Below are 71301 nucleotides of genomic sequence, written 5' to 3' on the forward strand. Positions count from 1 at the left end.
GACTTTTCGATAATATTTTGGGTGGATATTGGTCAGAAAAGAATGCTCTTTCCGAATATGTAGGTTTCATAGCGATTGGTCAGCGTTTTCAATACGTTTTGATGTTGTAAAGGACATCGCGCTCCGCGCGAATCAAATTTTCAAACTAATTTTATATTATTAAGGAAATGGTACGTATCATCAGCTTTTGTTTGCTATTCTCTGATTACACATACATTTGTCTGCAAAATGGTACAACACCGATTTCATTCCGTCAAACCGTTTTCCAGCGGCATCGATTTTCCCGTCACAATGCACGAAATCGGTCATTTTTTCGCAACTGGGGGTGCTGTCTTGCACGTGGCGCAAGCTATGCTATGAAACCATATCGATACGCCAGTTCCATCTCTCCTCTATCCAGTGGTGACAACCCCGTGTCGCTGCGACTCTCCGTTGCCGACTTATACAGCCGGGAAGTGGGCGCCGCAGGCCGGTTTTCGCCCGATCTTCGATTTGACCGTTTCCTGTGTTAACCCTATGGCGCACGCGAGCGCGTGCTGACGGCGCACCCCTGGGCCAATCCGTCCCAAATTTTAATACAGAGGTGACATCAACCCACCAATTCGGCATGCCAAAATTCACGTCGCTACGCGGCGCCTTTCAGGCGCAATAAGACACATAAGGCATGACACACGTACAGACATCTTATAATTCATAATATAGACTAGATGGCATATTTTGCGCTATAACTGTGCGTTTTGATGGATGCGTTTGATGGGGCATTAGTTTGGGTGTGTGAACTTATGATTTTTATTTGTCTTATTTTGTCGGAGTTGGATATTTGTTTGAACGGCATGGTATGCTGGTGCTGGTTGCAGGTTGTTTGAGCCTTTCTCATGGTTTGCCTTTATCGAACTCAAACCCACCCTACCCTACCTACCCTACCGTACCTTACTCATAATCTACAAATCGTTACCCTTCTCATACTCGATCAAAGTAATGTACCAAATTTGAGCGCAATCGGCCCAGCCGTTCTTGAGATATAAAAGCGGCCAACTGTGCGTGCGCACGCGCGAACTGAGACTCCAGATGACTTAAGTCAGCAACCTTTCTAAATTATCCCCAACAGTGTACAAAATTTGAGCGAAACCGGCCAAGCCGTTCTTGAGATGTATAAGTGGTCCCCTCACGTGCGCACGTGCAATCGATCCACCCTACCTGTCACAAATGACCATGCATCGCCAGGTGAGTGCCCCCTCCACCCACAGTCCAAGTTTCATCGCAATCGGCCCAGTAATAGCTGAGTTATTCCTAGTACAATAATGTGCTGTTTACTGGTAGACGTTTATTTTCAGTGTTTGGAATTCCCCTTTGCGGGTGGTGCATTGCAGCCCATGCTTTGAAAGCTATTAACAAAATTTGAATGGCCTGCCGGCTGCCGGCCATAAGCCATCGATCGGATTTTGTCGAAAAATACCTGTATCGTTAACGAAACACGGTCGTCTGTTTGAGTCATTTTCACAAAAGTTTATTGACTTTTCGATAATATCTTAGGTGGAAATTGGTGAGAAAAGAATGCTCTTTCCGAATATGTAGGTTTCATAGCGATTGATCAGCGTTTTCAATACGTTTTGATGTTGTAAAGGACATCGCGCTCCGCGCGAATCAAATTTTCAAATAAATCTTTCATTATTAAGGAAATGGTACCCATCATCGCTTTTTGTTTGCTATTCTCTGATTACACGTACATTTGTCTGCAAAATGGTACCACACCGATTTCATTCCGTCAAGCCGTTTTCCAGCGGCATCGGTTTTCTTCCCACAATGCACGAAATCGGTCATTTTTTCACAACCGGCGGTCCTGTCTTGCACGTGGCGCGTGCTATACTATGAAACCATGTCAATACCCTAGGCCCATCTCTCCTCTATCGAGTGGTGTAAACCGCTTCTCGCTGCGACCCTCCGTTGCCGATTTATATAGCCGGTAAGTGGGCGCCGCAGGCCGGTTTTCGCCCGATCTTCGATTTGACCGTTTCCCGTGTTAACCCTATGGCGCACGCGAGCGCGTGCTGACGGCGCACCCCTGGGCCGATCACGCCCAAATTTTAATACCAAGGCCGCCCACGCCCACAGATTCGGCATGCCAAATTTCACGTCGATACGCGGCGCCGTTCCGGCGCATTAAGACACATAAGTCATGACACATGGATGGACGTACAGACATGTTATAATTCATAATATAGACTAGATGGCATATTTTGCGCTATAACTGTGCGTTTTGATGGATGCGTTTGAGGGGGCATTAGTTTGGGTGTGGGAACTTATGATTTTTATTTGTCTTATTTTGTCGGAGTTGGATAGTTGTTTGAACGGCATGTTATGCTGGTGCTGGTCGCGGGTTGTTAGAGCCTTTCTCATGGTTTGCCTTTATCGAACTCAAACCCACTCTACCCTACCCTAACCTACCCATACCCTACCTTACTAATAACACATAGTTACCCTTCTCATACTCGATTAAAGTAACGTACCAAGTTTGAGCGCAATCGGCCCAGCCGTTCTTGAGATATCAAACTGGCCCACTGCACGTGCGCACGCGCTAGCTGAGACTCCAGATGACTTGTGCCAGCCACCTTTCTAAATTGTCCCCAACAGTGAACGAAATTTGAGCAGAAATCGGCCCAGCCGTTCTTGAGATGTATAAGTGCACCCCTCACGTGCGCACGTGCAATCGATCCACCCTACCTGTCAGAAATGACCATGCATCGCCAGGTTATTGTCCCCTCCACCCACAGTCCAAGTTTCAGCGCAATCGGCCCAGTAGTAGCTGAGTTATTGTCCCCAACAGTGAACGAAATTTGAGCGAAATCGGCCCAGCCGTTCTTGAGATGTATAAGTGGACCCCTCACGTGCGCACGTGCAATCGATCCACCCTACCTGTCAGAAATGACCATGCATCGCCAGGTTATTGTCCCCTCCACCCACAGTCCAAGTTTCAGCGCAATCGGCCCAGTAGTAGCTGAGTTATTCCTAGTACAAAAATGTGCTGTTTACTGGAAGGCGCTTATTTTCAGTGTTTGGAATTCCCCTTGGCGGGTGGTGCATTGCAGCCCATGCTTTGATAGCTATTGTGAAAAGTTGTATGACCTGGCGGCCATAAGCCATCGATCGGATTTTGTCGAAAAATACCTGTAACGTTAACGAAACACGGTCGTATGTTTGAGTCATTTTCACCAAAGTTTATTGACTTTTCGATAATATTTTGGGTGGATATTGGTCAGAAAAGAATGCTCTTTCCGAATATGTAGGTTTCATAGCGATTGATCAACGTTTTCAATACGTTTTGATGTTGTAGAGGACATCGCGCTCCGCTCAAATCAAATTTTCAAATTAATTTTTCATTATTAAGGAAATGCTACGGATCATCACTTTTTGTTTGCTATTCTCTGGTTACACATACATTTGTCTGCAAAATGATGCAACAACGATTTCATTCCGTCAAGCCGTTTTCCAGCGGCATCGGCTTTCTTCCCACAATGCACGAAATCGGTCATTTTTTCACAACCGGGGGTTTTGCCTTGCACGTGGCGCGTGCTATGCTATGAAACCATATCAATACGCTAGTTCCATCTCTCCTCTATCGAGTGGTGTAACCCGCTTCTCGCTGCGACCCTCCGTTGCCGATTTATACAGCCGGGAAGCGGGCGCCGCAGGCCGGTTTTCGCCCGATCTTCGATTTGACCGTTTCCCGTGTTAACCCTATGGCGCACGCGAGCGCGTGCTGACGGCGCACCCCTGGCCCGATCACGCCCAAATTTTAATACAAAGGCCGCCCACGCCCACAAATTCGGCATGCCAAATTTCACGCCGATACGCGGCGCCTTTCAGGCGCAATAAGACACATAAGGCATGACACACGCACAGACATGTTATAATTCATAATATAGATAGATACCGGGTGGCCCAGAAAAAACGTTCCGAACTTTGGAGGCTTATATCTCAAATTCGAGTGCAAATAACGAGCCAAAATTTTCATCAAGTTTGCGTCATTTCTTTGCGCATTGGTATGCCAAATTATAACACTGTACAATCATTTTCAAGCTGACAATCTTGAGTTCAATTAAGCAAGACGTTTTTGCTTTTTTTGCCGATGTCGAACGATAGTGATGATTGGGTTAGACGTTCCATGTTATAAAAAAGAATAGAAAATTAGAGCACGTGAATGAACCAGCACGTATGTTCTTATTTTAAATATTTGTGCATCAATTATGTGCCAAATATTCAAATACTGCGCCAAAATGGTGCTCATGGATGCCATTCGTTTCAACACCAAATCATGTTTCGAGCAGGAGTGGCGTGGTACATGGACTGCTGCTGATTACCCTCCTTTCAGTAGATCAAACAGTAAATCGACCGGATAAGGATAACAAACTAAAGCAGACTGGTTCCTGTACCAGAAGACCACAGAATAGCTCATGAAAAACAACAAAGCCAGCAGATGACAAAAAAAAAAACTGGTTGAAAAGCTACCTTTTCCCAGGGATGTCAGCCAGGAAAGCATTTGAGCCACAAGGTGGTTAGAAAACTGGAAACTTCTTCCGATAATGTTGCCGCTAGCACAGAGCCATCGTGGTTGCCTGAGGGAATGTGTCATCCTAAGGCCCGCACTATCAATGAGACTAGCTGCCAGTGGCAGTCCTGGCTGTAGGCCGCGGTGCCGGGGTGAAAGTGCGAAGGTGAAAGTTTCCTGCTCGAAGCAACCCGTTCACTCACATTTTTTAGCAAACATCGGAGCAAAAAAGTAATTTTTACATGGCATGCTTGAAACACGAACCGTTCAAAAAGTAATTTACCGAATAGCATGAAAATCACACCATTTACTGAACATATGTGCCGCATTGACTCTTCGAAGTTTCAAAGTTGTATCTTTATCAGTTTCTGAGGAATATTGACTTAAAGTTGGGAACGTTTTTTCTGGGCCACCCGGTAGATCATGTCGTGTGTTTCTTTAAAAACATGCACAATCAAAAGGGAGAATAACTCGTATTTGGAAGAATTTCGGGTACGCATCTGCATCACAGTGCTCCATTGATGATATACCTACAAAACAAACGTCATTGAGCGATAGATTAATAATTGTATATTTCTGTATATTCGATTAAATGTATAATTCTGCGTACTCTTACCCTCCTGAACAGTGCGTCCTCTTACCGTACATGCAATTCACGCACAAAACAGCCCCGAAACGTTGTGCAAAACTTCGCAAACAGAATATTGCACTGCACAGTATTTTCCCAGATAACCTCACAAGTTTCCCACAACAGTCGCGGAAATGTACCTTATCTGAACTGCCAAGTATCAACATTATTGTACCATACCATAATAATATCATAACGCTCGAAAATAATATTCATCGCCTTAAACTCAACAGCGTCGCCGCTCAACGCCCACGTTCCGTTGGTGACAAGCACGCACTGGCGGCTTCATGTCACTTCATGAACTCGACAAACCCGCGTTGCTAAGCAACCGAAAAAGCTGATGCGTACTCTTATCGCCCGCGTACTCTTACCCGCCCTTACCCTATAGTATTCAATTTGTCGATCGTGCCGCCGTGCACTCACCTGCACTGCGCTTTATCACTTGTATCTGCTTGAATGACGTTTGTATAATATTTCAGGGGCTGTGAATTCTGTAATGCATGGTATGCAGTTGCACATCCCGAAGGCCTGGAGGGGATTATGAGCACATCTTTTGGATGTCCTGACTGGTCCATTCCAAACGATGCGCTCTGCCCCTCCATGCAGGATGATGCGACTGCAATACCTATTTCACATCCCCTGTTATTTTTGCACCAAGAGTGTAAAAAATAATTTGGATATAAATACACCCTAGTGTAAATTTACTCTCACATGCTAAATTTATTATATTGCTTATACCTATGCTATTTTCACACCTTTTGGGCTGGCGTAGTTTTTGGGTACGGTGCAATTTTACTCCAAACGGGGTTATTTTGACGCTAATTAGGTTACTTTTTATATCATGGGTAGTAAAATTACTCTTCCACTGGTGCAAGTTATGGTTGCTATTTTTACCACAGGTGGTAAAATTATTCTTCGAAAAGAGAAAGAAATTACACCAGAACTTGGAGTAAATCTACGGTGCCAAAAAATCCAACACTTTCTGGTGAGTTTTTACTCCGGCGTAAGTTTACTCGAGTTTTTACGCCGGAGTAAAAACTCACCAGAAAATATTGGATTTTTTTGCACCGTAGATTTACTCCAAAGTTCTGGTGTAATTTTTTTCAGTGCGGGGAGTCTAATGGTGCTCTTTGTTTTGCGCTACGAGGTCTAGAATTGCTAAAAATTGAGTTTGAAAATTTAACGTCATCAATTTTGAACAGTTTTTTCGCTATAACTTGGCCAAAAAAAGAGGTATCGATCTCAAATTTGGTATGTAGATAGAAAGTAATAGGGAATATCACATATATTCCGTTTTTTTAAATCATTTTTTTTTTATTTTTAGGCTATTATATTCAAAAATCTATTTTTTGATTTTTGGGGGTCTAAATCCAAACATTTCAAAAATCCGAGATAGCAGTTTTGTAGCCCTCCTAATTTTACACCTCTTATGTTGAAACATTTTTTTCTGTATCTCTAAAGCTGTAGGCCTGACAGCTCTTCCCGCGAAATCTTTTTTTGGGTCGGAAATGGCAAAAATGACGTCACTCTGAGTTCTGACGTCATTAGCGGCCAACCTGTCATAGCCTTTGGAAAAAATTTTGGTCACAATGTGCAATAGCTATTCACGGGAGGGTACTGAAAGTTTAGTGACGATCGGCGCAGCGGTTCTCGAGCTATATCGAAAAAAAAAACTAAAGGGGGGGGGGCAAAAATGCCCCCCGCCTGGAAGGTTAAAAGAATGCTCTGCTTGGATATTGGTACATACCAGCATAAAACATAGACACCGGAAATGAATTGAAAACAAAAAAAAATGTTAGCGTTATTAGCCAACTATGTAGTGCGGCTGAGCCTCAACGCAGCACAGATCATGTGTGTCTACTTTATCTTTAGTTTCCACATTCGTATTCATTTCGAAACGTGCCTTTGGAGGGCAATATACAATACATGCGGATTAGCCCTGCATCACGATAGTAACAAAGAAGATTTTATTTCAGACCGGTACGGTTCCCTTACCTAAGACGCTAGGAACGAGGTCTTGAGAAGTTAAGGAGACATGCAACCGGACGTTATCAGCTTACCGGTCACGAATGTAGAATGGTTAAGTGAAAATCACATTAAGGTTGGACATATTTTTGGACATGAGCCCTTGTGCAACAGCGCACTAATATCAGATAAAATGCTTAGTCTGAGTGATGAGTATGACTCATAACATCTCAAAACCGTTTCCGTCCCATGCTTTTTCTTATATTCCGTGCCGATGCAGGACGGCATAGCCTTGGGCTGGCTGACATGTAGCTTAGTGAACAAGAAGGCTAGATGGATGAAATTATAGTATAAGGTAGAAGTTATATGTTGAGGCGCACACTGCAGAGATATGTTACTAAATTTATAAGCATAGGTACATTTCAAGGTCAAATAGTTGTGCATTTGACGCATCTCCACTAGAGGAACACGATGCCGATGAATTTAAGCTCGTGCAAGTTTTGTTGTTGCAGAAGTTGTTCCAGCAAAAAAAAAAAAACGTCTTTCTTGCAGTTTTTGCCCTCTGCAGGCTAAAACTGCTAACATTGAGACTTTAACTCAAATGTGAGAGAATGACTCAGTAAACGATAAAAGGTGCTTTTAGGCGACGCTGCAAGCTCAATTCATTTCCGAGTTTCAGTTATACGCCGGTTTGTTGAAACTTGTCGAACTAGCCGAAATTCGACCTTCGATAAACTCTGGTGACCTAATCATAATCTTTCATCTTACCTGAAAATGAGCTTCGTAATTTTGTCATTAGTTTTGATGCTCCTTCGAAGCCGCTTACCGCATGTCGCCACGTGGCCCAGGAGCCGTGTTAGAAGGGGGTGTTCAAACACACCCTCCCGGCAGGGCGTGGAAATCCAGGAGTCCCAGCGGGGCGCAGGTTATCCAGCATGGGTAGCTCTTCCCCAGGAGCAGGCCCATGGCCGGGTGCGGTGACTGTTAGCGTGGATGGGTGGCCTGTCCAATGTGTCTGTCCATGTGATGGGCTCAGCCCCAAAGGAGCACCAGGATGCCCGCCCAGACCACTGTCTACCCCTAATTTATATCATCATTCCGGCTCTGAAATGATCTCGTCAGAGCAAAAGAGCCTATCCCAGCAAAGCAAAACAAAAATATTCAAAACGATCTTGCGGTCGGTGTATCTGCGGTGAGCGATAGGTACATCATTTTTTTTAGGTAAGGTCACTTGTGACCTGCTTATCTGACCTTGGGCGACCTGGTCAGAAAATTACACAACTTGTGCAAAAAAAACCGGCATGCATGAATATGGTGTTCCGAAAATGGCGGCGCTTTTTGAGATATGAAAAAACGCAAGAGAGAGGTGAAACGGGTTCTGGACAACACATCGAAACGGAAAATATTGAATTGCTAAATATCGAACGCATTATATCGAAGTGGTAAAATATCGAAACACAAAATATCAAGAGACAGCACATCGAAAGACGTAGAATATCGAGCGTGGAATATCGAAAGTGTAAAATCTCGGAAGACAAAATATTTAGAAGACTAATTCGAACGCAGAATAACGGAAAGCCAAAATATCATTAGAATAGATGACCTCCTCGGAAAATGACGAAATGAATTGAAAATTGAAATTATTGATGAATCAATAATATTTCGGTCACAGACTTTCAGCTAAATCGAATTCGTTCAGTCGTACAAGGTACATAAAAGTACGACTTACCTAATTCGATTTAGACGAAGATCTGCGACCCAAATATCATCAATTTATCAATTATTAATCATTTTCATTCATTTTGTCATTTTGCGAGGAGTTCATATATTCTAATGATATTTCCTACATTTATCATGCTCTTCGCAGCAGCTCTGAACGATTTACGGAAAGCCAAAATCTTGAACGCAGAATATCGGAAAGATAGAGTAGGTACCTTTTGAAAACGGTGGCGAGTAGCGCTGCCTTTTTTTATACCTACACCTTATGACTTATCTTTTCTACACATGTTTGACAAATTTTAGGTCCACGTCTTTTAACGTCATTGTCAAGAGATCACCTGACGTGAAGGAAGTTCTCGCTGATATATGCGTTTGAAATGGGCCGACGTGTTGAAAATTGTCGAAACAGGCAAAATTTAATACCCTTTGGTCACATGACCTTCCCTTGAAATGACAAAAGAATTGCTGGAGTGATTATTTCAGGATTTTCGACAATTTAGTATCTGTGATATTTTGACTTTTTATGTTCTGCACTCGATATTTTGTCTTTTCGATGTTTTGTCTTTCCATATTTCGCCTTTTCGATATTTCGCCTTTTCGATATTTTGTCTTCTCGATATCTGGTCGTTCGGTATCATGTCTTTCGATATTTTGTCACTCGATATTTGGTGTCTCCATAAGTTGCCACTTCGATATTATGCGATTTGATAGTTTGAATTTTTAAAAATACTTTTTGAATGACCTCTCCTTGAAATTGAATGTAGGATATATTTTACAAAAACGTGAGGTCATTTCAAGGAGAGGTCATTCAAGAAGTATTTTAAAGTACAAATGCTCCTTGCTCAAGCACTAAGAAGACTGAAAGTTTGAAATTTTGATATTTTGCAACTTCGATCCTTTGATTTCGACAATTACCATTCGATATTTTGCGATTATATATTTTGGGTAACGATATTTTGTTATGGAGTCGTTCAAACACCCTCTCTCACGGCCCGTCGCAGGTTAACCCGCGCATGACTGGGGTATTTTCCATCTGCAGCTCTACAAAGCCCCTTTCCTATCTCCGAAACTATACTGGGCCGATCGTCAAAATTCAAACGGTGTCTGATAGCCCTGAAAAAAATTGGTGAAGGAAACTTAATTTAATTGACCTCGAGGTCGCTGATGACGTCAAAGGTGAGGTCAAAGTAAAAATTATCAACATTTTGGCTTGTTTACAACTTAGGTTTTGGCCGCCGGCTAACAAGCCCGATCAGGCTCATTTTTTGTTTACGCACTCCATAGCCGTAGATACCCTGAGGATACCGAACTTGAACTTAGCATCCTTAACCCACGCCCCAGTGGCAGTCTCAGCCAACTTCGCCCTAGTGGGGGGGGGGGGGGGGCATATGTTACCACCTACCTCTAACTCAAAAACTAGGAGGGCTAGAAAGACGCAGTAGAAAGCAGTCGATAGCTCTGAATGCGTACGTTTGAAAGTATTAAGTCATTTTTCATCTTAGAGCAATATTGGGGTCACCAGACTCCAGAGGTCATCAAAGGTCAAAATTTGCCAATGGTCATAATATTTTTCAGAAAACATGCCGTTATCTCAGGAAGGAACTAAGGTAGCTAGAAAAACGCATGGAAAAGCAATCGATAGCTCTTGAACTCTTCTTTTGAGATGGTCATTATCAAAATTGGCCTCAGGTCAACGGTTTAGCCTCCAGAGGGCAAAAACTCCAAACATAGCTGTTCTTACGAAAAGTGATTTTCGACAATAACTTTGGACAACAAAGAGCCATGACATTACTTTTGCCAGCATCATGTTCCTCTCGTCGAGACGCGTCGAATGAACTATAATTTGACCTTGAAAGGTCAACTTAAAAATTTGACCTCAGGTCAAGGTCATGACCTGACCGGAAAAGGTCATGTTGCATATCAGTCGATGCGTGTCGGCAAGACAAACACAATGAGACCATCCCCAGCGTTCTATCTCTTTCCAATCGCGAGTTATTGGCAAAAATCTGTTTGTAGCCTCAAATGACCTCGGATGACCTTTCTAGAGGCTATCAGCAAAAATGACACCTTGGTCATCACGGGTGGTCCAAATCATTGTGATTCTAAAATATTTGGACTGTTCGTATGCGTATACACGGATCTAGAGGCATTTTCATTTTTCTCTATTGACTTGTAATGGAAAGGTCACCTGACCTTAGGTCACGGATATAAAAAATCCGAGTAATACAAATTGTAGGCGCCCATAACATCATGCAATCCACCAAGTTTAAAACCTTTCTGACAAACACTGCAGGCTGGACATGATTGCAAACTTTTTTAGGCTTGGTCAGTTAACTTGACCTGGTGACCTGACCTGACATGACCTGGGGTCAAAAATTTCACACATTGTCCAAAATTGATGTACCAAAAGCTGCCCCCAGCGGCGCGGCGCTACGCGCCGCGGTTTTTTATTCACACGCAAAAAAACGTGACAGGGTGGTAACATATGCCTCCCCCCCACTGGGGCGAAGGTTAACCCTCGCCGGCACAGGCCATTTTGAGTCCTTCGACGGCACAAGGGGGGGGGGGGGTGGTACGACCCCCCCTCGCGTTTGGCCCCTGATCGAGCTAGAGCTTCGCGGAAAAACGAGCGTGTTGCCCGTCACGAGAGGAAGCCCATGATACCCAATTTTAAGGTCCTAGGTCATCGAGTGACCTTCCAGGTCAGGTCAATGACCCGAAAACCGGGAAAATCGGGACCTGTTAGAAAGTCGTAAAGTGTGGCTGCTACGTGGTTTTCCGGGGTGCTGATCACGAATATCGTGTTAGTTTTAATCAGAGATGATGTCTTCAAGCATTTAGACCAGGTCGGGTCAGGTCAGGTCAGGTCAACCGGTAGGGGTTATGACGGGTATTCGTAATACGTGTCAACCGCCTCTGACAGCTTCGTAACATGTTACGAAGGCACCAAAACTACTTCGTAAATGTTCAAACGGTTGCTAAATTCGAATTCAGTTCCAAAAACTAGCATAGAAACATGTAAAACTCGAAAAGTGAACCGAGGTCACCCGAGGTCACCAAAGGTCAATGACCTGACCTGACCTTCAGGTGACCTTGACACCCACCCTAATGCATGGGAGCAACTTCAAATCACATGTTTGAACGTTTGAAACCACGAAAAGCTTGCAAACGCGCGGCTAATGCGAGCCGACATGCGCCGAACCGCGATTTCGGCCAAACATGGTCACAGAAAAGAGGTCACAGGTCAAAGGTCATTGGGGTCAGGGTCATGAAATTTTCAGGGTAGGTGTATAATTGATCAATGCGAGGGTACTGAAAGTTTCGTTGCGATCGGCCGCTTTTTACGCGAGTTATTCTCGAAAAACCTTAGGGGGGGTTGCATCAACCCCCCCTGTGCCGGCGAGGGTTAAGGTCAAGGCCAGGCCATCCTAGGTCACGAAAATTTTATATCATGTATTGGTCACGTGACGCATGTTTTATGGTCCATTTTGCTCAATGATTCGAAAACAATGTCGTCTGTATCATCTGAATTCATTTTAAGCTGAATTTACCTGAGGTCAGGTCACTGTCAGATAAAAAAGGTCAAATTTAGAAAATGAGTTTATAAAAAGGTGCCTATCAGACGCAATTTGAGCTTAGGAACACGATGGTGCTATTTAAATTGCTGTAAGATGTCAAAAATGTAATGAAAACTGGATTTAAAAATGTATATTTGTGAATTTTTTACTATAATGCTTACAACTTGGCCATTTTTGAAGACATTGTGCTAAAACTTTCTACAGTAGGGTATCGATGGGTGATGTATTATAAATATTCCGGTTTTTCCATTTTTTTTTCAAAACCCGAGATTATAAGTCCCCCCATTAAAAAAGATCTAGCGTAAAAACTGGAGCTTTTGGGACTTGGGAGTGAATTCATCGGTCAGAAACGGTCCCGGTCGAACGGTTCAGCTTTGACACTCACCAAAACTCATGAGACAAATACTGTTTTGCGTTTTGTCACGTTTCTTGTCACAAAAAGTCTGGAAACGCACAGATAATGCACGCTGACATGCGTCAAATCACCATTGTTGCCTTGCGTTGTCTAACGAAGGAGGTTATAGATCAAACGTCTTTCCAGTAAAAGTCATGAAGTGTTTGGAGTTTGTGTCATAGACACTGGAAGTTGCGTCAGGATCCGCCGCTTTTCGCGCTATTTTTCGTGAAAAAGTGAAGTCTATCCGACCCTAGCAATGCAAAAAGCTTACGCAATATTTGAATAACCATCTTTATGAATGAAAAACATCCGAGATTCCTGTGTCCAGTGTTGCATTTCTAAACCGTCCTGCACATCGATGCCGCTTTCATTTCACATCTTCTATCGAAGGTATGCATGGGTAGGTATGTATTGTACAACAACATACAAAACTACACAGTGCGTGAAAACGTAGCCCCATTGGCCATAGCTGGGCTCTGGAATAAATCAGTTCAATTGCGTAACTTAAAAAAAGTTGTTTTCTTCACCCACGTTCCTAAAAAAAATCAATGAAAATGTATAAATTAGGAAAATTAGCCTAAATGCCCTACATTGAATTCAAAATGCGCTTTGATATTGAAAACCAGAGGCCTCTTGCACCAAACTATAGTCTGTTCCACAGCAAGCTTGCACTTGGAGTTTCTTCGGCAGATCGCTCCTCCGAAGATCGTTGAAATTTTTATTGTGAGGCTTGCGCCTCCATATTGGTGTTGAGCTCTATTGCTGGCGCGTAGTTCCCTTGTAAAACTATTGCTGTCATTTACGAACAATTGATTGTAACTCCAAAATCTCCTGAAAACAAAGAGGACCCGAAAATAGTGTTATGATCGTGGTTAGCCAATAGACGAATTGTTTGATATTAGCCAATAGGTGAATTGTGGTTCCTGGATACACGGCACGATCCCGTGTAGACATAGATTGCATCATGACATTATTTTTTTCTTCGATGGAGCCTCGCTTCTCAAATCGTAAATGCTCAACTACAACTTTCTAACCTTGTCTGAATCAGGTTAGGCATCGTTGCATTGAGACGCAGTACCTATGTAGCTAGTTCAGGTGAACTTCATCTCGAAATAGTCTGTTACTATTTTTAGACTGTCTGGCAGATTACCCACACGTATAATGCAATTAGTACCGGCCTGCGATTTCAACTTCAGTCGCCATGTGAGCGTGATCTCGCCGTAATCTGGACGGGCAGCGTGACCACTGGTGGATAAGACGGACGCGATCCGTTAGGAGACTGGCGGCCGGACCGAATATAAGGCCGGGCCGCCGAGTTCCCTGCACTCGAACCCCGAGCCGTCGACCCTTACACTCCCAAACCGTACAGCTCTCCACAGTCAGCTATGGCCGGTGTCCGCGCAGCGATGGTGGTGGTGGTGGCCATGGCGGCACTCGCCGGTAAGTACGCTACTCGACTCCGCTCCTCTTCGCCACTAAAAAAACTTAAAGTTTAAAATTCTTTAAATTCTTCAACCTATAAAGATAAAGGCCCATCCACTTATGGGGGGGTGTCAAACAGACCACCCTCGTTTTTTTGCAAATAACTCGCAAAAAGGTGACCGATCACGACGAACCTTTCAAACCCCCCGATTTAATTCATGTTATACCTACCCTTAAAATTCCATGACCCTGGCCAAAATGGCTTTTGACCTATGACCCGTTTTTGATACCATGTCAGGCCGAAGTCAAGATTCGGCGTAAATATGTACTTACGTATGTACATCAGCGCACATTATCCTTGCACTACTCAGTCTTTTTGTGATGTAAATGTTTCAACATGTGAAATGATGCCTGTTCGCCTGTTCAATGCATTGTGGTGGGTGTCAAGGTCACGTGAAGGTCAGGTCAAGATCATAGACCTTAGATGGCATATCCTTGATTCACTTCTTCCAGTTTTAGGCATGTGCCTTTAGTAGTTTTTGGTGCTGATTTTGAATTTAACACCTCTTTTAACTTTCGAGAAATAAGTTTGGTGTCTATGCAACATGTTACGAAGCTGTCAGTGATAGTTGACACAGGCTACCGGTTGACCTAACCTGACCTGACCTGACCAGACCTATCCCAAATGCATCAATCCGTCATCCTTGATCAAAACTAACATGAATTGGTAAGCAGGACCCCCAAAACCCTTATAACAACCTCACTTTACAAAATTCTAGCAGACCTCCGTTTTTCCGACTTTTTGGTCATTGACCTAACCTGGGAGGTCAACCAATGATCTAGGAGGCCATAAAACTGAATATCATCGGCTTCCTCTCGTCACAGGCAGCACCCCCGCTTTTCCACGAATTTCCATGTAGCTCAATCAGGGGCGAAGGGTGAGAATTAACCCTATTAGTGGCAGGGGGGTTGTTTTTATCCACCCCTCAGGTTTTTCGGGAATATCTCCGAAACCGCTGAAGCTACGATGCTGAAATTATCTGACTTTTCCTAAAACTAAATTGGGCACATTCCCTGAAAATTTCAAGTTCATAACTTTACCAGGGGCGGCTCCAGAGCACTGGGAATTGGGGGTCCTATTCGTGAAGCGAGTCATTTGGGCGAAGATCACGATGCTGCACCAGTTTTACGAACAGTGAATGAAAGGTATCATGTGATAACATATACAAAGTTATTGTGCATCCTCTTTTGACACGTTTTTGCTATAATAGGCGGATCCAGGCGTCCAAAAAGGGGGGTTATGTTTTACCTCCCAACATAGGTGCCCTGACACCGCCTATGCATGACCAATACAATTGTAGTCGTTCTCTCATAAGAAAATTGTAACATAACAAGACCATTGCCACCCTTTTTAGAAACAGTACCAACAAAAACCTCATTTACTATACTTTTTGTGTACCCCCAATCTCAATGATCTGTATCCGCCTATGATTTTTGAAAATGCATATTTTTAGGATCCATGTGAATTCCTGGTTCATTCTCTATCGATCGGCAAAAGTTGCGTTAAGACTGGTTCAGAAACCTGGCCGTGATAAACAGTCTAAAATGTATCTGCAATTTGCCCGTTTTTACGCCCCTCTACCCCCCTATTGACATTTTTTATTTTTTTTTTTAGAAATGTAGATCTCGTTGAGCCAAATCGAATGCCGTTTGAATTTTGAAAATCGGCCGGTTAGATCTCGAGATATCAAGGGGGGGTCGTAAACAGCCCCCCCCCCCTGCCACTAATATGGGGTAGCCAGGAGCCTGCCACTAATAGGGTTAAGCTAAGAATAATATTTTTAAAAATTGCACACTGAGCTGTGGATGAAACGAGGAGGTAGCACTAAGCATATCATACATTTAGTGCACAGCGGTATTCGAGTAAAGTTCGACCGTCACTGGTGGTATACCAGTGCCTACACACTACATTGCACGATAGGCGTTATCACAAGTGTATTCGCGGCCATTGGGGCGACGTAAGAAAAGAAGAAAACAACTGGCCCCAGAACTTTAAATTATCAGTTAGCATGCACCTTTTCCTTGATATGTAGAGAATTTACCATTAATTGTTAGAGAAAATTGCATTTAAAATCTTCCATTTATGCTTTTTTTCATCGTTTGCACAGTATGTTCTTTTACTAAGCTAGAAACACTAATTAGAAATAGTTCCCGCATCATCAAGAACAATAGGGAAGGCTTGAAGTGAATACAATAATCTAAACGGTTTTGTAATCCATGTGAAGACACTTCTAAAATTGCCTGTAGAAATATTAAAGGCAAAAGTTCAACTTTTTCACAAGACGGATGGCTATGAACCTATTCAACGTGTGACAACTCAGCCGGTATTTCGTCGCCTACAGCCCAGCTTTCCCTAGTGACCGATAGAGGCGCTGCTATCGATGTCCGCCCGTGCCGCCTAACGACATGGTGCACACCAATATTGTAGCGTGCATATCGCGAATAACGGCCTTACGCGGATTACCCCCGTAATTTGCCTTATGCCGCTGAAGTTAGCTGTAATTATTACACATCCTCGTCAGTGATCGTACCGTTTAAATCATCGAACAGGTCACATCCCACACCCCAGTTTGTCCCGGTATCAAATCAAAGATTCCGTATAGCAGCCTTCTACAACAATAATTAACAACATTGTGACCAACGAATATCAGGAAGTTATCAAATTTAGCAACAAAATAGAAAAAAACTGGGAATTTGGAGAAGTTCTACTTCAAACTTTCTTCATTTTGAAACCTCACTGAGACAGTAGCACTTTTTGAGATCGTCTTGTTCGTCCGCGTTCTATCATTATGAATCTACGTCTAACAACTGGCGTGCACCTTTCAGCCGGCTCTGGCATCCCGCCGCCGCCTCCGCCGCAGTACAACGGCGTCTGTCCGGTGCCCGACGGCCCCACCACCTGCGACGTCCTGTGCTACAGCGACAAGGACTGCTCGTACGGCCAGCAGTGCTGCCAGTTCGGCTGCAGCCGCCGCTGCCTGCCCGTCTGCCAGTACCCGTGCGGGCCCAACCAGCAGTGTCGCCTGGTCGGCAACCAGGCGCAGTGCGTCACCATCGACCCGTGCGCCAACCACCCGTGCCCCTACGGCAAGAAGTGTATCATCGGCTACGGCGGCCGTCCGCGCTGCGTCTGAGCACCGCGTCCGCACCGGCCCGGGCCGCGCGCGCGCCAACTCTGATATACCCGTCTGTGCCGTCTGTGCGCTCTGAGCTGTTCGGGATAACGGCCCTTGTTTGTAATTGTTTTATGTTTTTTTCGGAAACGAGGGGTTTGAGCTAAAAAAACAATTTCTCGAAAATACATGTTTATTGGCTCTACTAAGCACTGTATTTGCTTCATCTTAAGCAAGCCCGAAGGAAATATCGCGCACGGTTCCGGGGGACATTCCACCTCCCCCCCTCTGGCGAATATTTGTAGCTGCCGAACGCTTTGAGATATGAGCAAAAACGTCAGTACTTTTTCACGATAAATTTGACATCTGAAGTAAAACGGCATTAACCCTATTAGTGGCAGGCTCCTGGCTACCCCCTATTAGTGGCAGGGGGGGGCTGTTTACGACCCCCCCTTGATATCTCGAGATCTAACGGGCCGATTTTCAAAATTCAAACGGCGTTCGATTTCGCTCAACGTGATCTACATTTCTAAAAAATAAAAATTAAAAATGTCAATAGGGGGGTAGAGGGGGGTAAAAACGGGCAAATTGCAGATACATTTTAGACTGTTTATCACGGCCAGGTTTCTGAACCAATCTTAACGCAACTTTTGCCGATCGATAGAGAATGAACCAGGAATTCACATGGATCCCAAAAATATGCATTTTCAAAAATCATAGGCGGATACAGATCATTGAGATTGGGGGTACACAAAAAGTATAGTAAATAAGGTTTTTGTTGGTACTGTTTCTAAAAATGGTGGTAATGGTCTTGTTATGTTACAATTTTCTTATGAGAGAACGACTACAATTGTATTGGTCATGCATAGGCGGTGTCAGGGCACCTATGTTGGGAGGTAAAACATAACCCCCCTTTTTGGACGCCTGGATCCGCCTATTATACCAAAAACGTGTCAAAAGAGGATGCACAATAACTGTATATGTTATCACATGATACCTTTCATTCACTGTTCGTAAAACTGGTGCAGCATCGTGATCTTCGCCCAAATGACTCGCTTCACGAATAGGACCCCCCAATTCCCAGTGCTCTGGAGCCGCCCCTGGTAAAGTTATGAACTTGAAATTTTCAGGGAATGTGCCCAATTTAGTTTTAGGAAAAGTCAGAAAATTTCAGCATCGTAGCTTCAGCGGTTTCGGAGATATTCCCGAAAAACCTGAGGGGTGGATAAAAACAACCCCCCCCCCCCTGCCACTAATAGGGTTAAACATACCTAATTGGACCAGGGTAGCCCCTGGAAGTCATATCACAGCCCACAGACTCGGTTTTAAAATATGATACTTAAAATGATTGAGCTGTGATGACTGACTTGAATCCTTGAAACATTCTTAGGAAAGTACACCCTTGCATGAGTTTGACCTCGGAGAAGCCTTGCATTGTTATATGGACAATATATCGAGCAGCGGCGTATTTAGAAAATCGCGAAGGGGGACCAGGGTTAGGAGGGCGCCACACCTCACCTGATGGGGGTGCCATACGGTCACGAGATGATTTTTTTTTTAATGTTTCTCCGTTCTCGTCAAATACAAGTAAGGTAAGGCAAAAATATATTGCAGAGAAGGTAATTTTTCAACGGGTTCGCGTTTTGACTGGGGCGGAAGGAATGCTGGCCACGGGGGGGGGGCAGTCCGCTCGACTGGGGAGGCAATTGCCCCCCCCCCACTTAACATGTTAGACGAAGTCCTGTTAACCTCAGATCAAGAACTCGTTAACCAGCGCCCTGGTGGGGTCTGTTTATAACGCGACCTAGGGGGGGGGGGCTATTCCCTCTCGTATCTCGGAAACTACAGGACGGATCCGCAAAATTCAAACAGTGTGTGAAAGCCCTGTCAAATTTGTCGAGGAAAATATGATTTCATTCACCTCGAGGTCACCGATGACGTCACAGGCCAAAGATAAAATGTTTTTTCCGTTCTATGGTCTACTAGGGAATGCGCTATAACATCATGGTAAAACGCATTTTATCGAAAATCAGCGTTAGGGCGTCAGCTGCCTAATACATATGTTGCTATTAGAGGTCACTGATGATACTAGGTCAGGGCACAGGTCAGGTCACCAAGGGTCAACACATGAACCCAATTTTACTAGGGCTGTGCGTTGCATGTTTTATGGCCAATTTTTCATTTCCAACTCAATGGTGTTGGTTATTAGACCATTAGGAACGGTTTAGGTCACGTCGTGGCTGAGGTCAGGTCAATGTCAGGTCAAAAAAGGTCAAATTTCAAAGTTGATATTTTTGCATAAAATGGGTACCTACCGATTAGATGCAGCTCGTCGCGGTGAGTCTAATGGTGGTCTTTGTTTTGCGCTCTAGTTTTTTTCGCAGTCTTATAGAATTGCAAAAAATTGTGTTTAAAAATTTGTCATCAATTTTGAACAGTTTTTCGCTTTACCTTGGCCAAAAGATAGGTATCAATCTAAAATTTGGTATGTAAATAGAAGTCGGTAGGGGCTATCACATACATTAGGGTGCATCAAACGCCCCACTTTTTCGAAAAATTTATGTGAACCTCCTGTCACCGAAATTAATTTGTTAGGTATCCTAAATGTATCCACCATGCCAAATTTCAAGAATTTCTGAAGCCATCTAGGGGGTCCGCATCGACCCTAAAGTTAACGAATCTTCATGAATCTGATTATTAATGGCGCTTAATTACAAGTTACTTGAAATTATTCATAGGTCGAAATATCTTTTAGCATCGCTAATCATTGCAAGTGCTATCCTAAAACTGTCCACCAAATCAATTTGAAATGTATCTGATTTCACCTATAGGAGTCTTGACACTCGCACTTATTGGTGTTATGTGTGCGTCTAACGTACAGGGGAGGAGGTCCGTTGAACCCTCTTGCTGTTGTATGTATGTATTGTAGGTATGTATGCACGGTCTTTGATTAAGCTAGAGCTTCACGAAAAAATCTAGCGTGTTTCCCGTAACGAGAAGAAGCCGGTGGTATCTATCCATTTTTAAGGTCCAAGGTCATTGGTTGACCTTCCCGGTCAGGTCAAAGACCCAAAAGTCGGGAAAATTGGGACCTGGTAGAACTTCGTAAATTGAGTTTGTTGTAGTTTTTCGGGGTACTGATTACGATTTTCAGATCAGTTTTGATCAAAGATGATGTCTCCAGGCATTTAGGCCAGGTCGGGTCAGGTCAGGTCAGGTCAACCAGTGGGCGTCCTGGCCAGCTATCCATAGTAGGTGTAAATCACCACCGACAGCCTCGAAACATGTTACAAAGGCATCAAAACTACTTCGTAAGTGTTCAATGCTCAAACGATTCAATGTAGTCACGGTTTGGGCGGGAGCTCGGGTGGCGGAGCCGGAGCCGAGTCCTGCCCGCCGCGTCTGCCTGCCCGTGTGTACGGTTCCCAGCTCGGGGCAGGAGCTCGGGTGACGGAGCCGGAGCCGAGTCCCGCCCGCCGCGTCTGCCTGCGCGCGTGTACGGTTCCCAGCTCGGGGCGGGAGCTCGGGTGACGGAGCCGGAGCCGAGTCCGCCCGCCGCGTCTGCCTGCCCGCGTGTACGGTTCCCAGCTCGGGGCGGGAGCTCGGGTGACGGAGCCGGAGCCGAGTCCTGCCCGCCGCGTCTGCCTGCCCGTGTGTACGGTTCCCAGCTCGGGGCGGGAGCTCAGGTGACGGAGCCGGAGCCGAGTCCTGCCCGCCGCGTCTGCCTGCCCGTGTGTACGGTTCCCAGCTCGGGGCGGGAGCTCGGGTGACGGAGCCGGAGCCGAGTCCTGCCCGCCGCGTCTGCCTGCCCGCATGATCGGGTCTCGGCCCGGACAACGGATCCCGGAGGTTTCACATCTGTCACACGGTTTGTAACTGTATCAGTCACTGTGTGCTGGTATCGTCGCTCGCTGACCTGGTGACTGGTCGGGTAGGCACAGGATCTAGGCCGGGGCTGGGGCGTCGGGGAGGGGGGGGGGGGGCGAGGGGGAGTGCGTTGGGACGGGGTTGGGGTCGGGACTGGGGCACTGGGAGTGATCGGGAGTGGGCATTGGGACACGCGTCATTTTTACCGTGTTTAATCATATTGTGTTCAGTTACGCTTTGTTTATTTCTCATGGTCTCTGTCAATTTCCCTGTCTTTGTCTCTGTCTGACGCAGACAGCTGGTTTCTAGATGAGCCTATCTACAATTTGTAGCTTTATCTCAGCGCTGGCTTCGCCGGTAATCTTTTGTTATTGCTGCACTTTTGCTTTCGTGTCTGCATAACTATATTTATACTCATTTCTAGCCAACGTCACTTTCGGTTTATCATTATGTTTCGTTTTACGTATCGAATCAGCTTTATTAATTGCCTTAGCCTTGGTTAATTCAATACCAACTCACTGCTGTGCATTCCGGTCGCCGCGCGCGTATCGTACCCGGACCCACGTCACATCCACTAACTTTGTACGCCTCGCTGCCCTCAGGTGCGTTTGCGTTCGCCGCCGCCCGTCCAGACTTCACCAGCTGGTGCGACTTGACAAACTCTCCAGGCGCTATAAAACTTCTTGGGCTCCCTAAATCGGCAACTCTCAACGCAACTGACCACTACAAGTGCATCTCCTACATTGGTCATGCTGTCTCGGGTAAATATCGCTCTCCTACTGTCTCCATCCCAGTCAGATATTCCCATCCTAAGCGCCCATCCTTCAATCCTAAATCATATATTCAGTGGTGGAAACTTAACATTTTTTGGGACATCAGCATCCTACTTTTAAGGGTGCGTTTCACGCGTAACGCTATGAGAAACGTTTTTCGTAAATATCTAGAGCATCGTTGCTTCGATTGCCTTTGTTTTTGGATATGTTATGAATGACGTTAACCTCGTCATCACAGAGTGGTTACCGTTGTTCTGCAATCCACACATATTGAGCAATTTAGGCAAACATATTGCAAAATCAAAATTTCAAACGAATAGAACTTAATAACGGATTGTCGCACGATTGTGATGTTTGCAGTTTTGGACTGACGAAGTCAAGGGAAACATTTCCTAGCAAGCCTTTTTTCGAATTTTGTACTATGCTTTGCATGATACAATTTTCATCTTGCAGTGCATTGCATGAACGCCATGACAACAATTTCAAAAATGTGGCTGCTAGGAATCATAAAGACATCGATTCTCTACTCAGTCCTGTAGAGTGAATCATCATTGCATGCATCACTATGCAGTTCTATTCATTTGAAAGTCATTGCACAGCTAGTTCATAAAATCGCCGAGAGATGTCTCTGGCTGTATGGCCCGCGTGTTGAAAATCAAAATGAAATAAATAGGGCCGGCTCTCTGGTTTGACTTAAAAAAAAACTTTAATATATGAGCACTTCAATTATATTGGTGGCGGTGGTGGCAGCAGATAGCACACTGGCGGTACACAACCTCATACGGCGGCGGTGGCGACAGAACTCAGAACAAAATACGACAACAAAGCGAAATCGGCGCGGTTAGGAAAATATTCGTGAAGGATGCAGGGGTTACCAAATGGGCTGCCACAGGTAAAATAAAATGACGAGGCGTAAAGGAAAGGTAGGATACAACACAGTAACGATGGAAAACAAATACGGTACGGTAACATGAGGAGAAAAAAAGGTCACAGGGCAGTAACGAATAGCGACATACTCCCCACTTTCGAAGTGAGCCGTCACTTCGAAAAGTCTCTCCTCACTCGGCACACAGTCACTTTTTCGGCACTCGCCTCGCCGACGCTCACTTCACTCCGACGCCTCTAGTCTCAACAGTTTGTTGATCGGGCGGCGGGTAAGTCGCCCTCTTAGCACGATACTCGCCGCGCGAGCGCGGCCGTCCGCTCCAGACAGGAGGGACACCACGCGCGCCAGAGGCCAGCGACCACGCGGACCTTCCGCGTGCACCAGCACAATCTCTCCGACCTCGGGCAGCCGAACCGGACGGCCGCGCTGAGAGAAGCTCCACGTGCGTAGAGTCTGCAGGTACTCTTTGGTCCATCGCTGAACCAGGTGCTCGCTGACCAGCCGCTGGTGCCGCCAGCGCCGACTCAGGCTGTCCAGCTCGTGGCCAGACGGAGAGAGCACGCCACGGATGGACGTGACCCCGAACAACAGATGCGCGGGCGTCAGCACGTCGTCGTCACCTGGGGTGAGAGGTCGGAAGTTCAGTTGTAACGCCAACTCATACAGGGTGACTGCCAACTCCTCATGGGTAAGATAACACTGGTGCAGGGTAATGCGCAGGGACTTCTTGGTTATCCCGACCAAACGTTCCCAGAAGCCGCCCCACCAGGGCGCCGCCTCGGGTACAAAGCGCCAGGTCACAGCTGCAGGTAGGTGCCCGAGCAGGGCATGAAACGTTCTGGCATTGTCACTCACAGCTAGCGATGGGGTGCCACGTAGCGCAAAGAAGCGGCGCAAAGCCAACTTGACGTCAGCGACATTCTGAGTCTTACACAGTTCGAGATGCACAGCTCGCGACGAGGCACAGGTAAGCAGCAGTACCCATACCTTGTCGCCGCCCTTGACGTACATCGGACCGAAAAAGTCCACACCGACCCGGCTGAACGGACGACTGGGCTCCGTCCTGAACAGGGGCAGCGCGCCATCAGCTGACCGGTACAGCGCACCCCGGTACCTCCGGCATCTGAAGCATGTACTGACTACACGATGAACAGTTCGTCTCCTCACACAGTATTCACCAGACAGCAGTGCCAGTGTGGTGCGGGTACCCTGGTGAAACGATTTACGGTGTGCATCATCCACTATCAAGGTGGTCAGATGGGCAAACTCGGGCAGAATGATCAGAGCAGGTTCGTGAGTTCGCGTGACAGCTTCTAGGACACCATCTGCGTTTAGACGAGGTCTGACCTTCTCGAGTCGCGAGTTGGGTGGCAGCGGCGCGCCAGCCGTCAGCGCCTCCAGCTCCGGCGCGTAGGCGGCACTCTGCGAGACCCGGATCCAGAACCGCAGCGCCTCCCGGCGCTCCTCGGGTGACAGCGCTCCACTCCTCCTCTCCGTGCGCTGGTGCCTGGCGTTGTGCGCGAAACGAAGAATCCACGCGGTGCGGTTCACTGCCTGCTTGAGATGAGAACACCGAGTCACATCAAACGGTCCACGCATGACGTCCGGAATCGGATCAGGGCCACGCCCTCGTCTCACGGTCACGACCTGACGTCTGACCTCGGGCCTCGTCTCTGCTTCGGCTTCTGCTGAGGGAGGCGTCAGTAGCACTAACGAGGTATCATAGTCAGGCGGACTCAAATCAAATGGTGGACCCTTCCACCACTTGTCACAGGCGATGAGAGAGGTCAGCGTTACCCCTCTCGTGCCTATGTCAGCGGGGTTATCAGAGCCTCTGACGTACCTCCACTGGTCGGCGGTCGTCAACTGAAGCACAGTCTTCACCCGGTTCTCCACGAACATCTTGAGAGGCCGCCTCCGGTTGAGCCAGTGAAGCACGTCGGTCGAGTCGGACCAGTAGGTGACTGTTGCGCTCTCCAGATGCAGCGCGTTCTTGATGAAGTCCATCAACCTGGCTCCAACAACAGCGGCCATCAGCTCCAGCCTGGGGATCGTTAGATGTGGAGACAGGGGGGCCAGCCTACTCTTCGACATCACCAGGGCAGGCTCCCCACCCTGGACCACATACACCACCGCGCAGTAGGCGGTCCGAGACGCGTCACAAAACACGTGAAAAGTCGCTCCGGACTGATCGTCACGCGCTCCGGCTAGGCGAGGGAACCAGATCACCCTCCCCGGCGAGTCTCTCCACCAGGCTCGGACCTCGGTCTGCAGCTCCCCACTCAGGGGACTATCCCATGTGCATTCAGCGTCAAGCCAGGTACGCTGAAACAGGGCCTTCCCCCAGATCAGCCACGGCGTCACCACGCCGAGCGGATCAAACGGTCTACTCACAGCAGATAGCAGCTCAGTCCGGGTGCCAGGGCAGGGCACCTGTGGCACGGTCACGGCCAGACGATCCGATCTTGTGCTCCACAGTAGGCCGAGCACCTTCTCGTCCTCAGTGTCGTCACCAGACATCCTGGTCTTGTGAAGATCCATGGAGGCCTCGCTGAAGACGTCACCCATCTTCGTCAGTCCGGCCTCTGCCTCCGCCCTCGTACTGAAGGACGGGCACATGTCGTCCATGTAGACGGAATCCTGAACCTTCTGCAACAGAACAGGTTCATCGCGCAGACACCGGCGGACGTGCTCAGCGATAGTGCACAGCAGCATGTAGGGCGAACAGGTGAGTCCAAACGGGACCCTGCGAAACCTCAGCCGCTGGCCCGCCCACAGCAGCTGCACGAACTGACGGTCCTCCTCAGTGAGTACAATCTGATGGAAAGCTGCACGAATGTCCGTCTGACAACCCACGGCTCCTGAACGGAAGTTAAGTAGCACAGCTGGTAAACGATGCAGCAGGTTCTCTCCCGGCTCAAGGTAGGAGTTCAGGCTCATACCTGCACCGTCTGGCGCTGATCCATCGAACACCACTCGCAGTTTGCCGTTGCGGTGCAGTCCTCGGTGCGGTAAGATGAACTCTGATGGCGGACTCGGCAGCGCGGGCTCGATGACAGCGTCTTCCAGCAGCTGATGCAGGTGGTCATCGTACTCCTGGAACTGTTCAACATTCAACTTCTCTGTCATACGGTGAGTCCGGGTCTTCGATAACATCAGGTTAGACACTGGGCGCTGGTCGGACTTCCATACTAGCCCCATCTCATACCTGTTCTCGGTGGCGTTCCAAGTCGGTACAGGTGGGTCTCTCTCGGCGGTCTCCTCTGCGGCGACTCCCACAGCGTCCAGCGTCCACATTCGCTCGACGTCAACCAGCTGACAGCGGTAGGCGTGCCGCTGCCGGGTCGTCTGCTGGCCTGGAGACTGTCCATGGAGCACATACCCAAACACAGTCTCCACCAGACGGAGGCCAGGATTCACCTCCACCTGGTTCCACAACACCACCTTGTACAGCTGATCACACCCAATTAGAACATCAACAGGTCCGTCACGGAAGTCATCAGCAAGCTCTACACTTGGGGGCAGAGACTGAATGGGTGGTGGAGCTCCCACGGGCGCACACAGCTTATCAGTTCTCCAGAACACAAGCTCGGCCTCACCTTTCTGGTATCCAGTGAGCCGCGCGCTTACTTGGTCGTACTGGTGAGCCTCCTCAACTCTCTCCTTGAATCCGACGCACGCGAAGGTCCCCTGGCCGACCTTCTCGAGTCCCAGCTGGTCAGCCAGTGAAGCCCGGATGAAGGAGGCGTCTGCCCCGCCGTCAATCAGCGCGCGTACTAGACGCACGCCCCGAGGACCAGCCACCTCCACGAGCGCTGTCTGCACGTAGCAGTGCTGCTGGCTCCGCACGCCCATGCACATCCGTCCCTGGTTGGCAGAAAAAGTACCAGCAGCAGCAGGGGGCGGCAATGGTCTGCGATCAGGCATGCGACTCTCAGACACAGCAGCAGCGGCAGGGGGTGACAGTTGTCCGCGATCAGGTACACATCTCTCAGTAGGCATGAGGGCTGCATGCTCTCCGGGCGGTGGGTGCAATGACGAGTGGTGCGGGCCACCACACCATGGGCATCGGGTGCTGTGGCAAGCACGCAGCAGATGGGGGCCAAGACACTGGTAGCAGAGCTTAGCCTGGCGCACAACATCCCAGCGAACAGGCACAGTCATGGTGCGGTAGGCCGAACACGCAGCCAGGCCATGCTTACCCGTTCCGCATGCCAGACATACCCAGTCAGGTCCCTTCTTCTGCCTCACGTTCAGCATGCTGACTGTCGGCTTCCCAGGTACTGCGGTAGGTAGCTGCTCACTGGTGGTCCTCTTCCTCCGAGCAGCTGCCTCCTCCCTGATGCTCATCTCCTTCTGCAGAAACTTCAGGAAGACTGTGAGTTCATCAGATGAGTCAGCACTGCATCTCAGCCACTCAATCTTCCATGACTCAGGGATGCACGACAATAGCACAGGCATCAGCAGGACAGCATATGAGTCAGGCAACACGTTCATCGTCTCCAGCGCCCTGACCTCAGAAATCAGCCCATCAATCATGCGGCGCAAGCGGACCAAGTCATTGTCACTGTGCACAGGGGTGGTGGACAACAATCTCTGCATCAGCACCTTAATGCACAAATCTGGGCGATCAAACCTTTCCTTCAGGGTCTCCACAGCCTTCAAGTAGCCCTGGTCAGTGATGGGAAGACCCTGCACAGCCACCTCTGCCTGATCGACGAGGTGCGCCTTCAAGTGCACCAGCTTTTCGACAGGTGCATAAGCAGGGTTGTCATGGACAGATACACAGAACAGGCTCCAGAACTCTGACCACTTTTCCACATCCCCACAGAACTTGGGCAGCTTCAGGTCCAGCTTTCCCCCCAGGTAAGGCGGCACACACTGAGCCCTTCCAACAGAGACCTCAGAGCTCCTTTCCAGACGAGCAAGCACACGCTTAGCTTTGAAAATCTGATCCTGCATATCCTGAACATGCGAGGTATCATCAGGCACAGACAGCTTTGTCAGGCTCACCTGGATCTCGGTCATCAGATCAACGTGCTGCTCAAGGTGGTGTATTGCCAAGGCAAGGTCGTCCTCTTGAGAATTATCACATTCGGCAAGCTCTTTCATCAGTCTGGTTGCCTCACCTCGAGCCACAGTCCTTTTCTGTTTAACCCGCGCCCCGTAGGGGGGGGGGGGCCGAAACGGCCCCCCCTGTCCTTTTCGGTCGATATCTCCTAAACGGCTGGAGATATCGCCACCAAACTTTCAGGACCCCTCCGGGCATCAATTTTACACATTGTGACCAAAAATTTTTCCAGAGGCTATGATAGGTTGGCCACAAATGACGTCAGAGTGACGTCATGTTCTGTCATTTTCGACCGAAAAAAGACCTTCGCGAGAAGACCTGTCAGGACTACAGCTTTGAAGATACAGAAAAATGATCAGGACATAAAAGGTGTAGAATTGACAGGGCTACAAAACTGCTATCTCGAATTTTTGAAATTTTTGGGTTTTGACCCCCAAAAATCAAAAAAGCCTTTTTTTATATATTCGCCAAAAAATCCAAAAAGTTTTTTGAGTTTCGAAAAAACCGGAATATATGTGATAGTGCCTACCGTCTTCTATCTACATACCAAATTTCAGATCGATACCTTGTTTTTTGGCCAAGTTATAGCGAAAAAACTGTTCAAAAATGATGACGTCAAATTTTCAAACTCAATTTTTGGCAATTCTAGAACTCGTAGAGCAAAACGAAGACCACCATTAGACTCCCCGTGACAAGCTGCATCGAATCGATACCCATTTTATGCAAAAATATCAACTTTGAAATTTGACCTAATTTGACCTGACCTTGACCTGACCTTCACAAAAACGTGACCTAGGCTGGCCCCAAAGGTTGCCTAACCCACATAATCGCATTTGTCATGTAAAATGGACCATAAAACATGTATCACACGACACATTCATATTGTGACCCCCGGTGACCTGACCTCGCTGTGACCTGACCTGGTATCAGTGACCTCAGATAGCAAAGTATGTGTTTGACGAACAATGTACCATCGATGGTTTTCAATAAATTACCAATTTACTCGCTTTCACAGCACATTTCTCGAATTGCCTGTGAACGGTGAAAATCTGACCTTTGACCTGACCTGTGACGTCATCGGTTTGACCTAGGTCAATGAAATTTGGTCACAAGGTAGTTCCCGGGTGGGGCTATCGAACGCCGTTTGAATTTTGAAAATCGGCCGGTAACTTTCCGAGATCTTAGGGGGGGCCGATACGGCCCCCCCCTACGGGTGGTAGGGTCCGCCGGTAGCCCTACGGGGCGCGGGTTAAGCTGTGCCTCACTCTCCATCTTGATATACACAATTCACAAGTCAATCTCAGTCTTGATCAGTCAAAATCAATCAGCAAATCATCAAAGAAGCAAATTTAACAGAAATCAAAAAGTCATCCGGCCCGGAGGACTATGTTGAAAATCAAAATGAAATAAATAGGGCCGGCTCTCTGGTTTGACTTAAAAAAACTTGAATATATGAGCACTTCAATTATATTGGTGGCGGTGGTGGCAGCAGATGGCACACTGGCGGTACACAACCTCACACGGCGGCGGTGGCGACAGAACTCAGAACGAAATAATACAACAAAGCGAAATCGGCGCGGTTAGGAAAATGCATCAGACCTGTGTTGACTGGTGCCCCTGCTAGGTCGCTGGTGCCCCTCACAGACCTGTGGTGCCGCTGGGCCTTGACAAGCCTGAGATGCCTGGCTATGACAGGCTCGTGGTGCCCCTGATAGACCAGTGGTGCCCTTGCTAGGCCTGTAGTGCCCCTGGCAGGCCTCTGGTGCCCCTGCTACCCCTGCGCCCTGAGAGGACTATGGTGCCCCTGAAAAGCCTGAAGTGCCTCTCGACAGGCCCGTGGTGCCCCTGGGCCCTGACAGGCCCAAGTTACCCCTGCGAGGTCGGTGGTGCTCCTGGCAGGCCTCTGGTGCCCCTGGCAGGTCTGTGGTGCCCCTGGCAGGCCTGTGTTGACTGGTGCCCCTGCTAGGCCGCTGGTGCCCCTCACAGGCCTGCGGTGCCCCTGGAAGGACTGTGGTGCCCCTGCCCCTAGGGGTGCTCATGGGCCCAACAGGCCCGTTGTGCCCCTGACAGGCCTGTCGTGTATACTTGCTAGACCTGTGGTGCCCCTGCTTCCTGGCAGGCCTGTGGTGCCCCTGGCGGGCCTGTGGCGCCCCTACAAGGCCGTAGGTGCCCCTGACAGGTTTGTGGTGTCCCTGGAAGGACTTTGGTGCCCCTGACAAGCCTGAAGTGTCAAGGACAGACCCTTTAGACGCCAGGGTCAAGTTCGTCGGACTGACAACGATTTGCTTACCTGATAACGTTCCTGGTAAGTACTCATTACTCAGCGTCCACAACATATATACACATAGCACATTCATATATGTATACTTGCTTACAATTGGTAAATGTGGTTGTGGCTAAGAGGTAAGATACTGACTAAAAATAAAAAATAAAAATAAAAAAACTGAAAATGGGGGCACCACCAAAATGAAGTGGACGAAATCCGTTGAGTTTTTTATTTTGGGTATAGGTAGGGGCACCACTTCGATTCATGACCCTCCCCTTGGAGTTTTCCTGGATCCGCCCCTGTTTCAATATAAGGGAAAACTTTCAGTATGAGCGGCCCGGCCCGGCCCGGCCCGGCCTGTAACGCTTTTGAGAGGCTTATATCTCAGCAACCGCTGGACCGATTGGCATGCGGTCTTTTTTTCTGGTTAGCCCCATCCCTTCTACCCCGTAATTGACTACTTTTGATACACCTCAGTGACCGTCGTGGCACGTGCCACGTGAAAAGTCAAAGGTGTTCAAGCTGTCCTGCAAAAGTAGTGATTTTGAGAGGCCCATATCTCAGCAGCGGCTTGAGCGATTGTCTTGCGGTAATTTTTATAGTGTAGCTGCATCCCTTCTACCAAAGGTCGGATACTCTTGACCTATGTGAGTGACCCCCACTGCACGTGCAAAATACAAAAAGAAGAGGTGTCAAATTTGTTCCCATTTTAACAACTCGGTAATTACTGGGGCGATTTCGCTGAAACTTGGCATACCGGTAGGCGCCCACCAGGCAATGCATTCCCATGTGTTGCGGTTACGGTGCTACTGCACGTGCGCACGTGCAGGGGGCGCTTCCAGATCTCGAGAACGGCTGGGCCGATTGCGCTCAAATTTGGTACACGGTTGGGGACCAGTTAGTAGGGTGCCGTGCAAGTCATTTTGGACCCCTTTGCACGTGCGCACGTGCAGAATGCCGCTTCCAGATCTCAGGAACGGCTGGGCCGATTGCGTTCAAATTTGGCACACCGCTAGCGACCGGTTAGAAGGGTGCTTTGCACAAGCCCGTTTGAAGTGCCCTCTCGCCCTTCCGCACGTGCAGGGCTCACTATCTCGCTCGCTCGTTCTTCGCCCAAAAGGCGTTTTACTGGTGTATAGTTGATTGAATTTCAGTCATAATAGCGTCTCTAGAGATAGTTTTTCACGTGTCAGTTTTGAAGCAATAAAGCTAGGCAAAAACTGCATAATAGCAATTAGCAGCATCGTAGTCCTCTCGTAATTTCGCCTCGTAGCATATATGTGTTGACTTCGAAAGGTCAAGGTCAAAGATTAACCCTAGAACGCCTAGGGGGGGGGGTTGTATCAACCCCCCCCCCCTGAGGTTTTTTCGAAGTGCACGCTAAACGGCTTGTCTTAGCGGGCTGGAATTTTCAATGCCCTCTGGGGCAACCTTTGCGCATCTTTTGCCGAAAAAAAATTGATCGGGTCATGTCAGGTCACGGAGTTATGACGTCATAAGAGGTACAGCCTCCGGCCGGATTTTCACAAACTGAGTGCCAACGCCCGAGGTTTCCTGCCGGTGGTACGGACATCGGTTGATGGATCGTGATGAAACTTCCCATGCATGTTGGGGCAAGCATTGGCTATCATATGGTATAAGAAATTTGACCGGGTCAGGTCAGGTCACGGAGCTATGACGTCACAAGAGGAACAGCGTCCGGTACTATTTTTGAAAAGCGCCCGAACCACTATTTTGCTAATTCTTGTCACCTCAATGGGAATATGCAGCAATATTAGCTTCTATAGGGAGCAAATGGACCTCCCAAATCCAAAAATACAATCAGATTTCAAAAATTTAAATTTTGATTTTTCGAATTTCTGCCGTCGACTGTGACCTTGCCGACTTCCGGCGCTCCCAACGCGCTATTTTTAGAGCTAGGGAAACGAAATACATACCAAACGATAGAGAATTGATCAAGGAACACGATAGTGAAGGTTTCAAGTCGATATCTCCCACCGTTTTGCCGCAATCGCCGCCGAAAGTTGAAAAAAGTCTATTTTTCCGAAAATTTGACCTTTGACCGGTCAAAAGTAGGTCAAATGTTGACCTAGGACCAAAAAATATACCACCAATCGCGAGATCTCGTTGAGAGCAATCCGTTGGTTTTTTCCGCTAAGCTCTACGACCTTCCGTTTCGAAACGCCAGGGGGGGGGGGTCGTAACAACCCCCCCCCCCTGGTCGTTCGTGTTATGAGAAATGGCCTGGTCGTGCGAGGGTTAACCCGCGCATGACTAGGGTATTTTCCATAACGCGAGTGACTGGGGGGGGGAGGGCTCTCCAGAGCCCCCTATCTCCGAAACTACTGGGCCGATCGTGAAAACTCAAACAGCGTCTGATAGCCCTGGAAAAACTGTCGGGCGAAACCTAGTTTCATTGACCTCGAGGTCACCGATGACGTCACAGGTCAGGTCAAAGTAAAAGTTATCGACATTTTTGCTAGTTCACAATTTAGGCTCTGACCGCCGGACCGATCAGGCTCATTTTTGGTTTAAGCACTCCTTGACGGATGCCTTAGATACGCTGAGGGTACCGAACTTTTACTTCGAATTTTTAAGGTCAAGGCCAAGTCATCCTAGGTCACGAAAATTGTATATCATGTATCGGTCACGTGACGCATGTTTTATAGTCCATTTTACTCGTAGATTTCGAAAATAGTGTCGTCTGTGTCATTTGAGGTCATTGTCAGCTGAATTTACCGGAGGTCAGGTCACTTTCAGGTCAGAAAAGGTCAAATTTTGAAAATGAAATTTTTCAACAAAAAAGGTGCCTATCAAATGCAGTTTGAGCTCAGGAACACGATGGTGCCATTTATATTGCTGTACGACGTCAAAAGCGTACTGAAAAATGGATTTGAAAAAACATAAAATTGTAAAATTTTGACAATAATGCGAATAACTTGGCTATTTTTAAGGACATTGGGCTAAAGCTTGCAAAGGTAGTTCATCATTGTGTGTTCTATCACATATATTCCGTTTTTTTGCGAAAAGTATTTTGTTTTTGAAAAAATCGAAAAATATATTTTTTGTAATTGTAAATACATATTTTTCAAAATTTTCAAAATTTCGAAAATTCGAGATAGCAGTTTGATAGCTACGTGTATTTGTAGTCCACTCATGCAAAGAAAATGGAACTAGCTTTAAAACTGAGCTCTTGAGAGCGTTTGCCGTAATTCAGTATTTTGCATGAAAATCGGCCGACATGACGTTACTCTGACGTCATTTCCGGCCAAACTACGGTAGCTAGAAAGGTGAAATTTTGACACAACGTGTCAAATTGATGCCCCTGAGGGTACCGCAAGTTACGTGTTGATCCGTCAAACGGTTTAGAAAATATTGCTAAAAAACGGGAGGGGGGGGGGGCGAGCCCCCCCAGTCATGCGCGGGTTAACCTAGGATCACATAACCTTAAGACGCACACTGGTGGGGCTATTTTTTGCCCCCCGCGTATCTCCGAAACTCATTGGACGGATTCGCAAAACTCAAACGGCGTTCGATAGCACTGTTGCCTTGAGAAAATTAATTTCATTGACCTCAGGGTCACTGATGACGTCACAGGTAAGGTCAAAGTTAAAATTTTTCACCGTTCACGGGCCTTCTAGACAATGCGTTATAACATTGATTAAAAGGCATTTTATCGAAAATCATCGATATAGCGTTGATTGCCTAGTACAGATGTTGCTAAAAGACGTCACTGATACCAGGTTAGGTAACCTAGAGGTCAGGTCACCAAGGGTCAACACATGAACCCAACTTTACTAGGGCCGTGTGATGCATGTTTTGTGGCCAATTTTTCATTTCCAACTCAATGGTTTTGGTTAGACGGCCATGAGGGACGGTTTAGGTTAATTTCTGGTGGAGGTTAGGTCAAGGCTGGTGTTGTAAAAAGGTCAAATTTCGAAGTTGATACTTTTGCATAAAAAGGTACATAGGTATTTCGATGTACCTCATCACGGGGAATCCAATCGATCGCAAAACGTCCTCAAAATTTTGCGACCGATACCCCCGAACCCGATTACGACACGCTGACGAAGTTTTGTGATACAATTCGAAAGCTCCGACCCGAACGATTTCTTGGGGGATTTAAGTCCGGATGAACTTATAATTCCGAGACATACAAGTTGTAGCAACCAATGGCCTTATTAATGCATATTCTTCTGTGCCTTCTGATGCGATAGTCCGGCACTATAGGTACAGTGTAGCTCATGCTGATAGCTCATGCAATAACCCGAGTTTCGAGCATCTAGGATATACCTAAACTTCTGAGACCGGGGTTCCACAATTTCACACGCGATTAGAAATTGATGTATGATAAGCTATGCCAAGTTTCTACGGGCAAAAATTGCACGTAGCCCAAGCTTTTACGGGCAAAAATTGCAAGTTTGACCAAAAACGTCTCACTTCCCCAAGCGAGGATTAATGAAGCTAACACTATGAATGTGACTGAAGCTGCTTTCCTGTCCGGTCTTTCCCTATCCATGTGTGTCGGCGCGGGTTCGGCCCAATGTGGTTCGACTGAAAACATGACATCTGGTCCTTTCCGCCCGGCCTGACCGGCGCGGCGCGGCGGACCCGTGCCAACTGCCAATCCTCCCCGAACTCGCGGGGCGCGGATGGGGAGGGGCGGCCCGGCAGTCCAACCCCTCTGCGCTAACAGATGGATGGACAGGGGAAATGTGATACTTGTCCTATGACAACAAACCGGCGTTCAGCGCTAGGGCCATCTACTGGTCTAGAAACGTATCTCTATGTCGGCAAGATCCTCGCCAGGTGGTGTAAAGGTCGCGTGAAACGCACCCTTAAGGGGGTAGGGGGTAGAACAAAATCCGGGACCCGTTATATATAACCAGAACCTGAAAATCACACATATCAATATAAATAGCATCACATCTTCGTACAGACTTGACGAGCTATCAGACTTCGCTGAGAGCTCTGACATCGACATTCTCACACTTACTGAAACGAAACTCGACGACACCGTACACCCCAGCCTATATAAATTACACAACTATCACGAACCTTATATTAAAAATCGCTCAAGGCACGGGGGAGGCGTTGCAGTTTATTTCAAATCAACTTTAGCAGCAAAACGGTTACCCGAACTAGAAACTGGTAGCATCGAATGGATCTGGACACTAACAAAAATTAAGAACAAAACTATCATAGTATGTTGCGTATACATTCCACCAAACTCACCTCAAGAGAAAATAATCGAATTTACTGAGTTGCTCGCCGAAAGTGCAATGCTTGCGCGGGTGTTCAATCCTTCACTAATTGTATTACGTAGGGGACTTCAACGCTGGCAATATTTATCTCGACGAAAAATATCAGAATCACAGTGGAATAACACAATTTGACCAACAATTAGACAACACAACATCTACTCTTGGGCTCACTCAACTAATTGACCAACCAACCAGACCAAACGCCAATACTGCCAACCTAAGAGACTTAGTTTACGTATATGACCTTGATCTAGTGACTGACAAAGGCATAGCCTCTCCCTTCTCTCAACTTGACCACTACCCAGTTTATTTAACTATTAACATCGGAAAACCAACAACGAAGACAACTAGTTTTAAGACCGTACGCGATTATCATCTTTTAGACGCAAACCGACTCACCGACCAACTCACACAAACTGACTGGGACTCCATTCTTAATCAAGACATAGATCAAGCCACGATAGATTTTACTGACGCCATTCTTAACGCAGCTGACAAAGCAATACCTACCCGAACGATACGATCCAGGCACAATGACAAGCCATGGTACACGAACGAAATCAAACGGGAGGCACGCAAACGAGACAGGTATTTTAGAATAGCGCTCAGACAACAAACAGAAGTGAGTTGGACACGCTGGAAACACCAAAGAAACAAAACAACCGAGCTCAATAAATATCTCAAAGACAAGTATAGAACAAACGAGGTGCAAAAACTTTTATCTTCTAAAAATGACCCACACAAATACCATCAAATTTTAAGAAGTATGACAGGGAAAACCAAAACTCAAGCATTACCTCCACTCATCAAACCAGACGGTGAAACTGTTACCGACGACCATGCCAAAGCCAACTTACTTAACGACCACTTTGCAAATCAGTCGAGACTGAACACAGGAAACAGAGGGGCGCCCGATATACAGCCACCAAGCAACATTGTACCAAAATTAGACAAAATTGTAATAACGGAGCGAGAAGTTTTAAAACTTCTTAATTCTCTTGACATCCATAAGTCGTGCGGCCCAGACAATCTCCCGCCGAAAATATTACGACTTACGGCAATTTTAATAGTTTCGCCCTTAACAAAATTATTCAATAAATCACTAAGTCTCGGTAAATTCCCCTTAACATGGAAGGAAGCAAAAGTACACGCAATTTTCAAAAGAAAAGGATCTGCCTCTGACCCCTCTAATTATCGGCCTATTAGTCTCCTTCCCTGCATTTCCAAAATATTCGAAAAGATAATATTCAACCACATCTATAGTCACATTACTGAAAACAATCTTTTAACCGACAAACAGAGCGGGTATAGACCGAACCATAGCACTCAACTCCAGCTGTTTTACCTAACTCACAATCTGTACCAATCACTCGACATTGGAAATGACTTCACTGAAATATTTTTAGACATAAGCAAATATTTTGACAAAATCTGGCACGTTGGACTTTTACATAAATGCAAAATTCTTTTCGGGATAACCGGATCACTCCACAGCTGGCTTGAATCTTATTTAACTGATCGAAGTATTAAAGTATGTGTGGAAAACAGTACCTCTAGACCGCTACTCATCAACGCAGGATGCCCGCAGGGTAGTGTTTTAGGCCCATTACTCGCACTAATTTATTTAAATGACCTAGCTGGCAAGACTCATAACGATTCACTCTTTTATGCCGATGACACTTCACTATACACTTCATATTCGAGACAATCCATTACCAAGCCTCCACAGCAAGCTATGCACCAGCAAGATTTTAACACAGCATGCAAATCATTACAAAATGACTTGAACATTATCTCAGATTTTGGAACAAGTTGGCATATTAACTTCAGTGCGGACAAGACCAAGCAAATCACTTTTACCCACGCGACAACATCACAATCACCTATCATGTTCTTCAACAAACGCCCAGTGCCGCCTACTAAAAGTCACACCCATCTAGGTCTTACACTGTCAACCGATCTAAGATTCCATGACCACATAAACAACGTCATCAAGAAAGTCAACATCGCACTCAGTCCCCTATACCCTATTGCTAAGTATTTACCTCGTGACATACTCTTACAATTATACAACACATATATTTTACCAATTTTCGACTATGGAGGTATCGTTTATGACGGATTGATAACAACTAGAGACAAATTGAGACTTGAACAGCTTCAGATGCGAGCAGCAAGGCTAGTGACTGGCACATTATTTCATACGGCACACAAGAAACTCTTAGCAGAATTGGGATGGGAGACTCTAGAGACAAGACGTTTTAAACAGCGACTTATTTTTTATCACAAACTTTTAAACCCATCTGCAGACATTCCTCAATACATAAAAGACATCTTACCTCACACAAGACATGAAAATACAGGACTTGCACTTCGCAATGCTGACACACTTTCCCTCCCTAACAACAGAACAACTCTTTTTCAAAAATCATTTATTCCCCAAACTACAAGGGATTGGAACAACCTCCCAGCAACAATAAGAACCGAACTGTAGTGTCTGGGCCGCCCGCCCGGCGGGGCGCTCGCGGCGGCACAGCATGCCACAGGGGCAGACTGGCCAGCTGGGCGGCTGGGCGGCTGGGCGGCGGCCGGGCGGGAGTCGCCGGCCGGGGGCTGAGAGGCGCGGAGCGCGCTCTTCTGTATCTCTTTTGTTATGTCTCTTTGAGTTAATACCATCGTCTATGTGAAGACTGACTGTGAGTGGCGGACGAGGACGGCAGGACGACACTACACAATTTTGGCGACGAGGATTTGCGACTCTCCCAGCTTTAAGGTACAGTGCATTCGGCTAAGATGGAGGGGATACGTCCGCCAGCTCCCTTGTTAGCCACCCCGGGCAAGCCGCTAACGTCATGGTCTGCTTGGCTATCAGATTTTGAAGTGTATGCCATGGCCATTGGATGGACTGACTGGGGAGAGCAGAGGCGTCAGGCACTGCTTCTCCATTGTGTGGGACAGGAAGCCAGGAGGCTGTTCAGGGCGGAGTGCCCAACAGGGGTCCCAAGTCAGGGCGGTGTTGAGCCAAAGTTTGAGGGGCGTGCGGCTACAATGTCACTGGTCGATGCCACTGTTCACGTATTGAGTCGTTTGTTTGAGAAAAAGTCAGATGTGATCACCGAGAGAGTTTTGTTTCGCAAATGCACCCAGGGCCAAACCACTGTTCGTACCTTTTTGGCGAACTTGAGAGAACGTAGCCAGAGGTGTGCGTTTGGGGCCCTTGAAGACGAAATGATTAGGGACCAGTTCCTAGAGGGGTGCTCGTCTGCTCGTCTGCGTGAACGTCTCTGCAGGGAGGATGATCTGACTCTGCCTCGGTTGGAGGTTGTTGCCCTTGCAGAGGACCAGGCGCTGGAGCGACAGCAGGCGGTGGGACGCTTGCAGACTGGAGCTGCAGAGCGGGAGCATGCACCGGTCAGCGTTGCAGCAACGGCCACCAAGCGGTACGCTCACGGCACGCGCAGTATGACTCCACTTTCAAGACGGAAGGTAAGCCCCTCTGGAGGGCGGGCTGGTACCTGTTTTGCTTGTGGACGTGTGGGTCATTGGAGTACAGATGAGCAGTGTCCTGCACGTGTCGCCGTATGTCACGACTGTCACCAGGTTGGCCACTTCCGGCGGTGCTGCCCGAAGAAGGGGAAGAAGACTTCTGGAGAGAAGCCCGTCGCAAACGTCCAAGTGCTGGCCGTCGGAGCTGAGTCAACTGAAGACCCACACATCCAGCTGAAGGTAGCAGGCAAGTGGCTGCGATTCCTAGTGGACAGTGGGTCAGGTGTCTCTATTTTGCCGTTGGAGCAGTATCAGGCTCAGTTTGGTGACTTACCGCTACAGTCGGCCGCAGTGAAACTTCAGGCCTATGGGGGTGCCGAGTTACCTGTTGCTGGCGTGCTGAAGTGTGATGTTGAGTCACGTGGTCTGTCTGTACCCGCCTCGCCGCCTCGCTGTACGTTGTGGAGGGATCGGTAGCACTGCTGGGTCGTGACTTGCAGAAGCTGCTCCAGGTATCAATAGTACATGGCAGTACGGTTTGTGCTGTAGCTGATCAGTCAGATGAACATGAAGGATGTTCGTTTCCCCGCATCACAGAGGTTCACAGAATTCGGCTGGTGGAGGTAGCAGCACCAGTTCAGCAGAAGCAAGAAGCTGACGTACACCTGAGTGAGCCGGAAGGCCAGGACGCCACGGGCGGCTGCGAGAACACTGCTGACGCACTGTCGCGTCTGCCAGCACCTGTGACGGAGGCAGCTGATGACGAGAGCATCACCGTAGCAGCAGTTGAAGCTCATCTGCAGGCGGTGACGAGGGAGGAGCTGGTGTCGGCATCTCGGTCGGACCCTCAGCTGCAGCAGCTGGCAGAGCAGATCCCACGGCCGTGGCCGACGCGGTACGGAGACTGTCCGGCAGCTCTCAGGCCGTTCTACCGCTTCAGGGGGGAGCTTGGAGCCGTAGACGATGTCCTGGTCAGGGGAGAGCGTCTACTGGTGCCGACCAGCCTCCGACAGCGTCTGTTAGCAGCAGCACACGAGGGACATCAAGGAATAGTCCGGACGAAGCAGCGGATCAGGCAGCACTTCTGGTGGCCTGGACTGGATGCAGCGGTGGAAGAGATGGTCAGAGCGTGCGAGGTTTGTGCATCTTCCGACAAGACGGCTACTCCGAGGAACGCTCCGCTGCACCCTGTACCGCTGCCTGAAGGACCGTGGGAGAAGGTCGGGATCGACTTCATCGGGCCGATGGAGGGCGGAGGACAGCGGCAGCGGTTCACCATCGTTCTGGTCGACTACTTCTCCAAGTGGCCAGAGGTCGGCTTCTGTTCGAGCCCGTCGACGGAGGTGGCGATCGAGTTCCTGGAGGTGGTTGCTTCCAGGGAGGGGTACCCGTTACAGGTGGTCTCTGATAACGGTACGGCTTTTGTGTCCGCAGAGTTCACGGCTTACCTGCGGAGGGTCGGCGTTCAGCATGTACGGGTAACGCCGTACCACCCCAGAGGCGCTGGAGCGGTGGAGCGCATGAACAGAGTGGTGAAGTCCGCGCTGCAGACGGCGTCCAAGGAGAAGCAGGACTGGTCACAGGCGGTGCGCCAGTTCCTGAGGACGTACCGTTCGACGCCTCATGCAACCACCGGCCTGAGTCCGTCGGAGATGCTGCATGGTCGTCAACTCCGGACGATGCTGCATGCACCCACGCACCCTCCGGGTAAGGTAGCGGCCGACAGTGCCCGTACCAGGGACCGTGTCGCTAAACGGCAGAGGCGGCAGAAAGCGTACTGGGACAGGAGGAACCGATCTGTCAAACCGTCATTCAGTGTCGGTGACTGGGTGAGGTACCGTGTCATGCCTGTGCCCAGGAAAGGTAGAGACCGTTTTTCTGCTCCTCACAGGATCGCTGAGCTGGTTGGACCATCGGCGTACCGGCTGGACAGTGGAGCACTGGTCCACGACGAGAGGCTGACTCGCTGGACTGGATCGCCTCCGACCGGGCTGGGAGACGATGAGCAGCCGCAGCTCTCGGATCTTCCCGTCGTCCGCTCCCCGCCGGAGCCGGTCGACGAGCCTCCGGCTGAGGCCACGGCGGCGGCACCGACTCCAGAGCAGCGGCCGGATCGTCAGCCCGACGTGCCTGGGCACCGCACGCGATCTGGGAGACGTGTTCGTGCACCTGTGCGTTGGTGTCCGTAGGTGTGCCTTTGTGTAGGGGGGAAAGATGTAGTGTCTGGGCCGCCCGCCCGGCGGGGCGCTCGCGGCGGCACAGCATGCCACAGGGGCAGACTGGCCAGCTGGGCGGCTGGGCGGCTGGGCGGCGGCCGGGCGGGAGTCGCCGGCCGGGGGCTGAGAGGCGCGGAGCGCGCTCTTCTGTATCTCTTTTGTTATGTCTCTTTGAGTTAATACCATCGTCTATGTGAAGACTGACTGTGAGTGGCGGACGAGGACGGCAGGACGACACTACACGAACCTAACCTGAAATCCTTTAAGAGAGCGATATTTTCCCTTTTCGGCACAGAGCCTGCATCCAAATTTAACAGCGCTGGCTGTAAAGTTGGCAACACTTTGCACACACGCTTACGACTCAATGCATCAACTCTAAACGATAATCTTTTCCAAATTCAAAAAGCCTCTTCTCCTTACTGTGATTGCGGGAGCCCAAAAGAGACCGTAGCACATTTCGTACTAAATTGCCCCCATTTCAACATGCTGCGGTCTGAACTCTTTCGTCAAATCTCTTACATAACCTCAAAGTTCCAGCAAGCAAACAACTCAAAGAAGCTTGACATTCTTCTCAGTGGTACCGATCTAAGTTTGAAAGACGGCATCCAAATAGCTTCTCTTTTTCAAAATTTCCTTATCAATACAAAACGATTCCACCTAACTGCGCCCTGCGGCGGACGACGGACCGGGCGGTGCGTGGCGCCCCCTGGGGGCGGCAGGCTATGAGTGACCCGGTGGGCGGGTGACGGGTGTGGTGCGCCGCGGCGGCGGTTTTGACATTGTAAAGTGTCATTTTATTTCGTTGTTTATGTTGCATTCATGTTAAGTATTGGCTATCGTTTCTGCAGAGAGGTGCTTTAACCCGCGCCGTGCTGGGGGGGGGGGGGCGTTTTCACGCCCCCCCTCAGGTTTTTCGCGAATATCTCAAAAACGGCGGCGCGCAGCGCCGCCGTTTTTGGTACACGTGTTCCTACATCATTTTCGCACATGTTGTGAAAATTTCAGACCTAGGCCGTTCAAGGTCAGGTCACCAGGTCACGTCAAGTGACCTTACCTCAGAAAAAGTTCAAAGGCTCGCTATAGCTACACCGACTGAACGATCACTTTGAAACTTTCAGCGATTGATATGAGTAACAGTATGTATAAAATGTATATCTCGGATTTTTGATATCTGTGACCTAAGGTCAGGTCAATTTTGCGACCTCTCCATTATAAGTCAATGGGAGAAAATTGAAATGCGCCTCTTTTGGACGAATATCGTTCAAAACGCTCTCAAACATCGGTTCATAGGTAAACATGACACACTGAATAGGACAAATGCACCTGTGACCCCTCTGTGTGCCTCTGAGGTCATCTCAGGTCATGAACGGTCGCCAGCAGTTTTTTGGCTATAACTTTTGATAGAGACGTGCTAGAGCGGTGAAAACACGTCAGATGTGTTCAGCTCGACGATACGGATCGACTGATATGCAACATGACCCTTTTCGGTCAGGTCATGACCTTGACCTGAGGTCAAATTTTCAAAATGACCTTTCAAGGTCAACAAATAGTTCATTCGACGCGTCTCGACGAGAGGAACACGATGCTGGCAAAACTAATGTCATGGCGCTTATGAGTCAAAAGTTATTGACGAAAAAACGTTTTTCGTAAAAACGGCTATTTTTGGAGTTTTTGCCCTCTGGAGGCTAAACCGTTGACCTGAGGTCAAATCTGAGAACATTAATCAGAAAGGTCTGTAAAAGGGCTATCGAATGCGCTTTTCCGCGGCGCTGTAGCTCTATCGGTTCCCGAGATAGCCGTTGGCAGTTTCCAAAATGTTGAAATAGTCAACATTTTACCTTTGGTGACCTCTGGTGACCTGACCTTTGACCTGACCCAAAAAATGACCGAAGTGTTTTCGTCCTTATTTTTGACACTCTTTCGATTGCCGCTTACCGCGTGTCGCTACGTGGCCCAGGAGCCGAGTTAGACGGGGGGGGCGTGAAAACGCCCCCCCCAGCACTTGGCGGAAAGTTCAGGCCACCAGCACGGCGCGGGTTAATTTAAGAATTTTATTCTTTTGCACCAATCTGATTATGCGTTTGTATCCTGTGTTCTGCTTCTATTCTTGAAAATAAATGTATTGTATTGTATTGTATTGTATAATGCTCAAACGATTCAATGTAGTCACGCTTACGAGATGAGTAGACAATGCTCCTATCATCAGACGCTACTGCAGTGTCAGTGCGTCTGCTTTTTGAAAGGCCTGCGCTCTCTCCCGTCTTTCTGGGCCATGTGCAACAACATATAGCGCCGGTCATTCAGCGTTGCATCCACTCGTCGACGCACGGGGAAGGGTCTTTCACAAGGAGTTGAAACTCAGAAAGTAGCAACTGGCAATTGGCATGTCTCAGATATTCCATTCCGGTCACCTGAGGTTATGTCGTTCATGTGGTCATGACCTATTGTTTTGGGTCAATGCCATGTGATAAATATGAAAACCGAGTCAGAATGATCATCGTCAGTCACACCCCGGCAAGACCGCGCCCAAACATCGGCAACATTCAATAGCGCAAGGGGCGGCAACAAAACCAAGATATCAAGTTTGATCGTCGCTACTGAAACCGCAAGGTCGTTGACAACGTCGGATACACCTGCCTGCGAAGGAAACCCTGTTTTGTCAGGGCTGCATGCGTGACAAAGTAACTCCATTTGGTTTTGACGCTGTCATGGTCAACTATGTAGGAATTTCGGGCTTCATATCGGCGAGCTCATCATGGTGTGCGTCTTCTGCGAGCCCAGAGTCAAAGTATCGAGGTCATGTCGTTGAATCACAAAACCATAAAATATGCAAGAACCGCTCTAACCCAAGGGATTCAGTTAACCCTCGCATGTGTGCGGCGTTTTCCAGCTTCTAATGTGTAGGGGGGGGGGTCGGTTGGACCCCCCCCCTTGCCGTTTGGCCCCTGATCGAGCTAGAGCTTCGCGGAAAAAACGAGCGTGTTGCCCGTGACGAGAGGAAGCCGATGATACCCAATTTTAAGGTCCTAGGTCATTGGTTGACCTTCCAGGTCAGGTCAATGACCCAAGGTCGGGAAAATCGGGACCTGTTACAAAGTCGTAAAGTGTGGCTGCTAAGGGGTTTTTCGGGGTGCTGATCACGAATATCGTGTTAGTTTTGATCACAGATGATGTCTTTAAGCATTTAGACCAGGTCGGGTCAGGTCAGGTCAGGTCAACCAGTAGGCGTCGTGACGGGTATTAGTATTACGTGTCAACCGCCTCTGACAGCTTCGTAACATGTTACGAAGTCCCCAAAACTACTTCGTAAATGTTCAAATGGTTGCTAAATTCGAATTCAGCTCCAAAAACTAGCCTAGAAACATGTAAAACTCGAAAAAGTGAACCGAGGTCACCAAAGGTCAATGACCTGACCTGACCTTCAGGTGACCTTGACACCCACCCTAATGCATGGGAGCAACATCAAATCACATGTTTGAATGTTTGAAACCACGAAAAGCTTGCAAATGCGCGGCTAATGCGAGCCGACATACGCGGAATCGCGATTCCGGCCAAACATGGTCTCGGAAAAGAGGTCACAGGTCAAAGGTCATTTGGGTCAGGGTCATGAAATTTTCAGGGTAGGTGTAAAATTGATCAATGCGAGGGTACTGAAAGTTTCGTCGCGATCGGCCGCTTTTTACGCGAGTTATTCGCGAAAAACCATGGGGGGGGGGGTCCATCCGACCCCCCCCCCCTACACATGCGAGGGTTAATCATTGGAACTTAACGAAGCGATTTGTCCCAGTCTTCCCTCCCAGCAAAAGTCCTACTTCCTAAATATGGTAATGTGTATCATTTGGCTAAGCTGAAACTATCTATAGTTATTATTTTCGTGCTTAATTTGGGCTTATTGAGGAAAACTCGCGATGATGTCAAATACTCTTAGTGATGTCAAAGGACGTCATATATGTAAGGCCCAAGTTGAATACAGACCAGGCATCAGTCCACGAAAACGGGACACAAACATAAATTTCAATTCCTGAAACAAATTTGGATAATATTTGGCGCTAACTGAGCAGTTTCTGTATCACTACCTATGGGGCATAACGGAGGGGTCACGTGACTGACCTGACCTCAGGCGACCCTTACGAAAAAGAAAATCAGAGGAAAAAGCTGCAAAAATTGAAAGCTTGTGTTTTCCTAAGTTTCGTCTCCCTGCGAAAGATTCCCCGACTCTGAGAGCGCTGCGAATCTGTGCAGCATTTTTAGACCATCGAGAGGTTCGCGTATGACGTCATAGGTCACTGACCTGACCTGACATCAAAATACAGCAAATGCCAAATGTGCAGGCTTAACCCTATTAGTGGCAGGGGGGGGGGGTTGTTTTTATCCACCCCTGAGGTTTTTCGGGAATATCTCCGAAACCGCTGAAGCTACGATGCTGAATTTTTCTGACTTTTCCTAAAACTAAATTGGGCACATTCCCTGAAAATTGCAAGTTCATAACTTTACCAGGGGCGGCTCCAGAGCACTGGGATTGGGGGGTCCTATTCGTGAAGCGAGTCATTTGGGCGAAGATCACGATGCTGCACCAGTTTTACGAACAGTGAATGAAAGGTATCATGTGATAACATATACAAAGTTATTGTGCATCCTCTTTTGACACGTTTTTGCTATAATAGGCGGATCCAGGCGTCCAAAAAGGGGGGTTATTTTTTACCTCCCAACATAGGTGCCCTGACACCGCCTATGCATGACCAATAAATTTTAGTCGTTCTCTCATAAGAAAATTGTAACATAACAAGACCATTGCCACCCTTTTTAGAAACAGTACCGACACAAACCTTATTTACTATACTTTTTGTGTACCCCCAATCTCAATGATCTGTATCCGCCTATGATTTTTGAAAATGCATATTTTTAGGATTCATGTGAATTCTTGGTTCATTCTCTATCGATCGGCAAAAGTTGCGTTAAGATTGGTTCAGAAACCTGGCCGTGATAAACAGTCTAAAATGTATCTGCAATTTGCCCGTTTTTACCCCCTCTACCCCCCTATTGACATCTTTTAATTTTTTTTTAGAAATGTAGATCTCGTTGAGCCAAATCGAATGCCGTTTGAATTTTGAAAATCGGCCGGTTAGATCTCGAGATATCAAGGGGGGTCGTAAACAGCCCCCCCCCCCCTGCCACTAATATGGGGTAGCCACTAGCCAGGAGCCTGCCACTAATAGGGTAAAGTATCAAAGGACAGCTAAGCCAAATTAAAGTTCCCTAACCGGACGTGTTTCGACCCATCGCGACAAAAACAGCAGTGGTCACACCAACCCCCTCTGTCGGGAAAGGTTAAGTGATGAAGCATGTTCATAGCTGATGCGGACCCCCTAGATGGCATCCGATATAATTTTAATTTTGCACAGCGTCATTGTGCTACTAGTGGAACAAATTGAATCAACAGACAGATTGATTCGAAGACATCGGGGCGTTTGATGCACCCTAATATACATATACTGTGTTTTTGAAAAAAAAATCGGGATTTTTTGGCTATCATATTTAAAAAAAAAAATCGATTTTTAGGGGTCAAAATAAAAAGAAATCGAAGTGTCGAGATCGCAGTTTTATAACCCTGGTACTTCTTCACTTTTTATGTCTTGAACGTTTTTCTGTACGTTCAAATCTGTAGGTGACAGCTTTTCCCGCGAAACCTTTTTCGGGTCGAAAACGGCAGAACATGACAGCACTCTGACGTTATTCACGGCCAACCTATCGTAGCCTTTGGAAAAGGTTTAGTCACAATGTGTAAAATTGATGCCTGGAAGTGTACAGGAAGTTTGGTGACACGATTGGCGCAGCGGTTCTGGAGATATATCGAAAAGGCTGGAGGGAAGGAGGGGGGGGGGGTGAATTATAGCTTCCCCCCATCAGGACACGGTTTCGGGTTTAACCCGCGCCCAGCTGGGGGGGGGGCAGAATCTGCCCCCCCTTCTCCCGTTTTTCGCCAATAACTTCTAAGCGCGTTACGCTGCAGCGACGTCAAACTTTCGGTACCTTATCATACATCAATTTGACACGTTCCCTGAAAGTTTGAGCGAAATCCGTCGGATTTTTTTTTTGAGAAATTGACGTTTTAGTGACGTCATGTTCGCCATTTTCGCCTCAAAAACGGCAAAATTTCAAACGCCGCTAACATCTTCATTTTTAAAGGAATCAAGACGTAACAAAAAAAGGTTATACGTGATTCTATTTTGTCTATCAAATGGCTATCTCGGTTTTTTGAAAATGTTGGATTTTGGTCCAATTTTTTTCTTCTAAAAAACTGACTTTTTTGGGAATATAGTTATAAAATCCAAAATTTTGAGTGTATCAAATAACCGGAATATATGTCAGAGGAGTGGTCTATGTGCGCCTACATATCAATTTTTAGAAGAATCGGTTCAAAAATGTGGGAGTTATTGAAAATTTTATGACGTCACGACAAATTTTTTTTTTGAAAAATGATTTTTTTGGAAGGTCTAGACCTCTTACGGTAACAAAAATAGCACCATTCGATTTGCCGTGAAAAACTGCATCAGATAGACACCTTTTTAGGCCTTAACAACCTACTTCAAAATTTGACCTCACTTGACCTGACCTTGACCTGACCTCGACCTGAAATTCATCCAGCGGTGGTCCATATCACTTATTGAGTGTGCCTATTGCATTCTATGAGCAAAATGACCCATAAAACATGTGTCGCACATACCCTTTTCTATATTTTGTTTTTGGTGACCTGACCTGACCTGACCTGACCTTGACCTTGACCTCTGAATGACATTGTATGCAACTAATATTGTCTTGGTAGTCTAAGAACACGTTTTGGGCAATCAGTCTCAGTCCATTCTTCGGCAACTACGGTGCAAGGCCGATACTGTAGAAACTTGCATTTTGTACCCTTGACCTGACCTTGACCTGACCTCTGACCTACTTAACCCTCGCCGGACCTATTGGTTTTCTACATACGCGCCGGCCGAGGGGGGGGGGGGGAGGGCGGGTACGACCCCCCCTCGCCGTTTCGCCCTTGGTAGAGCTAGCGCGTCGCGGAAAAAACGAGCGTGTGCGCCGTTACAAGACGCAGAGATTGGTACCCGATTTTAAGGTCCTAGGTCAACCGGTGACCTCTGAGGTCAGGTCAAGTGCCCCAAGGCACGGTTCAGTTTTTGGTGAATAACTTGGCAAAAAACGGCCGCAGAGCCGCGATTTTGGCAGCATCGTGTTCGCCTCGCTCAGGCGCGTCGAATGATATACCTACTTTTTGTTCGGGTCAGGTCAACTTAGGGTGTTGACCTCAGGTCAAGGTCAGGTCAGCACCCCCAGGTCACGAAGTTGGTCGAAAGAGGTCATGTCGCATATCATTCGATTCGGCAGGTCTTCCTGAGTCCATTGGTGACTTTCTCGACTCGCTAGCTCAATTTGGTCGGGAGTTATTGACGAAAAACTAATATGACCTTGATGACGTCATAAATGACGTCACGGAAGGTCAACATTGCAAAAGTGACGCATCTAACCTTGCACGGAGTGCATCAAATCACGATTCTGTGTGCTTGAGATAGTTGGAGATCGTGCCCGGCGCCAGAATAGCAGTTTTCATTTTTCCCCATTAACTTATAATGGTGAGGTCACGAAAATGACCTGACCTCATATGACCTTTAGGAAAAATCCGAGATATACAAGTTGTGAGACTCATAATGGATACTAGATCCTGCAAGTTTCATTTCCCTGTGACATCTCCTCTGGCAGTGAGGGCGTTGCGAATTTGCGACATCTGAAGACCGTGCAGAGGTTCACTTATGACGTCATAGGTCAGTGACCTGACGTGACCCAAAAATGCGGTTGGTGTCAAAAGATGCGGCTTGGATCAAAGGTCAGGTATGCCAAGTTTCAGCTCTCTATCGCCAGCCTGTTCGGAGCCATCGCGAAAAAAAAAACCTATGGGGGGGCGGCACCCGCCCCCCCCTCGGCCGGCGAGGGTTAAGCAAAAAAATTGGTCTCTTTAGATCGGCCTTGTTGAGAGCTTTCGATTGCCGTTTTCCCCGTCTTTCTACGACCATCGGTTCGGAAGTTAGACAGGGGGGCAGAATCTGCCCCCCCCCCAGCAGGGTGTGTATGGCTGAATAGCCCAGCGGGGCGCGGGTTAACCCACGCCCCGTTTGGCCATTAGGTTATACGTTGCGATATATTTACTAAGATACTCCCCGTATATGATTTAGTGCGCATCTAAAAAAGAAGAGTGAAGTGAAACCGAGGGGAATGGCCTCAGAGCCAAACGGAACACCTTACCTTCGTGTTCCCGCACAGATGTCGCTACTTGGGAGCTGTAGGTGGCAGTAGCGTTATGTGCCACTGCCGATGCCTGATAGCTTGAGGCCACAGTGGTCGTCTATTGTGCAGAGACGCCATGGACTGGTGATAAATTTTGGCCCCTCTACACCCAGAGGCGGTGTAACTTTCGTTTTGAGCCGATGGTACACTAAGTAAAGGGGATGCCGCCAATGTGGGTGGGGGCGCGTTCATAAAACTTAATTTTTAAGCCATGCAGCACAGGTGATCAAATAATCACATCCAGGGCCTCATCTAACATGTTAACTGGGGGGGGGGGGGGGCAGTGATGGCGCTGGTCCACCAGTGGAGCTGAAATCGCGTCACTGTGTGTGTGTGTGGGGGGGGGCACGCAGTTAACCCGCGCCGGGCCGGGGTGTTTGAACATCCCCCTGCGGTTTTTTTCGCACATATCTCAAAAACGGCGGCGCGGAGCGATCTGTTTGTGCATCGTTTCCGCACATGTTGTGAAAATTTAACCCGCGACCGCCTGGGGGAGGGGTTGGATCCGACCCCCCCTCCGTTTTTCTTGAATAACTTATGAACCGCTTACGCTATCGACTTGAAACTTGGCATACCTTCTCCCCCATCAATTTGACGTCTCCTGTGCAATTTTTAAGAAAAAAATTTCCAATTTTTCTTTTAGATATATTGATTTTAGTGACGTAACTACATGGCGTTTTCAGTCAAAAAGTGGTAAATGTTTAAAAAATCGCCAAAAATCAGGGTTTTAAGCAAATTGCAAATTAAGGACATGAATAGACGCAGCTCAACGAGTTCTTTAAAATGGCTATCTCGGATTTTCCATAAAATGCGTTTTTCACCCCTGAAAATTAAAAAACTTTTTTTTTTTCGAAAACAGCTAATAAAATCCAAAATATTGAGAATTTCCAAAAAACCGGAATATATGTCATAGAGCTATATTAGAACATTAGATGTCCAAAATTTCAACTATCTATCTTGATTTTTGACCCCCAAATTGTAAAAATAGCTCCAACATGCATAGGGCATGGTGACGTCATAAGCATTTTCGTGAATTAGAGGCACTTCTGAACATCGCATGTGAAAACAAATTGCAACACTAGATTCCTGGGACAAAGCTCGTCTAGAAAAGTGCATTTTTATGTCAAAAATAAAAAAGTGAAAAATTAACCTTTTTTCTTAGCCCTCGTTTAGTTATGTATGGAATAAACGATTTTTTTATGCTTTCAATGCACACTTATCACCAGCACAGTGACTTGGGGTCACATATTACCATTACCATCGGATTCGGCGTGAAAAATAAGCCATAAAACATGTGTCGCACGCCCATGTAGCAGAAAGTGAAAACCGTGACCTTTCGTGACCTGACCTGACCTTGACCCGTACTTAGTATGACCCCTATACGCACATGGTACCTTCACTAGGTCTTTGAGGTCATTTTTGGTGAGTTTCGAGCAGCAGCTGTCGATTCCGCTGTCCGTAAGCCTAATCATGCAAAACCCCAGAATTTGACCTTTGACCTGACCTTGACCCGAAAGTTGACCTCAATCTTAAAATCTTAAGAGTGCTTTGAGAAGGTCTCGTAAAGACCTTTCGAACGCCGCTTCGCGGGGCTCGATGCGACCACTGGTTCTATAGATAACAGAGGAGGGAGTCGGATCCGACCCCCCCCCCCCCAGGCTGTCGTGGGTACGGAAATAGCCCAGGCGGTGCCGGGTTAACACTCGCCCGCACATGGGGGGGGGGGTTGCCACCCCCCCCCCCAGGTAGTCTTTCTGCTCTGCACTCAACATTTTTAGAGCTAGAAGGCTGATTTTTCGTATAGCTGCTCCTCTATCCTTTCTTGATGTCCACTGAAAATTTCAAGTTTCTGTGTTTTTTGGTTTTGGAGATATGACCTTGTTTTTCAGGTAATGTCATGACCCAAATGGCCAATTCTCAACATCTTGCGCTGGCTATGGGCCTTGTGAGCTTTTGACACCTTGATTTCGGCCTTTTTTGCCAGTCTTACCTCCCAACTATCATGGAACATGTTGTTCGACGATGTACAGATGTCAAGGTCAAGGTCAAGGTCAACCTAGGTCATCTAAGATAATTGCGTTTTAGCAGTGGCGGCGGATTCGATTTTGGCGTGGGGGGGGCAAGATCCCAGTCGAGCTGATGTCATATGCGGATCCAGAAAGGCGTTTTCGACGCTGTAGGGGACATACCCCCCCAAAAAAGAGTGTCCAAAATCCAAAAACTCATCGGATTTCGATTCCTTACGGATCTACTGCTGAACAGTATAAAGCAAAAAAAAAATCCTGATAAAAAAGTGTTTTATAAGGAAACAAGGTACGTTTGTCTATTTCGGACGATGCAGGGGCCAGGGGAGGGAGAATAAATATTTGCTTTAAATGCCCGCTCCCTGGATCCGCCAGTGGACGATGTAACGCTTTTCGTATTGCTGTATTAGAAAAAAAATCGCTAATAGGAAAAGTTGTGCCATAACCCGATCGCATATTAGATGTTGAAGAACGATTCCAAACCTTTTGAAGTAGGCGAGCGCTATTCTTCAATGATGTAACTCGTTACCATTTCCTCTGTTCATTTTACGTTCGATTTCCGTTTAACCTTCCTTTAAAAAGTATTTCTGAGACAGATATCAACTGAAACTAGCTCACAGCGGGAGGAGACCGCTCAAACATTCAGAGACAGTCGGTCGCATCTAAACCTATTGGGACAGCGATCCGCCAGAAACACTCCTCAAGGCAGTGGTTCGCCAACTAAGCTCACCCAGACGGGCTGTCTCGATGGGTTTATACAGTTAGTCTACAGCAAGGCTTAACTAAGGCCCAAACGCTCGTCAAGCTGGGAACGAAGGGCTGAGGTGAGGGAGCGCGGCGGTGGGCTGGGGTGAAGGAACGGTGGACTGGAACGAGAATCCAGAAGCTCTTTTTTGTTTTTGTTTTGTTTTGTTGGGTTAGGCCCTTTCGGTCTGACGAGACCATTTCAGGGCCGGAAGGATGATAGGAATTAGGGGGAGACATTGGTCTGGGCAGACACCCTAGAGAGTCGCCGGGGCTGAGCCCGTCCGAAAGGACAGACCGATCAGCCCCCCCCCCCCCCCCCAAGTACTCTCTGCACCCGGCTACGGGGTGCGCTCCGTCGGGAGCAGCGGTGCCGCTCCAAGGGAGCAGCCCGCATGAGGTAAAGGTGCCTGTCCAGCCCGGAGTGGGGGTTGCGGCGTGGAGGAGAAGGATTTATGTGTCCTGAGGATGGAAGCGATGGAACGGAGCTGCCAGAAACTCTTGGTAGGGCGTTTCTTTATTAGGGCTTTAGGGTGTTTTGCCACAATTTGCCACAATTACCAAATTTTGCCACATCTACCGGTTCAGGCACTCGAGAATCAGCGGCCAGTGATATCTGCAAAGACGAAGCATTTCCAACCCAGCTTCAGCCTGGTGTCAGGGTGCCTCAGGTGGCTTTAATTACAGTTGCACATACCAAACGACCTCAGTGCAGCCAGTCCATGTGGCCGAAACCATTCGGAACAGACTTCAACAAAAAGTGAGACAAGGTTAGTGCTACCGTTAAGTGCCATTATAGACTTGGTCCCCGTTGGCTTGACCCACTGGAAGGTGGTAGTTATCGGACGCTGTGGGGCATACTCATTTTTCCAAAATGCCTCAGATTTTGCTTTCTTGTTCATAGGCGGCGGAACGGGGAGGGCACCGGGGCACCGTGCCCCCCTTTGATTTTGGCATTTTAACGTTGGCCCTATGGGCGTTGCATGGAAAGAATGGGACCAAAAGTCGGCATTGTCCCCCCCCCCCTTAACCCGCGCCGTGCTGGTGGCCTGAACTTTCCGCCGAGTGCTGGGGGGGGGGGGGCGTTTTCACGCCCCCCCGTCTAACTCGGCTCCTGGGCCACGTAGCGACACGCGGTAAGCGGCAATCGAAAGAGCGTCAAAAATAAGGACGAAAACACTTCGGTCATTTTTTGGGTCAGGTCAAAGGTCAGGTCACCAGAGGTCACCAAAGGTAAAATGTTGACTATTTCAACATTTTGGAAACTGCCAACGGCTATCTCGGGAACCGATAGAGCTACAGCGCCGCGGAAAAGCGCATTCGATAGCCCTTTTACAGACCTTTCTGAGTAATGTTCTCAGATTTGACCTCAGGTCAACGGTTTAGCCTCCAGAGGGCAAAAACTCCAAAAATAGCCGTTTTTACGAAAAACGTTTTTTCGTCAATAACTTTTGACTCATAAGCGCCATGACATTACTTTTGCCAGCATCGTGTTCCTCTCGTCGAGACGCGTCGAATGAACTATTCGTTGACCTTGAAAGGTCATTTTGAAAATTTGACCTCAGGTCAAGGTCATGACCTGACCGAAAAGGGTCATGTTGCATATCAGTCGATCCGTATCGTCGAGCTGAACACATCTGACGTGTTTTCACCGCTCTAGCACGTCTCTATCAAAAGTTATAGCCAAAAAACTGCTGGCGACCGTTCATGACCTGAGATGACCTCAGGGGCACACAGAGGGGTCACAGGTGCATTTTTCCTATTCAGTGTGTCATGTTTACCTATGAACCGATGTTTGAGAGCGTTTTGAACGATATTCGTCCAAAAGAGGCGCATTTCAATTTTCTCCCATTGACTTATAATGGAGAGGTCGCAAAATTGACCTGACCTTAGGTCACAGATATCAAAAATCCGAGATATACATTTTATACATACTGTTACTCATATCAATCGCTGAAAGTTTCAAAGTGATCGTTCAGTCGGTGTAGCTATAGCGAGCCTTTGAACTTTTTCTGAGGTAAGGTCACTTGACGTGACCTGGTGACCTGACCTTGAACGGCCTAGGTCTGAAATTTTCACAACATGTGCGGAAATGATGTAGGAACACGTGTACCAAAAACGGCGGCGCTGCGCGCCGCCGTTTTTGAGATATTCGCGAAAAACCTGAGGGGGGGGGGGCGTAAAAACGCCCCCCCCAGCACGGCGCGGGTTAAGTGAAGGTGTTCCGCCGCTACTGTTCGTGTTTGATGCTCTTTATTCTATAGTCAGCCTTTAGACAGAGGGGGGGGAGCACTGGCACTAATGATCAGTGCCCTAACCCTCAAAAGTTTCCAACATAAATTTTTACTTTTTTAATAGTGAAAACTGAAATAAAGTGGATACTGAACTGTGAACATCCAGTTTTTACACTGGCCCCACACAAGCCTCCGAATGCCCAAAGCAGATCTCTGATGACTGGCCTTTGGGTGTCATACCATACCGTGCATTGGTCAATGTCGTCAATGTGTACGACCTCGGCCTTTACCATTTTATACCATTTTATTTGGAAACTGTTGCGCTCGAAAAAAAAATCAGGGGAGTGGCTTATTATGAGCGCTCATCAGTCCTAACTACCCGCAAGCGAATGGCTAGCCCTTCCGTCTCCGCTCGCTTGCGATTTGGCATTTATGTAGGTACAAAATAGAGGCAAATGACCACTGAAGGTATGAGTTGCGTCTCTTGCACACATCTATAAATAGAATCTGAAAAGACAAAAAAAAAGATATAAAGCGGAAATGGTTAGCATTTACACATATTCAAAAGGCACCGTTGGACAAACTGTAGGGGCGCATAGCTATTAGCTGCAATATCAGATTATGGAAATTTTCCTCATGTTTAGGGCACAAATTATGGAGGGGCAAGAATATACGTTTGCCCCTCCTCCAAAAGTTTCTTAGGGAACGATGCCTCCTCTGCCACCCCGTATCCGTCGCCCCTGTAAACGGTCACTGAAGGCCTGGGTTGCCGCTGCGTCACGTTGACGCTTATAATGCCTCCAAAACTAGGTTGAAGAGAGGAAAACTTCAATTGAACGTAAACGCTTGCCATTTAAGAAAGGTAACGTATGATAAAGTATATGGGCATCTGGTTATATCTTCAGATGATCGAACGGAATAATCAGGTATATGGTTTCTTGTCTAAGCTTTGTCACAAATTATGGGGGGGCAAAAAGATACTTTTGCCCCCCCACGAGTTTGCCAGGGGGGCAGCTGCCCCCCTGCCCCCCCGAATCCGCCGCCCCTGCGTTTTAGGTAAGCGGAAATTACTTTTTGTGAAGTTTTTTTGACTGCATTTTTGGTAATAGCTTCTCAGATCATGATTTTATGTAATATGGACACAAAAACAATCGGTGCACACATCAGTATACACACAGACACACACAGACATACAAACACATATAATTGACCTTGACCTAGCTTGACCTGAAATGACCTCAGCAGCAAAAATCTGGTCGGGTAGTGTGACAAAGAGGTTCTAGCTGGCTTGGCACCAGAAAACAGTATCGTCATCGGTATATGGTAAGCAGCGCACTTGATATCCAACGGTGACCCAAAACAGCAACATTTTTTAGTTTGACCTGACCTGGAAGGTCAATGACTGACCTGAGAAGGTAAAACTGGGTATCATTGGATTCGTCTTTTCCCAAAGAATCTTTTTGGTCTTTACCGCTAAGCTCTATCTCCAACAGAAACGAAATGGCGCGGGGGGGGGGGGTGGCAACCACCCCCCCCCCATGTGCGTTCTAGGATGGGAAAATGGCATGTGCGGGCGAGGGTTAAGACCCAGGTCGCCTAGGGTCAGGTCACCAGGTTACGCAAAGTGACCTCACCTCAGAAAAAAATAAGAATGCTCGTCATAGCTACACCGACTGAACAATTGGCTTGAAACTTTCAGCGATTGATAAGAGCAACGATATCTATAAAATGTTTAGGCGGAATTTTGATATCGGTGACCTAAGGTCAGGTCAATTTTGCGGCCTCTCCATTATAACCCTCGCATGTGTGCGGCGTTTGCCAGCTTCTAATGTGTAGGGGGGGGGGTCGGTTGGACCCCCCTGCCGTTTGGCCCCTGATCGAGCTAGAGCTTCGCGGAAAAAAACGAGCGTGTTGCCCGTGACAAGAGGAAGCCGATGATACCCAATTTTAAGGTCCCAGGTCATTGGTTGACCTTCCAGGTCAGGTCAATGACCCAAAGTCGGGAAAATCGGGACCTATTAGAAAGTCGTAAAGTGTGGCTGCTAAGGGTTTTTTTTTCGGGGTGCTGATCACGAATATCGTGTTAGTTTTGATCACAGATGATGTCTTTAAGCATTTAGACCAGGTCGGGTCAGGTCAGGTCAGGTCAACCAGTAGGGGTTGTGACGGGTATTCGCAGTACGTGTCAACCGCCTCTGACAGCTTCGTAACATGTTACGAAGGCACCAAAACTACTTCGTAAACAGTGGCGGCGGATTCGATTTTGGCGTGGGGGGGCAAGGTCCCAGTCGAGATGATGTCATAGGCGGATCCAGAAAGGCGTTTTCGACATTGTAGTGCACATACCCCCCCAAAAAAGTGTCCCAAATCCAAAAACTCCTCGGATTTCGATTCCTTATGGGGAGGAGCCTTTTGCATGCTCCTTTTTTTGCTTTTTACTGCTGAACAGTAAGAAGCAAAAAAAAAAATCCTGATAAAAGTGTTATTATTAGGAAACATAGGTACATAAGGTACGTTTTGTCTATTTCGGGCGATGCAGGGGCCAGGGGGAGGGGGAGTAAATATTTGTTTTAAATGCCCGCTCCCTGGATCCGCCAGTGGACGATGTAACGCTTTTCGTATTGCTGTACCTATTAGAAAAGCTCCCATGGGAAAAATTGTGCCATAACCCGATCGCATATCAGATGCTGAAGAACGGTGCCAACCCTTTTGAAGTAGGCGAGCGCTATTCTTCAATGAGGTAACTCGTTACCATTTCCTCTGTTCATTTTACGTTCGATTTCCGTTTAACCTTCTATATTTCTGAGACAGATGAGGGAGCGCGGCGGCGGGCTGGAGTGAAGGAACGGTGGCCTGGAACGAGAATCCAGAAGCTCTGGGTGGGGCGTTTCTTTATTAGGGCTTTAGGGTGCGCTAACTGCGGTAAGGTTCAAATTATTACATCAAATTTTGCCACGACATCTACCGGTTCAGGCACTCGAGAATCAGCGGCCAGTGATATCTGCAAAGACGAAGCATTTCCAACCCAGCTTCAGCAGCCTGGTGTCAGGGCGTCTCAGGTGGCTTTAATTACAGTTGCACATACCAAGCGACCTCAGTGCAGCCAGTCTGTGGCCGAAACCATTCGGAACAGACTTCAACGAAAAGTGAGACAAGGTTAGTGCTATCGTTAAGTGCCATTATAGACTTGGGCCCCGTTGGCTTGACCCACTGGAAGGTGGTAGTTATCAGACGCTGCAGGGCATACTCATTTTTTCCCAAATGCCTTAGATTTTGCTTTCGTGCTCCTAGGCGGCGGAACGGGCAGGGCACCGGGGCACCGTGCCCCCTTTGATTTTGGCATTTTAACGTTAGCGCTATGGGTGTTGCATGGAAAGAATGGGACCAAAAGTCGGCAGTGCCCCCCCCCCCTTAATTGAAGGTGTTCCGCCGCTACTGTTCGTGTTTGATGCTCTTTATTCTATAGCCAGCTTTTAGACTGATGGGGCCCACTTATGAGCAGTGCCCTAACCCTCAAAAGTTTCCAACATTAATTTTTACTTTTTTAATAGTGAAATTGAAATAAAGCGAATACTGAACTGTGAACATCCAGTGTTTACACTGGCCCCACACCAGCCTCCGAATGCCCAAAGCAGATCTCTGATGACTGGCCTTTGGGTGTCATACCATACCGTGCATTGGTCAATGTGGTAAATGTGTACGACCTCGGCGTTTACCATTTTATGCGCTGGAAACTGTTGCGCTCGAAAAAAAATCCGGGGAGTGGCTTATTATGAGCGCTCATTAGTCCTAACTACCCGCAAGCGAATGGCTAGCCCTTCCGTCTCCGCTCGCTTGCGATTTGACATTTATGTAGGTACAAAATAGCGGCAAACAGCCACTGAAGGTATGAGTTGCGTCTCTTGCACACTTAAAATATCTCTAAATCGAATCTGAAAAGACAAAAAAAATATATATAAAGCGGAAATGGTTAGCATTTACACATATTCAAAAGGCACCGTTGGACAAACTGTAGGAGCGCATAGCTGCAATATCAGGTTATGGAAATTTTCCTCATGTTTAGGGCACAAATTATGGAGGGGCAAGAATATACGTTTGCCCCTCCTCCAAAAGTTTCTTAGGGGACGATGCCTCCTCTGCCACCCCGTATCCGTCGCCCCTGTAAGCGATCACTGAAGGCCTGGGTTGCCGCTGCGTCACGTTGACGCTTATAATGCCTCTAAAACTAGGTTGAAGAGAGGAAAACTTCAATTAAAGGGACCCTCCCACCTTCAAAAAAGTTTATGAATTGGCATGAAAGTGATATCGCTCGGTTCAGAAAGAGCGAAAACGAATATCTACCAACTTTCACCGAAAAATATTCACCGGTTTTCAAGATATTATACTTTTACTTTTGTTTACTTTATTGGGATCTCCGCTGTTTCTAGCGACTTTATTTTAGAAGTGCAGCGTTTGCGGCAGATGTTGCGCGCAAGTAGCATATACCACCGCGTGCTACAAAACGTTTTAGTCAAACTTAATGACGGACGTTCGAAAGCCTGATGACGTCATCAGATTCCCGTAATGGTTAAGAGATAGGGACCACGCTGGTCCCACCCTGCAAGTAAAGGGAAGAAATTTCTTGAACACCATAAAGCTGCGGGGGTTGCGACCAGGATAAATGGTGGTTTCTGAGCCTGGCCGCAAACTTGGCTATCTCAACTCAAAACTAATGTTAAGGTGGGAGGGTCCCTTTAAACGCGAACGCTTGCCATTTAAGAAAGGCAACGTATGATAAAGTATATGGGCATCTGGTTACATCTTCAGATGATCGAACAGCATAATCAGGTATATGGTTTTTTGTCTAAGCTTTGTCACAAATTATGGGGGGGGGGGGCAAAAAGATACTTTTGCCCCCCCCCCCACGAGTTTGCCAGGGGGGGCAGCTGCCCGCCCTGCCCCCCCCCCCCCGAATCCGCCGCCCCTGTTCGTAAATGTTTAAATGGTTGCTAAATTCGAATTCAGCTCCAAAAACTAGCCTAGAAACATGTAAAACTCGAAAAAGTGAGCCGAGGTCACCCGAGGTCACCAAAGGTCAATGACCTGACCTGACCTTCAGGTGACATTGACACCCACCCTAATGCATGGGAGCAACATCAAATCACATGTTTGAACGTTTGAAAATACGAAAAGCTTGCAAACGCGCGGCTAATGCGAGCCGACATACGCGGAATCGCGATTCCGGCCAAACATGGTCTCGGAAAAGAGGTCACAGGTCAAAGGTAATTTGGGTCAGGGTCATGAAATTTTTAGGGTAGGTGTACAATTGACCAATGCGAGGGTACTGAAAGTTTCGTCGCGATCGGCTGCTTTTTACGCGAGTTATTCGCGAAAAACCATGGGGGGGGGTCCATCCGACCCCCCCCCCCTACACATGCGAGGGATAAGTCAAGGGGAGAAAATTGAAAAGCGCCTGTTTTGCACGAACACTATTCTAGACACTCTCAAACATCGAGATGTAGGTAAAATTGACACACTGAACCGGAAAATGGCAACTGTGACCCCTCGTTATGTCCCCGAGGTCATCTCAGGTCACGAACAGAATGAATCTAACAGTTTTTCGCTAATAACTTCTGATAGAGGCGTGCTAGAGCGCTGAAAACGCCATAGTTGTGTTCGGCTCGACGTTGCGGATCGACTGATATGCAACATGACCTTTTCCGGTCAGGTCATGACCTTGACCTGAGGTCAAATTTTCAAGTTGACCTTTCAAGGGCAAATTATAGTGCATTCGACGCGTCTCGACGAGAGGAACACGATGATGGCAACAGTAATGTCATGGCTCTTTTGAGTCAAAAGTTATTGCCGAAAAAACGCTTTTCGTAAAAAGGCTATTTTTGGAGTTTTTGCCCTCTGGAGGCTAAACCGTTGACCTGAGGTCAAATCTGAGAACATTATTCAGAAAGGTCCGTAAAGGAGCTATCGAATGCGCTTTCCGCGGCGCTGTATCTCTATTGGTTCCCGAGATAGCCGTTGGCAGTTTCCAAAATGTTGAAATAGTCAACATTTTACCTTTGGTGACCTCTGGTAGCCTTGACCTTTGACCTGACCCAAAAAATGACGTCAGCTCGTCACGGGGTCTTCGTTTTGCGCTACGTGGTCTAGAATTGCTAAAAATTGAGTTAAAAAATTTGACGTAATCAATAAGTTTTTTCGCTATAACTTGGCCAAAAAGGAGGTATCAATCTAAAATTTGGTATGTATATCGAAGAGCGTAGGGATTATTACATATTTTCCGGTTTTTACGAAATTCGAAAATTTTTGGGAAATTTTTTGATTAAAAAAAAAATATATTTTTTTTGGGGGGGGGGGGGGTCAAAAACCCAACATTCTGAAAATCCGAGATAACAGTTTTGTAGCGCCGTCTTTTTTCTAAACAACCATTTAAAGTAGGTACGTTAAAATTGCTTGTAAACTGTAGATTTGGTGAGCGTTTCAAAATGTCATGTTTTTTGCTCAGTTTCACTCGAACATGACCTCAGTTTGACCTCAATAGCTCCTGACCCAAGGTGACCTGTGACTTGAAATTTTGTATTAAGTTGTCAAATTGATGCCCAAAAAGATACCCAAAATTTGGCGGCGCTGCGCGCCGTCGTTTTCTCGCTATTGAAGAAAAACCACAGGGGGGGGGGGCAAAATGGCCCCCTGATCAGGGTGCGATGCTCTGCGTCAAAAGCTGTTCATCCCCATCTTTGATTACTTGCAATGCAATAATCTCAGAGGTGAACGGTTGACCTCTTCAGACCGTACAATCAGGCACATATCAGTCGCAGCCTCTCGTAACGGCGCACACGCTCGTTTTTTTTTTTTTTTTGCTTTGCGAGGCTCTGGCTCAATTAGGCGGCGAAAGGATAGGAGGCGAGTTCCACCGCCTACCGTGGGAAGATGCTGTGCTGAGTAGGCCGTCATGAGCACAGTCTACGTCCTGGCCTCACTGTGCCTGTCTCCCCTACTGCTGACCTTGAGTCGCCTGTTGCGCATACGGCATTGCCGCTCGAAGCCAAGTTCAGTATTCCAGGCACCACCACCCATAGACGGCTCGATGTCGTAGTTTCTCGGCTTATCCGAGCATTGCGAAGCCAATTCCGTCATCAGATGACGGTCAAATGACGCAGATTCGGTAAATAAGCGTCGACGTCCTCCGTTGGCATGGTCGGTCACTCAATAGCTTACCTATGATCTCTGCAACCAGTTTTCTGCATTTTTAAGTAAGTGGGAATGCAACTCAGGTGACGTAACCAAATTTATTTCGTAAAAGTAATTGCGCAGTGATTGCCTTGCCATAGAAAATATTCGCAGATTATTTACGTCATTGATCATGCGTCGTACGCAAAAATGTGGGTTATCATTCTGAGGCTACTCTTGCGACTGGTATGCCAGTTGTTGCTTTTGTCGGTTTATGCGTGCTATTTGTTTTTGCGTGGTGCATTTTCTGAGCTATGAGTCCGAGTGCCTTCCTCGTGTCACCTGTAAGCCTAAACATCAGAATACGGTGGTGCAGAATGCGTGTGTGATACGTAACAGAGCAGTTAAAAAGCTCATAAAGCAAAACAAAGCTGACTAAAAAAAGGAATTTTACGTTTTCTATTAAACTGGTATTTCATCTATGATCTTACAATTTTTTTCTTTGAACATTTACAGACGTTTGAAAAGATTTCTTGAATATCCAATTAAGCTAAATGCTATTTGTAGCTTATGATGAAAATACCGTTGAGAGGATGCCCTTCGCCCACCTTCCCTCGCGCTGCTGTGTGATCGATCAGGGGCCGAAGGTGGACGTCAGCAGGTGTCAGTGTGCACTTTAGCAGCGCCCTTCTATTCTCGAAACAGCCCCGTAGTGTTTTTCTCACGTTTGCAATACGACGAATGTGGCGCAAACTCTGCCCATTCGACGATCTAGCCACCAACGGAAACCATTATCGTCCTCTGCAAACTCTATCGCCAAGGATAGGTTATACTGGTGGGTGGTGACTGGCGAGGCCTAGGTAGTATATTGCCGTCCGGTCTTTCCTGTCACATTGTTTGCATTGCGGATATCTCTTGCGTGAGCTTCCTGTCGTAATATGTTCGTTGCTGTACCTTTTAGGCGTGTCTAGCGCGTTCGGGTCTCTACAGCGTGCATTGAGTCCCAGCTGCTCATATGTGCATGCTCTGACGACTTACCTTGCAAATTTCTAATGAATACCACCTCTTCATACACACACGAAAATGATATTTATATTTGTAATCACCATTAAAAGTAGCTCAAGCAAAACAAGCTGCAAATATGTTCAACATACACACGAAACTGCTCAGTGGATCAGTCGTAGAACTAGCGACCCAATTATCGTATGACTTAAGAGTCATGTTACCTTTTCCTCAAGTTATAATGAATATGAAATAATATTTTCGGAGTTTCTTGAGTGATATATATTGAAAAATTGATAGCAAATATTTCGATACTCGTAGTGGTACCTTTTTCAATGCGAGTGATGCACAGTGCGAGCTTTGTTAAGCACAACAAAATAACACAATTCCCATGCAATCGGTGGAGCTGGGTCCTCCAGTGCAGATAAAATAACCTATACGATACCGCCTTCCTAAGAACTTATACAATATCACTGTCTATCACGGAATTTTAATTAAATATCTAGACAATCAGCGCTAATTTAATAAAAAGAGCGTCACTTCAGGTACAGGTAAGTCACACTTACACAAGGTGACCCCCCCCCCCCCTTCGCGTGTTCGTTCAGCGTGCCAACCACTATTTATTTAGCACAATGTCCCATATTGGGCTCAGCTGGACGCCGCCGCTGTCGAGATTCATTGACGGGCGCAGCTGTCGGATCTCGATGGCCTCCCTGATTTTACGTTTTTTTCCAGTGGGGTTCGATGGCTAGGGTTCTCGCCTCGAACGGGTTCAAGTCACCGCCACAGGTACAAAAGTGTCTGGCCGTCGCTGACGTATCGCAGCGTCCGTGCTTGATATCGGCGGTGTGCTCCTTCAATCTGTCCTGTTTTGGTCGCCCTGACTCTCCGATATAGCTGGAGCCGCACGAGCACTTTATCTCATATACGGCCCCTTTCTTCTTGCTCTGCTCCACGGGATCTTTGACGTTAACCAGGTGACCCCTCAATCGCTTGGATTTGTGAGCTACCTTGATTCTGTGTGGCCTGAGAACCTTGGCTATCCTTTCGCTGAGACCTGGGACGTAGGGCACTGCCGCATAGGCTTCTTGGTCTCTGGCGGCGGCTTCCCCCTGTACGGTCTGGCTGGCGTCACGGCGTCTCATAGCCCTCTTGATAAACGGCTCCGGATAGCCATTGGCTACGAACACATCCCGTATCTTGCTCTTCTCCTCCTTCACACTTGACATGTCGCTGCAGACCCGTCTTGCTCTGGCTTCCATGCATCTTATTAGACCAGCTTTCATGGCCGCGGGGTGGCTCGAGTTGTACTTCAGGTACACGTTTGATGCGGTCGCCTTCCGGTAGACTGAGGTGCCCAGCCGACCTTCTGACCTCTGGACAAGAACGTCCAAAAACGGCAGTTTCTGGTCCACCTCCCGCTCCAGTGTAAACTGGATACTTGGGCAGAAATCGTTCAACCGCTGGTGGAACTCTTGCAGAGCTTCATCGCCGTGGGGCCACAGGATGAAAGTGTCGTCAACATAGCGTCTCCAGAGTGTGGGCTTCAGAGTGGCGGATGTCAGGATGGACTGCTCCAAATGTTCCATATAGGCATTCGCCAAGACGACAGATAGGCTGAGCCCCATCGGAGCGCCCTCCTTCTGCTCGTAGAATGCACCTAGGCATAGGAAGTAGCGACATTCCAAGCAGGCCAACATGAGCTTCCGTATGGAATCCACGCCGATCTCACTCCTTTCAAACAGGGTGTCATCTTCAGCCAGCTTGTCGCAAATGACGTCAACCGCCTCCTGCACCGGAACTCTGGTGAAGAGTGACACGACATCAAAGCTCATCATTTCTTCAGATCCATTCAAATCCAGCTGCTTTAGCTCATCAACAAATGAGCTCGAATTGGGCACCGTGTACTCGGTCTTCCCTAGAGCAGGACTGATGATCTTGGTCAAGTAGGCGGCTATGCCGTAAGCGGGGGAGCCAATCATGGAAGTGATCGGGCGCAGAGGTACTCCCTCCTTGTGGATCTTTGGAAGACCGTACATCCGAGGCGCTGATGAATGGCTGGGCTTCAGTTTCTTAGCTAGCTCTTCTGACATTTGACCTCTCCGACAGATGTCGTCTACTACACTCCGCATTTGTCTCTCTCGCTTGGCTGTAGGATCTCTGTCAACTCTAACATAGGCTGGGTCGTCAAGAAGTTGTGACATCTTATCGCGGTAGTCCTCGGCTGATAGCACGACTGTCGTGTTACCCTTGTCAGCGGGGAGAATTTTGATATCAGCGCGTTTTCCTAGGTCTCTCAGAGCCTTTCTTTCAGCTGCGGTCAGATTATCATTCGTGGGCTGACTTCTGGATCTGGTGAGCATATTGCTGACTCTCGACCTTACGACATTCGCATCTCTTTCCGCGACCTTTGAGAGGCTGGCTTCCACAGCGCATATAATTTCTTTCACTGGAAGTCTGTCAGGCGTAGGAGCGAAGCTTAGCCCTTTCTCCAGAACACTGAGCTCGTTTGGGGTCAGCTCATGACCGCTCAGGTTTTCAACCGACTTTGTGATGACCGTGTTCTTACGTACGCTGGATCTCTCCTTGTCTGATAGGAGTGCGGCAAACTTCTTGCGTTGGGTCCTCTTTATTGCTTCAAAAACACCGCTTTCAGCCTTGTCGGTAGCCTGCTGCACCGAGTTGAAGTCGGCCTCTGACATGGTGTTCTGCAGCGAGAGAATAACCCTACTCTTCGTTTTCAGTTCAGCTGCCTTCCTCCGTTTCAGACTATTGATTTGATCCCTGACAAGCGCGTGTTCAGCAGTCTTCAAAATATTACTTGCCTTAGTTGATGATAAGACGCAGCGAAGCTTCATACCTTTTGGCACGATCCCGTTGTCCCGGCACCGAATCAGGAATATTATATGATTGGTTATTTTGGCTAGCTTGCACTTAACGGTTTTCAGCACTGTCGTAAGATGCATAGGCGTAGGAACGTTTTCGAAAGTGGGGGGGCCAGGGTTCCAGAGGTCCAAAACCTAACCTACCCCCAAAATCCGATTTCTCCTCGGATTTCGGCCACTTTGTTTTCGCAAACATGCTCAGAGGTTAAAAAAAAAAATCGAGACAAAAAGAAAAAATTGGTTGAAATTTCAGGGAGTCTCCCGTCCATAAACTCAAACTGATGGACGCGTTCCCCTGTCCTCCGCAGCCGTTGGCACCCATGCAAATTCCAGAGGCATCCAGCAACTTTTTCATTACGAGCAAGCGTGAAACGTGCAAAGCGAGTCTTTTCAATATACCTATAAAATCAGCATGAACGGCCCAGCTAGGCTCAGCCAGGCCTATAACGTTTTTAAGAGGTTTTATATCAGCGACCACTGCAACTGGGCTGATTGACTATCACTTATCAGAGGCCGGTGTGGGACTTTTAGACGGTCTGGGCCTTCAGAGACCAGTTTAACCCTCCACGGCCCGGTCCTATAGGTTTTCTACATACGCGCTGGCCGAGGGGTCGGGGGGCGGGTACGACCCCCCTCGCCGTTTCGCCCCAGGTGGAGCTAGCGCGTCGCGGTAAAACGAGCGTGTGCGCCGTTACGAGACGCAGAGATCGATACCCGATTTTATGGTCCTATGTCAACCGGTGACCTCTGACACCGTTCCGTGCTTCTATCCTCAGGATACTGAAATCCTTCTCCTCCACACCGCAACCCCCTCCGGGCTGGACAGGCAACTTTATCTCATGCGGGCTGCTCCCTTGGAGCGGCACTGCTGCTCCCGAGGGAGCGCACCCCGTAGCCGGGTGCAGTGAGTGCCTTGGGGCTGGGTGGCCTGTCCTCTGGACGGGCTCAGCCCTGGCGACTCACTAGGGTGCCTGCCCAGACCAATGTCTCCCCCTATATCCTATCATCCTTCCGGCTCTGAAATGGTCTCATTGGACCGAAAGGGCCTAACCCAACAAAACAAACAAAAACCGGTGACCTCTGAGGTCAGGTCAAGTGCCTCAAGGCACGGTTCCGTTTTTGGTGAATAACTTCGCAAAAAATGGCCGCAGAGCCGCGATTTTGCCAGCATCGTGTTCGCCTCTCTCAGGCGCGTCGACTGATATACTTTTTGTTTGGGTGAGGTAAACTTAGGGTGTTGACCTCGGGTCACGGTCAGGTCGGCGTCCCCAGGTCACGAAATTGGTCGAAGGAGGTCATGTCGCATATCATTCGATTCGGCAGGTCTTCTTGAGTCCATAGGTGGCTTTCCCGACTCGCTAGCTCAATTTGATCGGTACCTAGTTATTGACGAAAGACTAATAAGACCCTTATAACTTCATAAATGACGTCGCGCAAGGTCAACATTGCAAAAGTGACGCATCGAACCTTGCAAGGAGTGCATGAAATCACGATTCGGTGTGCTTGAGATAGTTGGAGATCGATCGTTCCCGGCGCCAGAAAAAGTTTTTAGTTTATTCCCATTGACTTATACCTAATGGTGAGGTCACGAAAATGACCTGACCTCATATGAACTTTAGGAAAAATCCGAGATATACATTATACAAGTTGAGAGACTCCTATTGGATACTAGGTCCTCCAAGGTTCATTTCCCTGTGAAATCTCCTCTGGCAGTGAGGGCGTTGCGAAGTTGCGACATCTGAAGACCGTGCAGAGGTTCACTTATGACCACATGGGTCAGTGACCTGATCTGACCCGAAAATGCGGTTGGTGTCAAAAGATCCCGTTTGATTCAAAGGTCAGGTATGCCAAGCTTCAGCTCTCTATCGCCGGCGTGTTCGGAGCTATCGCGAAAAAAAAACCTATGGAGGGGCGGCACCCGCCCTCCCCCCCCCCCCGGCCGGCGAGGGTTAAGACCCTCAGAGACCAGTACAGGGCCTGCAAAGGGCAGGATGAGACCTTAAGATGCCGACTTGGGCCATCAGAGGCTAATGTGGGTCCTTACAGGCCAGTATGGGCCCTCAGAGGTCAGTGTGGGACCCTAAAATGCCGGCATGGGCCGGTGTTGGACCCCAGAGGCCAGCAGAAGACCCTCAAAAACCAAGATGGGCCTCAGAGGCCAGCATCGGGTCTTCAGAATCCAGTGCAAGGCCCTCAGAGACTAATGCGTGTCCTTACAGGCCAGCATGGGCCCTTAGAGGTCAGTGTGGGGCCGTAACAGACCGGCATGGGCGGGACTTGGAACCTAGAGACCAGCGGAGGGCCCTCATAGGCCAAGGTGGGCCCTCAGAGGCCGATGCGGACCCTTGGAGACCGGCATCGGATCTCCGGAATCCAGTGCGGGCCCTTAGAGGTCAATGTGGGACCCTAAAATACCGGCATGGGCCGGTGTTGGAACCCAGAGACCAGCAGAAGGCCCTCAAAAACCAAGATGGGCCTCAGAGGCCGGCATCAGGTCTTCAGAATCCCGTGCAAGGCCTCATAGGCTAATGTGGGTCCTTACAGGTCAGCATGGGCCCTTAGAGGTCAGTGTGGGGCCCTAAAAGACCGGCATGGGCCGGCGTTGGACCCCTCAGGCCAAGGTGGACCCTCAGAGGCCGATGCGGACCCTTAGAGGCCGGCATCGGTTCTTCAGAATTCAGTGCGGGGCCCTCAAAGGCACCTAAAGGCTAGTCTTGGGACCCCAGAGACAGAAATGAGGCCACCAGAGGCCGGTGTGAGGCCCTCAGACGCCGGCTGGGCCCTTGAGGCCGGTTTAGGGGCCCTCAAATGAGGTCAATGTGGGTTCTCAGCGGTCAATGTGGGCGCTTGACCGCCACTGAAGGGCCCTCCGAGATCAGTGTAGGACCCTCAAAGACTGGTTTGGGAGCTGTTAATAGCTAGCGTGGGATTCTTGAGTCTCGTGACAATCGAATAAGGGCCAGAGCCCCATACGCCCATGGGGGCCCATTGGTTGTTTGGGGGGGGCCAAATGAGATGATGGCCCCCTGATTAGCCTTTGGAGGGGGGAAGGGCATGGCCCTGATCCCCCTCTGCGACCGCCACTGCACTGAAAGTGGAAGGGGGAGGGGCAGAAACAGACATTGCTGGCCCCCAGCCTGTTTGAACCGAGGCTGAGGCACGGTCACCCTGGCCCCCAGCTAGTACGCCTTTGACGAACTATGCCGACCCCAAGCAGATAAGGTCAAGCGTTGGTCGTTTGTATACGCATTCTCCTGCACCGTGCTAGTATTGTCTTAGTATTGCCTATACTTTTTTAGTGCTCGCTGTCCCGCGCCTCGTATTCAACAAAATGCTGTCACCAGGACTCACAGTCTTGTCTCTGATATGGTTTCCTTCATTGAGTGAAGGAAATTGCGGTCAATAACGCTGTAGAAACAAAAAGGAATCCTCATTAAAGGGCAAGCTGAATAGTTGTCAAGTTACCGGGTGGTAGGTTAGGTACAGACAGACACTTAACCCGCGCCCCGTAGGGCTACCGGCGGACCCTACCACCCGTAGGGGGGGGGGGGGGCCGTTTCGGCCCCCCCTAAGATCTCGGAAAGTTACCGGCTGATTTTCAAAATTCAAACGGCGTTCGATAGCCCCACCCGGGAACTACCTTGTGACCAAATTTCATTGACCTAGGTCAAACCGATGACGTCACAGGTCGGGTCAAAGGTCAGATTTTCACCGTTCACAGGCAATTCAAGAAATGTGCTGTGAAAGCGAGTAAATTGGTAATTTATTGAAAACCATCGATGGTACATTGTTCGTCAAACACATACTTTGCTATCTGAGGTCACTGATACCAGGTCAGGTCACAGCGAGGTCAGGTCACCGGGGGTCACAATATGAATGTGTCGTGTGATACATGTTTTATGGTCCATTTTACATGACAAATGCGATTATGTGGGTTAGGCAGCCTTTCGGGCCAGCCTAGGTCACGTTTTTGTGAAGGTCAGGTCAAGGTCAGGTCAAATTAGGTCAAATTTCAAAGTTGATATTTTTGCATAAAATGGGTATCGATTCGATGCAGCTCGTCACGGGGAGTCTAATGGTGGTCTTCGTTTTGCTCTACAAGTTCTAGAATTGCCAAAAATTGAGTTTGAAAATTTGACGTCATCATTTTTGAACAGTTTTTTCGCTATAACTTGGCCAAAAAACGAGGTATCGATCTGAAATTTAATATGTAGATAGAAGATGGTAGGCACTATCACATATATTCCGGTTTTTTCGAAACTCAAAATTTTTTTGGATTTTTTGGCGAATATATCCAAAAAAATGCTTTTTTGATTTTTGGGGGTTAAAACTCAAAAATTTCAAAAATTCGAGATAGCAATTTGTAGCCCTGTCAATTCTACATCTTTTATGTCTTGATCATTTTTCTATATCTTCAAAGCTGTAGTCCTGACAGGTCTTCTCGCGAAGGTCTTTTTTCGGTCGAAAATGACAGAACATGACGTCACTCTGACGTCATTTGTGGCCAACCTATCATAGCCTCTAGAAAAATTTTTGGTCACAATTTGTAAAATTGATGCCCGGAGGGGTCCTGAATGTTTGGTGGCGATATCTCCAGCCGTTTAGGAGATATCGACCGAAAAGGACAGGGGGGGCCGTTTCGGCCCCCCCCTACGGGGCGCGGGTTAAGTCAGCAAAAAGTGGGGGGGCCAGTTAACATTGCTGGCCCCCCCACCTCCGAAAGTGGGGGGGCCATGGCCCCCCCGGCCCCCCCTGTTCCTACGCCTATGGTAAGATGGTATATTCTCCCTCCGTAGAGCTCCGTAATGTATGACTTAAGAGTCATGTTACCTTTTCCTCAAGTTATAATGAATATGAAATAATATTTTCGGAGTTTCTTGAGTGATATATATTGAAAAATTGATAGCAAATATTTCGATACTCGTAGTGGTACCTTTTTCAATGCGAGTGATGCACAGTGCGAGCTTTGTTAAGCACAACAAAATAACACAATTCCCATGCAATCGGTGGAGCTGGGTCCTCCAGTGCAGATAAAATAACCTATACGATACCGCCTTCCTAAGAACTTATACAATATCACTGTCTATCACGGAATTTTAATTAAATATCTAGACAATCAGCGCTAATTTAATAAAAAGAGCGTCACTTCAGTTACAGGTAAGTCACACTTACACAAGGTGACCCCCCCCCCCCTTCGCGTGTTCGTTCAGCGTGCCAACCACTATTTATTTAGCACAATGTCCCATATTGGGCTCAGCTGGACGCCGCCGCTGTCGAGATTCATTGACGGGCGCAGCTGTCGGATCTCGATGGCCTCCCTGATTTTACGTTTTTTCCAGTGGGGTTCGATGGCTAGGGTTCTCGCCTCGAACGGGTTCAAGTCACCGCCACAGGTACAAAAGTGTCTGGCCGTCGCTGACGTATCGCAGCGTCCGTGCTTGATATCGGCGGTGTGCTCCTTCAATCTGTCCTGTTTTGGTCGCCCTGACTCTCCGATATAGCTAGAGCTCCGTTTTGCTATCAATTTTTCAATATATATCACTCAAGAAACTCCGAAAATATTATTTCATATTCAGACCCAATTATCATATTAGCTCATTTCACGGCGGAATATTGGAAACCCTTCTCAGTAAACAGCCACTGAAATGACT

General features: G+C 47.8%; 4 protein-coding genes across 6 annotated transcripts; 2 read left to right on the plus strand and 2 right to left on the minus strand.

The window, feature by feature from the left end:
• Positions 1 to 12923: 12923 nt before the first annotated feature.
• LOC122370715 (WAP four-disulfide core domain protein 18-like) lies at positions 12924 to 17636 on the plus strand. 2 transcript variants are annotated; one of them, XM_043346558.1, is made up of 3 exons: positions 12924 to 13223; positions 14203 to 14273; positions 17142 to 17636. In XM_043346558.1, exons 1-3 carry the CDS (start codon positions 13132 to 13134, stop codon positions 17447 to 17449), a joined length of 471 nt encoding a protein of 156 aa, XP_043202493.1. In that variant the 5' UTR covers positions 12924 to 13131; the 3' UTR covers positions 17450 to 17636. The 2 variants fall into 2 exon arrangements, with proteins under 2 accessions (XP_043202493.1, XP_043202495.1); XM_043346560.1 differs by lacking the exon at positions 12924 to 13223 and having other exon boundaries at positions 14170 to 14273; positions 17142 to 17616.
• A 6749-nt stretch (positions 17637 to 24385) lies between these two features.
• On the minus strand, positions 24386 to 28094 carry LOC122370716. Of its 2 annotated transcripts, none has more exons than XM_043346561.1 (2): positions 24798 to 28094; positions 24386 to 24511 (listed from the first exon to the last, which is right to left on the minus strand). In XM_043346561.1, exons 1-2 carry the CDS (start codon positions 28064 to 28066, stop codon positions 24502 to 24504), a joined length of 3279 nt encoding a protein of 1092 aa, XP_043202496.1. In that variant the 5' UTR covers positions 28067 to 28094; the 3' UTR covers positions 24386 to 24501. The 2 variants fall into 2 exon arrangements, with proteins under 2 accessions (XP_043202496.1, XP_043202497.1); XM_043346562.1 differs by having other exon boundaries at positions 24397 to 24508.
• Positions 28095 to 39408: 11314 nt separating this feature from the next.
• Positions 39409 to 41457, plus strand: LOC122370712 (uncharacterized protein K02A2.6-like). Its single transcript, XM_043346556.1, has 3 exons — positions 39409 to 39421; positions 39639 to 40748; positions 40933 to 41457. Exons 1-3 carry the CDS (start codon positions 39409 to 39411, stop codon positions 41001 to 41003), a joined length of 1194 nt encoding a protein of 397 aa, XP_043202491.1. The 3' UTR covers positions 41004 to 41457.
• A 22027-nt stretch (positions 41458 to 63484) lies between these two features.
• Positions 63485 to 64858, minus strand: LOC122370714. Its single transcript, XM_043346557.1, has one exon. The coding sequence runs from the start codon at positions 64856 to 64858 to the stop codon at positions 63485 to 63487; it is 1374 nt and encodes a 457-aa protein (XP_043202492.1).
• Positions 64859 to 71301: the final 6443 nt, after the last annotated feature.

This window comes from Amphibalanus amphitrite, unplaced genomic scaffold (assembly GCF_019059575.1).
Source record: "Amphibalanus amphitrite isolate SeventyFive unplaced genomic scaffold, NRLGWU_Aamphi_draft 001162F_arrow, whole genome shotgun sequence".
NCBI lineage: Eukaryota > Metazoa > Arthropoda > Thecostraca > Balanomorpha > Balanidae > Amphibalanus > Amphibalanus amphitrite.

Excerpts from the sequence above, each read along its gene's own strand:
- LOC122370715 (XM_043346558.1), top strand. The coding sequence starts at position 13,132 with ATGAAAAACATCCGAGATTCCTGTGTCCAGTGTTGCATTTCTAAACCG. Across the intron at positions 13,224-14,202 it reads TTTCACATCTTCTATCGAAG|CTCTCCACAGTCAGCTATGG; the intron begins GTATGCATGGGT and ends CAAACCGTACAG. Across the intron at positions 14,274-17,141 it reads GGCCATGGCGGCACTCGCCG|CCGGCTCTGGCATCCCGCCG; the intron begins GTAAGTACGCTA and ends TGCACCTTTCAG.
- LOC122370716 (XM_043346561.1), bottom strand. The coding sequence starts at position 28,066 with ATGAAAGAGCTTGCCGAATGTGATAATTCTCAAGAGGACGACCTTGCC.
- LOC122370712 (XM_043346556.1), top strand. Across the intron at positions 40,749-40,932 it reads TGCACCCACGCACCCTCCGG|GATCGCTGAGCTGGTTGGAC; the intron begins GTAAGGTAGCGG and ends TGCTCCTCACAG.
- LOC122370714 (XM_043346557.1), bottom strand. The coding sequence starts at position 64,858 with ATGTCAGAAGAGCTAGCTAAGAAACTGAAGCCCAGCCATTCATCAGCG.